The sequence below is a fragment of the Tursiops truncatus genome, chromosome 17 (assembly GCF_011762595.2).
Source record: "Tursiops truncatus isolate mTurTru1 chromosome 17, mTurTru1.mat.Y, whole genome shotgun sequence".
Classification (NCBI taxonomy): Eukaryota; Metazoa; Chordata; class Mammalia; order Artiodactyla; family Delphinidae; genus Tursiops; species Tursiops truncatus.
The window spans coordinates 21,329,066-21,401,154 of NC_047050.1; positions in this window are offsets into that span (position 1 = coordinate 21,329,066).

Here is a 72,089-nt window from a genome sequence, read left to right on the forward strand (position 1 = left end):
TTCATTGCTCCAACCTCTGCTTTCAGCTTTTCATGGTCTTCTCTTCTATGTCATTAAGTTTCTCCTCTTACATTTGTCACTGAAATTGGGAGGCACTTGGTTGGTCCAGGACGTTCTCATTTTGAGATGCTTCATTTGATTATATCTGCAAAGATCCTTTCTTCAAATAAGGCTACATTTACAGACAAGAGGTTTTAGGACTTGAACATATCTTTTTTAAGAAGTCACCCTTCAACCCACTACAATTACTAGTATTAATACATTGTTTCACAGTATGACGTCAATATATTTGTGTCTCCAATCAGCTGTCTTATGGGAGAGGAAACAGAACAGTCAATTTAAAAAATATCTCCAAGATTTTTTCTTCCTGGATTTAAATTGAAAAAGTGTATAATTTACAATCAGAAATAACTAAAAACATATTAATGAACATGAGATTTTTAAAACATAGACAAAAATACCTAATCATTCATGTAGAATATTACATATTTTATTACGTGCTCTTCCCCAATTCTACAATTTAGCAAAGATTGTAGAGTTTTTCAGAACTGTAAACAAACTCAGTATTATAGGTTTACATAAATAATAAACTTTCAGACTAATCATTCAGGCTAAATAATCTACTTTTATTTGCTTCTCTTTGGTTTATGTTTTCAAAGTTTATACAGTTTTTAACAGTGGTGTATTGGGGGTACCCTAATGTCAGTGCTTATATCATACCCTATTATATTACACTAGGCTCCTAGGAGACCCCAAAAGGGATTCCTGTAAAAAAATTATTAACAGGAAAATAAAAGGAACGACTATCAAATGTTCTTTGGTTCTAACTGTGCTTTTAAAGGTTACATTGGTAGGTAAATATCCCAGCACAGACATACAGAAAAGAGTTACAATTTGTTTTTGGGTTTAAAAACTTCATTCCTATTTTTTTCTTTTTTTCCCTGCTTCTCCTTTTCAGCACTGTCACCATAATACAGAGCAGGAAAAGTATTAAATTCACTGTAGGAAAGGAGCCTTCATTTTTTCTTTTAAATAATGGGCTTATAACTATGCAGGACAAACCCTCCCTGACATTGACAACTTTAAAGCATGTCTCTCCATCTTCAGCTGAAGGAAGTAAAAGCCATTGTTATTGATGTGTGTGAAATTCTGGGAAAGAAGCAGAGCTGGGGAAAACATGTATTCTCCCTAATCCCAGTTAGGGGACTGATTTGCAGTTTACCAATTTCCATACAGATGGTTGTATTCATTCCTTTGCTTTGAGTATTTGCCCAGTTGCAAACCACCTCCCCTCCCCAAACACACACATTGCTTGGATTTAGCTGATGATGAGGTCTGAAGATTGTTGGGATGAAGAATAGAAGGGTGTTTGAATGCCACTATATTTGTGAGCGAGCTATTCAGGAGAACTAAGTTAGCTATTATTCCTCCTCCTTATCATCAAAAAACTACTCTGAATATGTAGGGGCTTCCCTGGTGGCGCAGTGGTTGAGAGTCCGCCTGTCGATGCAGGGGACACGGGTTCGTGCCCCGGTCCCACATGCCGTGGAGGGGCTGGGCCCGTGAGCCATGGCTGCTGAGCCTGCACGTCCGGAGCCTGTGCTCCGCAACGGGAACTCTGAATATGTCATCATGTAGTGGAATTGGGATACAAAATTAGAGCAGAGAATGATATTAGTGACTGAAGAATGATCTACTCCAAAAGAAGCAGCAACATGTTTTCATCTGTTTTAAAATACATTCTGATAGCACTGCAGTTATTCTTTGTAGAGGATCCAGTGTGGTGCAAGTTAGACTGAGGAAAGAGTCAAATGGCAAATAAGGGTGCAAAGAATGTCTAAATCACAAACTGAATTATCTTAGACTGTCTAAGTTTGAGATGAATCTCTCATAGTCAATGCAGGATTCTACAATTACATTTAATGAGCTTTTCAAAACTCATAAGATTCTTGATCAAATTAAAAATGAATTCCCTGGGACTTTTGTGGAGTGGTCATAGGTCTATTTTACTTGACTCAAAATCTAGTCACTATAGAAATGTGAGTATAGGCAACAAGAGGCCTTTGCTTGATAGTGATTGTCTAATATATACAACAGATTATGGGCCAAAAACTACATTTGTTTTGGAATATCAAAACTTTAATGCATAGTCTTCTATATACTAAAAGTTTTGATTCAGTCGTTATATTATTCAGTCCTCAAGAAAAAAAAAAGAAAACATCTTTTTTGTTTCCTCTTAAGGAAAAGTTCCCCTGACTTTCTTTTCCACTTCCATTAAATCAAGTCTCTCTTTTTTATTAAATCATCCAGAAGACTATTGTTGACAATTATGATTAAACAACATCGTTCTTTACTTGTTATTTCCATTAATGACTATAAGTTGCTTTAGGGTGAAGATAATGACTTAATGCATCAGTCTAAATTCAGCACTGTGCACGCTGAACATAATATGCGTGTTAAAACTAGATGATAGATAGATAGATAGATAGATAGATAGATAGATAGATAGATAGATAGATATGGTAGATAGAAGGAAAGAGAGGGAAAGAAGATTTGGATGTCATTTTTAAAAGAGTAATTGACAAGCTAGAGAACATGCAGAAGAAAAGGATGGAGAGGAGTCTTGAAACTGTATTTTATGGTAAAAACTGTGAAAAGATCCTATAGAGTAAGAGAATAAATTCACAATTATTTGATGTTTTCAAACAGAAGCTTAATTATTCTTTATCCAAAAAACTAAAGTCTGCAATTACCTTGTTTGAGAGGTGGATGGAAGGCGTTCAAGACCCTTCTAACCTTCTGACCTATGGACTCTATTTTCATGTGTCCATTATTCATTAAAATGTTTTTTCACTAATTTTCACTCCAAAATCAGTCATCCAAAACAATTCATTTTATTTGTGGATTTTAAGTTCTATGTAGTAAAAATTATAAGCCCTCAAAATTTTCAATAGTTATATATGTCCAAAATATTAAAAGAGGGGATGATAAATTTTGTTTTTATCATCTGTCATTTGAATTATAAAATTAGGAGATCAGAGATGACTTAAATGTGGTGGGAAAAAACAACAAGAGTAGAATTTTAGTGTGAGGCATTGGCATGGAAAAATTGGGATTTAACCTTTAACTATATAAACTGAATAGAAAGAAAATGTGCCTAAGAGTTTTTTGGAGGAAGAAGTGACGAGCAATTCTTTTATGTCGAAATTTTACTCAAGGTTTCTTAAATTCAAATTCTTCCAGAACATAAGTAAGTGGATGTGTTTTTAACACACACATACAATTTTTTTTTAATTTCATATGTTTTTTTTTTAATTTCATCATAGGTGATCTAGAATCCAAGGATCCAAGTGACTCAGAATTGTGTAGATAAAAATATAGTTGTTTTATTTTATTTTCTAGTATTAAAATATAACATGAGATTAATATAAGCCATTTGTGTTCAGTTTTAATAAGAAGCAAACAAGAACAATGGTACTCTAGAAAACACTTTCCTAAATCTATGAGAGCCTCTGGTTAATTGGTGAACATCATTTAATTCAGGAAGATAACTAATTTAACGGATCAGTTTTGCAAATTAGCAAATTCATCAACATTTTAGACAAAACTTAAGTTACATGGAATATCTCTATAAGCTACTTCAAATATTTGGGGAAAAATGACATCAGTATGATACCCCAAAAAATAAAAATGTGATTTTTTTTAAAGGTTTAAATCAGTCTCAATTTTCTGTCCATTTTCCCAAAAGTAACAGGTCTTATGTTTGATAACTTTTTTGGTGGTCAAGACTCATGAATGGCTGCATCCCATAATAAAATTAGTCCTCCAAAGTCCTATGGCCTTCTAGAGTCAGCCTTATGTAGAGAAGGGCACGGAATTCAACAAAAGTTAATATATCATCTCCTGTGCCTTTGAATCTGCATTCTCTCCTAACTAGAGACAGGCCCCACACAGGGACCCACATCCTTCCTACGTTAGAATCAAATTGGAACAGTTAGATTCACAAAGTCTTTGCCAAATGGAGTTACTTCTTCAGTGCAGTCAAAAAATATATTTTCCATGCTTTTAAGTTGAACAGCTAAATCATCTCTGAAAAGAGTGCATGTACAGATTAATTGATTTTAAAAGTTGATATTCATCTACCTGTGCTACCTCACCAAGGAGGTAAAATCAAATGAATCAGGCAAATGTATAAAGGTCAGACGATAAAAACAATGCTAAGAAATTAGTAGGACAAACTTAGTTTTGTCAGAGCTACATTTAATGGGGTAGCATTCATGGTATTATGTTTTTAAGCAAGGGCTAACGTGCAATTTTTTGTTTTAAAGTTACCTAGAGACATATTGTTTCTGGACTATTAACTTTTTCTTCTGTATTTAGATCACAACTCCTAAAGGCTTAGCTATATTTTGACAGGTACTGGCAAAGAGTGTCATGGAATTGTGATTCGATTGTCACCTTCAGAGTGTTCAAGCTGAAAAAGGATGAGTGCTAGGTACTAATTAGACCTGTTATATTAGGAAAGCAAATACAATGGTGTCTAACATTAAACAAAGCACAGTTCTCATCAAAACTGGTTTCTTTTGTGTGTGGGTTAGTCTATAAAACCACTTTGCATGTTAATGAACTACAAACAATTATTACCAGAGTAACTAGTTTCATGCAATTACAAAAATCACATAAAAGCCCTATTGTTTGTTGTCTTATGATTTTTTAATGCTAATTTTGCACTTGATAATTTCAGATTTCATTTGTACCACAGTGCACAATTAGGTTTTTATATCTGTGAAAGTGAAGGCTAGTATTGGGAAAAATAACTCCTCATGAAAAAAGTAAAAAAATAGACATTTCCAGAATGAGACTATTAGCCTGAAAAGATAGAGAAAAGTGATGAGGCGAATTTCCATCAAGTGAGAAGGCAACATTTATGTAGCTGAAAGAAGAGTATATCCTATAGAAATTGGAGAGAGAGAGAGAGAGAGAGATTGAGGAGAAAAGGGAAAAAAAATCCTAGAAACAATGGAACAGCATGAGAAAGAAACTAGAATAAAGACACAGGTGGGATCATCAGAGAGCTGCCACCTATTACATAGTAAATCATAGTTACAGCTGGTAGACTAGTATGATAACAGTGGGATGGATTCATAAGTAAAAAAGTAAAAGTACGTGGAGATAATTAGGTGCCAAAACTATTTAAGCAAAGAAATGCTACTGTCAAAACAGTGTGAGCACTAGATGAAATTTTAGGGAAAACTTTGAGTGGTTACTTCATTGATGAAGAACTCTTTGCATTAAGATCAGGTGGAAGTGGGAGATCTGTGTTTTGCTAAACTAGTTTTTCATTTTTGTTCACAAAAGTGCAAGGGAACTTACTTCTCACGTTTCACCGTTAGATAACAATCTAATCCTTTACTTCAATAATGCAGATAGTAAAGGATTAAACAGTTTTTCTGTTGGAAAAAATATGAGAAATTATCTGGTATGGTATATTAAATTTGTTTACTTTTTAAAATATTTTTTTGTAACTACAAACCATCTGGAATGACTTTGATCAGTGTTGACCTCCTGCAAAGTTTGTGAGAACTCTGGATTTTCTGGTTGCTGTTACTTCTTAGACAATGTGACATATATCTGGTACAAGCTTAGATTTACTGCGACCTTAGATGTTGTTGAATAGAGCACAATGTTTGAAAGGTCAGAATTCATTTTCCTGTTAGGATTCTGTTTCTTGTTTTTATTTACTGCAATCTAAGGCATGTAAATTTTTTGTAGGTCTTTCATAGGATTTAAAATACTGAAAATATACTTAAAATGAATGTGTTTGAACTATTAAAATAAAAACTTCAAAGCTCCAAACTTTTCCACAAAACTAGCTTAGCTTAGCCCCTTGTTTTTGCACCCTCATATTCTCACTTTATTTATTTATTTATTTGTTTGTTCTACTATTAAAAGCGTTCCTCAGAGCACTAGAGTTTTCCAGTGGTAAATTTTCCTATCACTTTTACAATTAATTTACAGCCTTGTTACTCATTCACTACGATTATTGCCTATATATAGAAAAGCACATCTTACTGCATGAAAATAGCATTAACATACCCTTGCAGTTATGTAACATTTTAGAAATACTGCAGAGTTTTAGGTAAATAATTGTTTCATGGTTTTCACAATTTGAAGGTGGCAGTGTACCCTCCTGTCTCTCTAACCTTTCTTCTCTACTGCTGTGTACTTAACGGAAGAAAAGAAGGAAGGAAGGAAGCAAGGAAGGAAGGAAGGAAGGAAGGAAGGAAGGAAAGAAGAAAGGAATGAGGGAAGGAAGGAAGGAAGGAAGGGAGGAAGGAAGTATGGGAGGGAGGGAGGGAGGGAGGAAGGGAGGAAGAGAGGGAGGGGGAAAAAGGAATTCTGGGGCTGTGTCTGAGTTGTTTCTGCTACTTAAAGCAAAGAAACACCCCCAGGGTTTTTCTTTTAGATATTGTTAGCACTGTTTAACTCTATGCAAACCTGATAGCACACATTCCTTAATAATGTGGAAATCTGTAACAAATATTTGCTGAATTAATCATGTACATTTTCAGTGTAAAGACTTTTTAAACTCTCTAAACAAATAATTAAATCTGTTTCATGCAAACATGTTTGAGGCAAAAGTAAGAACACACTTTATGTATTTAAATATGTAACAAAAATGTATCCACTTAGCATGAAAGATCATTTTTATATCACCTAAAAATTATTGGTGGATAGCTATAGTATAATGATCTCAGTCTCTGTCCATGGCTTATTTCTTTTGGTGTTTATGAACCCTCAAAAATAGATTTTACTTTTTTTAAATTTTTTTTAGTTTCTTCTTTTAATTTTCTTTAAATGTTTTTCATTTTTTAAATTTTTTTTCATAGAAAGGCATTTTATTTTAAATATAGCAGTGTGTTCATGTCAACCCCAAACTCCCAATCTATCCCTCCCTCCTACTCTTCCCCCCATCTATTCATCCTCAAGTGCAAGTCTATATCCCAGGCCTTAGTTCCTAGATGTTAAGAAAACTTAAATAGTATGAAACAATCATTCAGCAGTTCAACAGTGTTACTAATGAGTCTAAAATATAACTGAGCATTAAGGGTTAATGATTTGGAAAGCCAATAAGCATTTTGGAAAATGTACACCTTAATGGGCGTTACATAAAATAACTATTCTTAAAAAGGGATTAGATATATTTGATACATTAAATATTTCAAAATCATCTTTCTTGTCAATTTAAAGTAGGCAATACATTTTTCCATAACATTTTCTAAGACTTCAGACAAAACAGAGATGGTTAAACTGAAAGAATTCCTGTTTCTTATTCATAAGCCATAAAATGATTTCTCTGTCTCAAATTTAAGAATTGAAAATATCTCTGAAAGTAGAAATGCCACTTAAGAAAAAGAATGTCAAAGAATCTAAAAAAGAGTGGATATATGTATATGTATAGTAGATTCACTTTGCTGTACACCTGAAACTAGCACAACATTGTAAATCAACTATACCCCAATAAAAATTTTTACAAAAAGAAGAAAAAGAAAAAGAATGCTCCCCGTTTTCCCTCCAAATTTAGTCTTCTGCTCTAAGCATGGTTGCTTAAGGTAGCCTAGGAAAGCCACTACCAACCTAGCTAGAGAAATGGGAAGAAGTATGTTTCAGCATCCACCGTCTCTGTGGTGAATCCTTCCCTTCCACTACTTCTTAGACTTTCTGAATAGGGAGGGGTTCAGGAAACTTCTTTCAAACAATACTTCAGTTACTAAATTCCGGGGAAGGAAATGACATGTATAAGCTATCACCTCGACTTCCTTCTCTGTTTCTACCCCCCTTCTTCCATTTCCTCCTTTCCAATCTGCAGGCACACACACACCTTAGGGCATCCCCAATCTTTACCAGCCCAGATCCTGGGAAGAAAATGCCCTACCCTCACCCATCCATGCCTTTTGACTGCTATCTGATGCCTCCATTCCACAGCTGGGATGACTAGCCCTACTGTTTTATTTATGATGCAATCAGCTGCTGTAAGAAGGTGAACAGTAACTGCTATTCCATTGCATAAAAAAGCCTTTTTAGCCTTATGTTATAAACATTTAAAAGTCTCTCTTTTACCCTTCTAGAAAAAGCACAGCAGGAGGTAGATAGAGGTCACTGGGAGTATCTAATTCATCTACATTTCTAGTAGGTGTTGCAAGCTCTATTAGCAGAAAATGTATGACAGTCAGACCTAAGTTTAATGTTTCACTTAAAATATCTGCACCTCCAGCTAATGCCAGAAGCTGTGCCCATGATTGGTGGCATGTAGACACTTACTAACGAAACCTTCCCCTTTGGCAGAAAATATCAGTTGGAAAACTGCTGTTACAATAATATATTTGAGTATCAACCCAGAAAATCCTGCTTGAGAGATTTTTTTTTTTTTTGGCCCACACAAGCTAGCACTAAGAGCACATAAGACTCTCTGCCAATACAGACATTGATACACACTAAAATATTGAATGGTAACCTGATACACACTAAAATATTGAATGGTAACCAGACATGTATGTATATTATCTTGCAGCTCACCAGTGGAAATTGTTTTGAACTGGAGAAGCAACCCTCTTCTCCTTGTACCAGCAAAAGTGTCCTAAAAGTAGCTTCAGCAACAATACACCGACTTAGCAGTCTGAAAAAGCTTGTAAAGTGCTGCAAGCTGACTGACTTAATCCTGGAGTCATAATGGCTTCCTTCCTAGGCCCATTTCTTCTCCGGACACTGCCATCTTGTGAGTACTAAATACATCATCAGTGAGTCTCATTCTCATGTATTACACTAATACATCATTGGAATGACAACTGCTTCTGATGATCTATTAATGCAATACATCAGAGTGAGGTGTTTGAATGGGTATTACTCAGAAACCTGTGCTGTCTACATAAAGCCAGGTCCCAAATCCAATTCCATTTATTTACACAGAATTCTTAGCATGCTTGCAGCAGACTAACACTACCAAAATTCTAGCATCATCAAAGAAATTATTTGCATTCTCATTAAATTATCAACAAAATCTTTCCCTTTCCTGGAAATGGATCTGTCTGGTAAGTCAGTGATTCAGACTCCATCATCTCGCCATCCCCTACGACACACAAGAATTATTTTGCGATGGCCCATGAATAAAACAAATACTCTTTTCCCTATCGTTACTAGGTCACATTCTATAGTCATTAAAAACGACATCAGATTTTCTTATCTAAAATACAATTTCTTTGGTAAACATACATACTGCATTGAATGTTCTTTGTTTGTAGTTACTAGACACCTTCTAAACATTTGTACTTCTGTACATATTATACACAGAAAAAAAAAAGAGACCAGAAAAAAGCAACTGAATTTGTTTTAGAGTCAGTTATAGTGCACTCTGTGTATGTGTCATTTGTCACAAAGCTATCATAAAGAACACCCAATCCCTCTGCTCTTCATTTCTGTATAAGACATCTATTTGTGTTTGTATAGCTCACTGTGAAATTTAAATTGTGTAATCTATTGCTCTTTGGTTGGTGTTACAAATAAGGTTTTGAATTGCCTTTAATAATCAAATTTTAAAAATTGTATCCTGGCTTCATTACCATGAAATTTTTCAGAAATTCACTCTTTCACCTGCATTTTTTTGTTGTTGTTCAAGTTGGAATCCCTTGAGTGTTTTCCATGGTGTTTCATAACAATAATCCAATATAATTTAAATGAAACAGGTATCAAAATTTTATAGCATTAACCTCTAAATTTTAGGTTATTTTGCTTCCAATTAAAGTTAAGAACACACTAAAGTAATATGCCAGATTGGTGCACTGGTTTATGAAACAACTGAAATTCAATTGTATAACACCCTCCTACCTTTGTAACAGATTTTTCAAATAGACTATTTTGTTTAAAAAACATTTATCTATTGTTAATGTCTTTGGAGAATTCATCTTGGGGTTTAGACTGAAGATAAATGCAGGCATGTGAAGGTTTATGAAAAATGTCTCTGCAAGTGACATGCAGCCTGATATGAGTTACCACAGTCCGTTTCACATGTGGGGCAATCCACTACTTGCCTTGCATTCATTATATTTTCTGGCCATGTATTTTTTCTTCCTGTTATTGAGACCATTTGATATTATATACTCAAATATAAAATGCTGAAAGCAAATCTGAAAAGAATCATATATATATAATCATTATATTTTATATTCTATATATATAATGATATATACACAATGTAAAAAGTCACCTCAGTATCAATTGCATACCTCAATACTGATTGCATGCTTCAAATATGCATTTCATTTAAACTCAGGACGAGAATAACAGCAAATAGTCATTAGAAACTATTTCAAATAGAATAGACGCTTTACAAGGATTCTACCTACTTCTGGGGTAGGAAGATGTGTGTGTGTTTGTGTGTGTGTCTGTGTGTGTGAGAGAGACAAAAGGAACGAGAACAACATAAATAATGCATATCTTCTAGAAATATGGATTAATCAATCTAGTTTGAATCTGTGATAAAGCTCCCTGTCACTTAAAAAATGAATATAGTTGTTTTAAACATGTGACTCTTTTATTGAGTTTATAATTCCTCAGAACTTACAGCTCTGTTTTCCATTTCTTTGTCTCTCCTTTACTTTTAACTAAAGGTTACCTTGGTCTCAAGATTTCCTTTATGTATATTTCTTATAACAGTACTCAATTAAAGGAGTTTTCAGCTCTTGCTAATTAAAGAATTACCTTGAGATTTGGATACACATTGTATGTGAATAATATGTGGTTATGGAAAAGAAGCATGCTCATGATGTATTCAGTTATAGCTCTCTTTCTTTTTCTTGAAATGGTCTCTTACATCACATCATAATATTTTGCTGCCCTTGTACTCCTAGGTTGTCTATCTTATACCACCGTTCTGGACCAAGTTAAGCACACATGAAAAGCAATACCCCAGCCTGTTGGCTGCACTGGGTTAGTACAGGGAAAGTGCCTTCTGTGCTCTGAAGCAAGGTTGGAAGTGAGTTCATGGTGACAGAGATCTCCCCACCCCCTGAAGTTTCAGGATGTCAGGAGGAAGGGGAGAGATGGCTGGACTCCATCACTCTGGATGCACTCAGGGGCTGAATGAATTTGAAATATGACCAAGTCTGAATGGAAGAGTGGTCAGAAAGCCAAAAGCAATTACTTCAGCTTGCGAAATGTTTAAACGATTTACTTCACAGGACAAATGCAGAGTCTTCATGTGCTGGGAAACTCTTAAAACTATATTTGGACATAATTTGGTGAGGCTTTTTTCACAAGCTATTGGAAGAGGGGAAGGGAAATGATTTGAGATGCCAGCAGCATTTAGTCAGGGATTTGTGAAACCCAAACCCCTATTCTGTCATCTTTGTTTCAGAAAGTCTGATGTGTTCACGTTTTCCATCACCTTGGGAAGAAAGCTGAGGTAAGTAGCTTAATTTATAGATTGATGGGACAAACTTATTTAAAAATTCTCAGTATGGTATCATGAATCATGTAGGCCTATTAAACTAATTGCTAAGTAAATTTAAGCAGTATTACAGTAAAATTCAGCAGAATTTATCATCAATCTGAAGAGATCTTTGGTGGTCTCATGCTGCCCCCCACAGATATGTCTCAGAACATTCATTATGCCATAATTACAAAGTCTCTTTGAAGAGGCTAAAAATCCCTAGACTCTTCTCATCAATTATTTTCACCTGTTAATTCATTTTGTGTGAGGTAATAACCTCAGCATAATAATAAATGTGCAAGTACTCCGATTTTGCAATTAAAAGCAGCAGGGCTTCTATTTTGATCATACAGACTGTGACATCCATCATAGAAAACAATTTGGGCCTAGCAGGATGACAGATGCTGTACTGATGGCTCTACTAACTAACTGCCTGTCCTAGGGAAAAAAAAAAAATGGTCAGGCTTCAACCCGCAGCTGCAAGCTATCTGATAGCTTCTGACCAGTCAGCAGGAGAAAGCCTGCAGTGACTAAATTACTGAAAGGTAATTTTACTTCACAAAATGAGGATTTCTGAGCCATAAATGTATGCATTCCAGTGGCTGCTGTAATTTGGAAACAAATAACCCTTTTCATTTGAAAATGACTGGAATCACTGCCAGTGTTCAGGACGTTTTGTTTCTTGGGCTTTTACATGAAAAATACAATGTAATACTCATTATTTCTGCTCCCTTTCACATCTTATTAGACACAGAAAGCAAGGTGGTTATCTCTGCTCTCTTAGGCTAAATCTACACAGGGAAAAATTTTCCCCCAACCTCTGGACAGGTGCCTAAATAATAGAAGAGTGTCATTTTTGTATGGGGCCCAAGTGAGCTCTGTCTGAACCCCAGTTCATCTGAAAGACACCTAAACCTAACCTGATCCCACTACAAGGACAAAGTTGATTACCTGCACATCCTAAGCTGCAAGAAGTGAATTAGATGCTAATAAATGCAGATGAAATACTTCTGCCTTTATTTTTTAAGTTGCAATATTTCAAAAGAGTTCATAAAATACAATGTGCCTTCTCTTTTCACTTCAATAGTAAAGTATTTGGGATCTTACTCTAGTCTTCATGAGAATAACTATTTTCTTTTTTGAAACGTGTGCTATTATACTACTGCCAGTCTTGAAAAGAAAATCATACAATTGTGCAAATAAGTTCTGGCAAATTGAAAACATAAATATTTTTCATGATTACCTTCAATAGGAAAAGACCTCAATAGAAATTGAGGAGCTTTGTGTATTGTTGTTTCTCTAGCAAAACTAAATTCAGATAATTGATTGTGGAATATAGGCCACTGAGTACAGTAAAAGCCGATATGAAATGCAAACAAAAACCATATTATTGGAAGTTGTTATGTTTCCAGGATGATGTGTTCAGATTTCTTCCATGTGAATCAGGACAACAAAGGATGAGGGAAAGACAAAAGCTTAAGCACGGTATGAACTTTCTCAGCGGCCATGCACCTTGAGACAAGAAGACAGTCTTACTTATGATATTAACAGACAATATGATATTAACATTTTACACTTCGCTCCCACATTCCTTGCAGACAAACAAAGAAGAGCACTCTGTTTCTTGGGGGAAATCTACTGTTTCTTAGTCTATTGTACCAGACTCATAAACCCTGTCAGCAAGAAGGATGAATAGATGATAGAAGCTGGGATGTGCTGCTGGAGAAACACAGAGCGGGGAGGGAAGTGCTTCTTTTTTCAACGCTCCGATCGGGATCGTTCCTAAACATTTGAAGCAATCCAGGGTTGGACATGGGTCTCCTTTGACTTTTAGTAGGGTGATCCTTCCACGTTCACTGTTAATAAATCCTTTAAACTTGTGCAAAATGTCTCTGCATAAAGGCAAAAGTCTCTGTGAGCAGCCTGGGAAGTTGTAATACACAAGTTCTTTTCATCAGGTAGCACAATGAAATATCAAATGAAAGGGACACATTACAACAACAAAATTGCAATTACCCATCTGAGATCTCCTTTAATGGGATGCCAGGGGGACATGGCCTTTATGCACACACTCTGACTGTAACTAATGCTCAGTAGCCATCAACAAATTATGACTTGTGACACTTTTGCTGCCGCAGTATTCAGCCCAAAGTCCAATGGAGAAAATATATGGTTTTTATTACAAAATTGTTCTTGTTTACAATTCTAATATCCTCTTCATTATCTACTTTTCTAGACATTTTAGGCAGTTCTGAAGACCTGGGGCAGCACTAGTCCTGTCATAAAGAGAAATTAATGTTGTTAAGGTTGGCCTAGCTGCCCTCTGGTACAGCTGAAGACGTGGAAATATAAGGCTCTGTTTTTAAAATGAAAATGATTAAAGGCACAGACACCTTGCTTTTGGAGCGATCACTAAAACTTTTAATAAAATACGTGGGCACATACACACAAAAGCTTCTTTTCCTTTCCTTTCAATAAGTCATCATCTTCTCTCTCTCTCTCTCTCTCTCTCTCAAATCCAACTTTGTTCTATAAAGAAACAGCTTGCTTTAAAGACTAATAAGCGTAAAAATGACCTCATTGTTATAAAGAATACATTTATTTCATTCAGCAGCAGCTCATTCAATAACAACCAGGCACAGAGAAACCAGGAGAGCTTTCTCCCAATAAGCTAATTAGGAGCACTCTCTAATAGGTAGTCTTTACAACAACTGACCAGCTTAATTCAGCCTCTGGAACACACTTAAGAATGGCCTAGCAGTTGCCACTGTTGGAGGTATGTACCCCAGTTTGCATCTTCCAGGATGTCAGAGAGGGGTTTCATCAGGGGGAAGCAAGGAAGAAAGAGCAAGCTAGTGGAGGTTACTAGGAATCCTTTTAGAGAGAGCCTACCAGCAGTATCTTGAACAAAATGGCTCATATATCCCAAGAAAAATGACAGGAAATAACTCAAAGGAAAAGAGAATAACCTTTGCCATCCAAGGGCCAAAGAACAGCAGTCAAGATATCACCTCTCTGATCCTCCCAACCTTAGTCATTTCATCAGGTTAAGTGAATGCTCTCCATACAGAGCTTGAGAGTGAAGTAACATCCCCACTCTCTTAATGCTTTAATTTTATTATTTTATTTCAAGAAGCCTTGTGTTTCCACCATTTTTCTTTTCTTTTCTTCCTCTGTATCTTTCCTTTCTCCTTTCTTTCTTTCTTTCCTTCTTTCTTTCTTTCTTTCTTTCTTTCTTTCTTTCTTTCTTTCTTTCTTCTTTCTTTCTTTCTCTTTTTCTTTCTTTCTCTTTTAGTTTCTTTTTAATTTGTCCTACTTGCCAGCATTCAGCTCAGATACAAATGTGTAATTATAGATATATGGGAGGAATAAAATTTCTACCATAGCCTTAAATTGTTTTCATTTTCTTGCTGTTTGCTTGGTTGGTTATTCACGTGAATTAATGTAGCTTCCTTACAAATCTAAAGCTACTAGAGGATAGTCAAAGGTCACTGAGGTCCATCATCTATCTGCACACTTCTCTCATCCAGATAATTTCATCAAACATCTGCTCTGTAAACAGACTTAGCAGACTTGAGTTCCTCATTCTTATACATTTTAGTGAAGCCACGTGAAACCACAAATCAAGGTCATTTCAACAGCATTTGAAGAATGTCACAACTTATTCCATTAAGCAGCTTGAGTATCCAAAAGGCAGCCATACTGGCATGTAACTCTCCCCCTCTGTTCTTTCTTCAGTCTGCACCCATTTCCTCCCAGGAGTTTTGGTTTTGTTTCCTCTCATAATTCCTAGTTCTGGGCCTCCATTATAGACAGATGAAGAAAACAGTTGCCCACACACAGTAATTCAAGTGGTGCTAGCCCCTGCAAACTGCTAAAATGGCCACCCTTTTTCTCCTGGGCCTGATACAAAGTGTCTGAAATACCACAGTTAGATGTCCTATCCTTTGGTCTTTGAAGGTTTTCTAACATTAGGAGTCACCTAATTAGGTTTTAATACCCTTATGTACAAACACCTTAACTGAAACAGCTAATCCCTTGTTGGAGATTAGTTGGCAAATGGCTTTAAAGAAATCTAGCTTTGAGATAATCGTAGCAATAACATTAACATTATTGAGATCCTGCTCTGTACCAGTCACTGTTCTAACTTCTTTATGTGGTTGAACTCATTTAAGCACCACAGCAGCCCTTTGTAAATGAGAAAATCATGGCACAGAGAAGGTAAGTCACACAGCTGCTCAAGACTGAACCACAAATCACACCCACACATTCTGGCCACAATTATGACATTCTTAATGAGGCAATTAAACTCCACAATTAAACTCAGATCCACAATTAAAAAGGGAAGACGGATGCCATTTGAAAGAAAGAGCACTTAAAGGCAATGCTCCAAAATCATGCTGCTTTCTTCAATCCCTGCTAAAGGCCCATAGCATGACCTCAACACCCCTTAAACACTGATTGCAGAATAACAAACAATCACTATCTATTTCTGTCACCAGACATTTCTCCAGCAACTCATATAGCATTTTGCTTATTTGACCCTACTTTTTTGTAGCCCTTCCTGAGAAGCTATGCATCTATTCTCGTTAGATGCCAACACATGTTTGGAAGGGGACTGGCCAGGATGAAAAAGGCATCTGCAGCTGAGTCTGTGGTTTCCTCATATGCAATTTTTGTCTCATTCACCCCAACTTATAGTTAAGGTCTAAACTCTCATATACATGTGCTTAATTGTGAGGTAAATTACATAAACCAAAAGGTGGAAAGCAGTGCATATCTTTAGTAAATACAGTGTTCTCATTTTTCACATTGAAAACCAGCATGTATATATATATATATATGTATATATGTATATAATTATATATATTCAGAATATATCTATATTCAGTTGAATATATATTCTTAGTTACAATAAAGAAAGCAATTACTTCTTACTGAATTCAATTGATATAAGTTCATGATTATATATAACAAAAATCAGTGCCAGATATTGTCAGTAAAACCTGTCAGCTTGCTGAATGTTTCACTATATATATATATATATATATATATATATGTGTGTGTGTGTATATACACATATATGTGTAATTTTATTTTTTATCAAGTGAATACATTGCTATGCATCTGAACACTTAACAAATGTTAGGGAAGAATTACAAGTGGAGTGCTGTATTTGGTGAAGCAAGAGCAATGGAGAAAGACGTCCTTGGATTAAAAACCTGGCACAGCTTCATGCTAGCTTCCTGACCATGGTAAATGTTCTTTTATCAACCTGCACTTCTATTTTCCTTTTTTTCCCTTTTCAGTATAGTCATCATGCTGTTTATTGGATTCCCAGAATTTATTAATCTTATAACTGGAAGTTAGTAATTGTCGACCAACATCTCTCCATTTCCCTCACCCCGCCCCCCAGACCCTGGAAACCACTATTCTACTGTCTGTTTGTATAAGCTGGCTTTTTTTAGATTCTGCATATATTCATAGATATATATAGGTGCTCTTTTCATTGATTCTGCCTGGTACAGGTAATCACCTTAAATATGCAACTTCGTTTATTCTTTATTTCAGATAAGTTTGTTTTCTGTATTTAAGATCAGTGTTTTTTATGTTATTTTATTTCTGGAAAAGCAAATAATTAGGTATACATTTTATGCATTTTCCTTTGCTTCCATATCACTAATCTTAACCAGCTTATGAGTTTCTTTTGCTTTCCTCTGTATTAAAAGAGAGCTTTTAAACTTCATCCTTGTCCCACTAGTCAAATGTCTACAAGACTGATAAAGATAAAAAGAAAGAAGATACAAATTAGACAAATGAGGAATGAAAGTGGAGACTGACTTTACAGAAATTAACAGATTATAAGGGAATACTATGATCAATTGTATGCCAACATATTAGATAATTATTCCTTCCAAAAAATAAAGAGGAGGAAGGAATTCTCAACTCATTCTATGACGTCCATATTACCATGGTAATATTGGAAAAACCATCACAAGAAAAGAAAACTAGAGACTGATATTCCTTAAGGAAAAAATAAAAAACACCAAAATCCTCAATAACTACCAAACTGAATCTAGCAGTATATAAAAAGAATTATGCACCATGACCAAGTGGGATTTATTCTAAGAATGCCAGGTTTATTTAATGTATGAAAATCAATTCATATTCATGTTAATAGACAAAAGAGCAAAACCCAAATAATCGATTCATCTCAAAGGATGGAGAAAAAATTTAAACAGAATCTAACACCCTTTCATGAAAAAAAATATATCAACAAACTAGACATAGATATGATGTCTTCAACCTGATAAAGGGTGTCTATGAAAAGCCCATACTTAACACTGTACTTACTGGTAAAAAGCTGAAAACACTTCCCTTAAGATTAGGAGTAACACATTGATGTCCACTTTCATCGTTTCTATTCAACATTGTACTGGAGGTTCTACCCAGAGCAATTAGGTAAGATAAAGAAATAAAAGGCACCCAGATTGAAAATGAAGAAGTAAAGCTATCTCTATTTGCAAATAACATGACCTTGTAATACAGAAAGTCTTAAGTAATCCAAAAAATACTAATATAATTAATAAACAAGTTCAGCAAGTTTGCAGGATACCAGATTGATTTAGAATAGAATATATAGTACTATTTCTATATGCTAGAAATGAACAATCTATAAATGAAATCAAGGAAAAAATTCTATTTAACAATAGCAACAAAAAATAAAATTCTTACAAATAACTGTATCAAAATAAATATGACATGCACACTGAGAATAAGAAAACATCATTGAAGTAAATTAAAAAGACCTAACAACATGAAAAAACATTAACAGATTGGAAGACTTAATCTTGTTAAGATGGCAATACTCGCCAAATTGATATACAGATTCAACACAATCCCTATCAAAATTCCAATTGCCTTTTTTCTCAGAAGTTGACAAGCTGGTCCTAAAATTCTTAATGGAAATTTAAGAGCTTCAGAATAGTCAAAACAGCCTTGCAAAAGAGGAAGAAAGTTGAAGTACTCTTACTTTCTTATTTCGAATCTTATTAAAAAGCTACAATAAACAATATAGTGTGATACAGACAACAGTATAGAAATACAGATAAATGGAATAGATTTGAGAGTCCAGATATAAACTCAAATGTCTAAGGGCAATTGATCTTATACAAGGATGCCAAGAAAACATAATGGAGACAGAACAGTATTTTCAACAAACAGTTCTGTGATAACTGAATATCCACATGCAAAAGAATAAGAAAGTAAAGAGTAAGGGCACTTCTTTTCTCTTGCAATGTAGTTTGTATAAGTGGCAAATTCTAAACCTGGTTTTGTTTCCATAAGAAATTATTATCAATCTTCACCTCATAAAGAGAAAATTCATATGCAGAAGTAAAAACCTTTTCATTCTCTCTCCATTTTTCTGCACAATGGTCCCACGGGAGGAGGAGACCTGTAGCGTATATTGTAAAATATATGCTCTGTCATATGGCAGATTTTTGGAGTGGCACTGGTAATGTGACCATCAAGCACACACAGTCATCCTAAATATGTTTTTCTTTCTTAGACAGACATGACTACTTTGGTAAAATTATGACTTCACCACCTTTCTTCATAATTAGCATAATAACTTTGATTTCCTCAGGAATCCAACAAAAACATATTGTTCACCTGCTTTGGAGGAAAGCATAGTCATAAGATTCAGTTCTGGCCAGTATGATATAAGTGGAAACCACCTGAGACTTTTGCAACAAATGTGACTCTTTTACCCTTGTTTCTGACTGGAATGCAGAAATGAAGACCAGAGCATCAACATCCTTCTTGTGACCACAAAGCCACCATAAGGAAAAGGCTAAGGGAATCCTAAATCTTGCCCCTAAGATCCACGAGCCCCTGAACCAAAGTCAATAAGCAAAGTTTTCTGTTATGAGGAAAAAGTTAAACCCCAATTTCATTATGCTCTTATACTGAGGTCTCCATTCCATGCAGCTGTACTCCTTAAAATTATACAGTGCTGTATGTCAATTATATCTCAATAAAAGTGGAAGAAAAAATAAAGTATACAAGAAAAAACATCTAACTGGTAAATTTAATTATTTCTGCTTTTCCATTACACAGTATTTTTCCTCATATTAATTTTCCCACACACAGCATTTTTTAAAATCCTGATATTAAATTTGTTTTCACATTATTACAACTGTAGCAACTCTATTTCTGAAATAAGAGGTAATGGAAAGATGTCATACTGTTTCATAAAAGAGATATAAGTTAATAAAGGGAAATTTCATAGCAATGTTACTGAAATAAATTGTACTTAGTGGTTTAGCACACCGTCAAATGAAAAGTGAAATAAGCATAGTGACCCAAACTTCTTTGTGGTGGAAGTAATATAGACACATAAAAATGCTCAAAGAAAATCAGAATACATAACACCAACATCATAGGACCTTACTGATTTGACATAACTGCTATTTTTGTAGGAAGATAATACTGTGGTATAAGCATCAGACTCAGTCCTTATTACCCTAATGTCTAGCTTTCTAAGGGGCTAAAATATTTAAATGGGTGTAGCCTCTACATGTATTACTTTGAAGCACCAACCTATGCATCTATTCATTCAAAAAGTATTCATCAGGAGCCTACCATATGCTATAGACTCCCTGGCTTGGACCCAGGTAACAGAGGTAATTAAAACATACTTGCCTCTGCTCTCATCAGGATTACACTGTGGAGTGATATGATTAAAGGAACCGGAAATAAACAATAAAAATTACAAAAAGTGTCATGAAGTAAAAACAAAAAATGTTTTTGTCATAGAAAAAAATTGGGCGAGGGCCACTTCCTTGTCTATAATGATCAGATAAAGCATCTCTGAGAAGGGCCATTTAAACTGAGACCTGACTGGTTAGAAGGATAAGAAGACAATGGTACAATGAACTTGACAAGAACTGTTTTCCAAGAAGAAGAGAGAGAAAAACGGCAGTATATCTTAGTATAATGAGGAATGATGGGAAATGCAGTAGTCAGGGTCCTTTCATGGAAGACCTTACAATCTTACATGCCATGTTAATGATTGTTCTAATTAGGTAGGGAGCTATTTATATCAGTTGAGAATGATTTTGATTAAAAGTAACAGAAGACCAATGGTTTAAGTCATTTTTACCTTTGTCAGTAGAAATCTGGAAGTCAGTTGTTCCAGGATTAATTCAGTAACTCAAAGACATCATCAAAAGTCTAGCGCTGTCCAACCTTCCATTTGGTATCTTTGGAAAGTTGATATTTTGTCTACACCCTTTTTGTCTCATGGGCAAATTTGTTGTCGTCTAACTTGGATCCTATCAGGAGGGAAAGGGTCAGTTCAGAAGGCCTTCTCTCTTATCTTTGTCTTCCATAAATAACACATTCCTAGTGCCTATACAAATGTTCCAGTTGTGAAATTTAGATTTAGGTTAGGTTGCGGCCAGTGTTGATACAAGAGCCAAGTATGTCTGTAGAGATGGTCAAAGGTTTTCACCAAGATTCTTTCTGTGTGAAACAGAAGATTTTTAAGGATTAGGATAATTTTAGGAAAAAATTACAAGTGAAGCTGCTAAAATCCAGGAGAAAAGATCAAAGATGTGATCACAATAATTCCTCATTCTTTACAAAGATGACTAGAATTTCAGTGATGTCTCCTGGTCTTTTGCTAATGGAAATATAATAGGAATCTGACTGAATTTTTTCTTTGATATTCCTCTCCCATTCTTAATCTCAGTTCTATCCAGCTATCTCATGTGCTATAATGAATCTTTTTACCAGTATTATGCACAGCCCTAGATATGAATTATATAATTCAGAATACTGTCTGGAGTTTATTAAAATTCTTTATGATTACTGAGGCCAAAATACTGCTCTGAAATCTTTGGCACCTTTAATAATATTTTTGACACTACATTTTTAACAAATAGCATGATATTTTTGAAAACCAACAACCCATCTTAAGGTGTCAAGTTCCTCAAACTCTAATTTATCAAAAGTTTTGATTAATTTTTAATCTGTGTGCATTAAAGAAGCAGGATTTACTTGACTTGATTTTCTTTTCCCATCTAACAAGCACCCTTATTAAAGTAACTTTAAATTATCTACTTTGTCTCCTTTGCTGAATGGAATAACAGCCCTAGATTTCAAAAATTCAATTGTAGATACCATCACTTAATGTCAAAATCACTGCTTCAGAATATTCAGTGTTCTCCATGAAGTCTCATAGGTGGATTATAGTTCTGAGGTATATTGAAGTATATCAAAAGAAGGCTTTCTTCTGCATCATTTTTTTCCTTTGGTTTTAGAATATGGAATAATAGTTTGCACCTGATATTCCAGGATTTCCTCTGTAAGTTAGAATTGCATCTAGACTGATACTTCGAGTACATGATTCAGGGGCAGGACTTCCCCTCATTATTTAAATCATTGGAAATGGCTCATATGATGTCATCAGCTGTCAAGAGAACTTAGTATAAATAGATCTTCTATCTGCAGACATCTATCTGGTGTCTTCATTTTAATTACAGTGTCAACTCATTTGTAGCATATTGCCGAGGGGCAATAGACATTTAAACTTTGATTCTACCATTCTAAAGGGTGTGCTCCTGGCCAAGATGCATTGGAAAGGAAGATGACAAACTTAAAGGATAAATAAATATGAGCTTGAACCATACCTATCGTCCAAAGAGAAACAAGAGTTTGCCATCAGGAATAAAATGTTTCTGCTAAGACATTATGAAGGGCAAGGGCAAAGGAGAGGAAAGTTGTAATCTTCCTGTGGCTTTCGAGAAATGTAATTTCAAGTTAGCCAACCTGGCTAAGGGACTCAGAAGGGTGAATTGTCTCATGACTTTGAAATGCCAATAACTCTTTATAAATAGTGGGATTTTGCCTATGGCTTAACATCTGTCCAATTCCTCAGCCTGAGAGCTGTTACCACTTCTGAAAGAAAATATAAAAACAATGTCCCATCATCCTGAAAATTTAAGGGATACAGGATAAAAAATGTTCATTTACCCTTATGCTGTCTGGATTTGGAGTTGATTTCCATCAGCCTGGCTTTGATAGAATCCATGTGGATGTGGGGTCTTAATAGATTTTGTTTGGTGATGCTGGTGGTGGAGGTGGTTATTTCTGCAGTTGGTTTCGCGCTGAAGCCAAGAGTATAAAATCCTTTTAACTAGACTCCCAGCCCCCATTTGTGATAAATATAGTAGCCGGACTCACTAACACTAGCAACACGTAAAGTTCAGTTTCCTTCTGCAGGGAGATAAGAGGATCTTAACGGGTGGCTCTGAGCGGTGCATTTCCTATTTCACGCTCAGTGCATACGACTTAACGTTAACTCTCTTCATATGTCATGGATTCTTTAACAAGCCCACACTGCCCTTCCCAAGACACAACACTTCCCATTTCCCCCAAATGTGCAAAACTAATTGCCTTAAACCATATTGAATGTTTAAATTCACTAATCAAACTTGTGAATATTTAACTGGTTTTACCTACATGATTAAGGCCTGGTGTCTCTATGTAAATCATACTATACTCCAGCAGTTTCAGGCAATAGAATATCTATATTTGCCATTTAATTCTGAAAATCAAGTTACTGTTGTCAGTGTATTACTTAACAGGTATTGACGGTCCAGATAGAAACTAAGGTCCTATAATATAAGATGAAATTCCAGGCCCCAGTTTAAATTATGCAAGATAGTCTTCCTGCTAAGGATGCATTTTCCATGCATACCAAAGGCTCCCTGTCTCTTTAAGTCTAACAAGCAAAGGGGATGCCTTTTATTGATCAAAATTATGGAGGAAACATATTCACCCTATGTCACTAGATGCAATAATTGCAAAGTGACAAACCTTGCTCCTGAAGTTATCAACTCTGCATTTGTTTATGGACAAGAGCATTTACTTTTTATAAACAGTTGCATTTAATAAGAATGATTAACATATACAATTTTGATTTAAAAATCAAACCATGCAGTGGGATGTACAATATGAAATATAAAATTCTAACTCCTCTTCTTTGACTCTGAGAATCACTACCTGGAGGTAATACCGTGAACACTTCCTTGTGTATCTCCCAGATATCTTCATGCATTTGTGCACATCCTACACACACATATGTAGAAACAGGATTTTGCACACACAAGCACATGCATGCACACATTCTGCCTTTAATATACAAAAATTTCTGCCATGGGAATTTGTGACTTGTATCTTTGTGCTCACAGATAAATATATCCATAGCCTAAATTTCTAAAAATTTATTCTAAAAGTTGAAATGATTGATTGGGAATAGAATTATATATGGATGGTTTTAATTTCCTACAGATTATTTTCTTTATATTCTAAATTCATAATATACTGATTATCTAAACTTTGGAATTCATTGAGTTAGCTTGAATAAAAGAACAAAAAGAAATAATATTAGCTTGAGTAAAAAGACGCAGGAGTACTTTTTATTTTTTTAAATTCCCATATCATCACGATTTAACTTTTCCCATAGGCCACAAGGTTAAAATAAAGCATCATTCATAAATACTTTATACTCTAACATGTTATTTCTCAAATAGCAAGCTTCATTCTTATTTTTAAATTTGGGCTTTTTACTTTCTTGGATATAATGCGGTAATATTTTTTGAAGCCTGAGTTCTTCATAGTTCTCTTCCTTGGGTTCTCAACTAATTGAAAACTAAAGCTATATAGTTACAAAGTGTTTTCATTCCCCAACAATATCCGCAGAGTAATTTTGTGACTAAATTGCAGCCTTTTCCTTTGTGATTTTCCAGGAAGTGAAAATGAGAACAGGTTAACTATCCCTAGCATATATCAAGCCCTGCATCATTCATACCAGGCCAAAAAGTCTGGTTATGAGCGTAAAAGAAAAACTGCACTGGATCAGTGTAACAGTGCAGTAACAGTAACAATAAAAGAAGACTTTATTTAGTCAAGATTATTTTTTTTTTTAATTTTTTGCAGTACACGGGCCTCTCACTGTTGTGGCCTCTCCCATTGCGGAGCACAGGCTCCGGATGCGCAGGCTCAGCGGCCATGGCTCACGGGCCCAGCCGCTCCGCGGGATGTGGGATCTTCCCGGACCGGGGCACGAACCCGTGCCTCCTGCATTGGCAGGCGGACTCTCAACCACTGCACCACCAGGGAAGCCCAAGACTAGAGTTTACTGCAATTGGAGAGAGGGATTGAACTCAATTTTGCTGAAACAGAAGGTGGGAGGACTGTATTTAAGTACTGGGGTGAGCTAATAGGAATGTGCTGGAGGAATGGAGTGAGCAGGTCAATCAATATTTGCTAATTGCTGCCCACGGAAATTAGGTTCCTACCCGCCGACAGAGACTAGGAGACAGGGCCCTCTTTCTTGATGATTATATTTCAACAGACTGGTTCCCTGGTTCTTGAGAAAGACAATCCTGCATTGTAGACTTACACCTCCATCAGTGGTAGAAAATACCTACAAGGAACCAGACCTCAGCAAATTATATTCTGAATTTTTGCAAACTTCTGTAACTGGAAAGAATAGAGTCCCAGAAGGAAAGCTCTTTGAAGCAACTTAGGTATATCTGTTAACTTATGTCAGTGCAGAAAATATGTTGTGCTTTTCACCAAGATTGCATATTGATAAAATTATTTTCCTATGATTTAACATGAACCCCATAAACAATTCTGTATAGAAAACATTTTTGGTTTCTTGTAAAACTATACTATTAAAAGACACAATTGTGCCAGATTTATCCTATGTTTTATATAATTATAACTTTGAAAAATAATAGTGTGGGGTTTGTGAAACCTTGAAATAATTTTTAAAAATCTTGAACAATCTAGTCCATTTCCAGCAAAAATTCAATTTCTAAGGAAAATAAGGGAATAGTTAAAGCTTTCATTATGGGAAAAAATGCACTATTGAAATGTCTGTCTTGCCACAAATAAATGATCTAATGCATCACTCTTTTGGAATGGATGATTGCACTCCTTTGAAACCTTAAAACTCTTCCTGAATCCAGCTGCCCAAACAGGCTTACAAAACTTCATTTTATTAATTAGCTTCTCCTGCCCCTGAAAGCATAGTTATCAGGAAGGCTGGATCATGTAATGTCATAGAAAATAAAAGAATGGATTTACCATGAGTATAGGAAGTATATATACATCTTCTGCAATAGCTCTTAATGCCTATGTCACTATTTCTCTTTTGTTTTACCAGGTTATTTTATATTTTATCAAGTAATTCACCCAATTATGAATCTTGCTACTTGGTTTTAAAATGTCCAGTCTTTCACTGGACTCTGACAATATGAGTTGTAATAGCTGCTTGAAGTGTTTGGGGGAAAATAAACACAGTGCCAGTTGTCTATCAGGATTGTATTTAACATTCTGTATAAAGATCCTTGATCATATTCACACATTTTTTCCCAAGATGAATACATCTATTTGGGAAAACTTATGAGCACTGTTGAACCATTTTGTGTTTTGTTTTTATGTGAAAATATTGTACGCCTTATATGAAGAGATTATAAATTGCTCATAAAGAGTAAGTCACTTTGTTGAAACATAGGTTAAGTCCACTCAACAATGCCAAAACTTAAAGCAAAAGCCTCTTTTGTAAAAGTTTGGCACATAAATATTTTTTCAATTTGTTTATTCAATATTAGCCTTATTAAAATATTACATCAAGTCATCAAGAACAAATACTAGTCATGTGAATTGTAAATGGCCACGTTAAATAATACATTTTTTCATTGAATAATATATTTACAATGAGACTTCATGGCTTCAACAACTCTTAGTCATATTAGTGATAACCCCCTCATTTCCCACATTGGTTTTAGGAAAGGGTGTGTTTTAGCATACACTAAAACTCTGTACCTGTTAATATTAATTTATCAAAAAACTAACATACACATCATTCTCAAAGGTGACTTGTATGAGATTACGACTTCATATTTGAATATCATGAAAAATCTTTTCAGTCTTATTACTGTAATAATTTTCAAATTGAGTTTTCTCATCCTAACTACAAGGCACCCAGTTTCCTTTGTGAAAATGCAAGTTCTGATTATTCAAAACACTGTGTGCATATGTGTATGTAAGCTTCATTGGAAAGCCAGCTAGATCTTTGAAGGTTTTAAACCACATGGTTTCAAACTCAGGGATGTAATGTTTCATATCCATTTTCTTTTAAGTCATTACAGGTTTTTGTGATTTTCTTTTCAATTTCATTTTATCCATAATTTCCATAGGTAATTTTTAGCTCTAAGTCTGAATAAACCCCTAAACTGTGAAAAATCTAATTACATCTTCATTACATCTGTTGATAGTATTTATTTGCAATAATAACAATAATAACAACAATAATAAGAATTTTACTGCAGTCTACATCATGCTGCCTCTTATTTCCATGTGATATATTTTTTTTTTTCCATTTTGGGATTAACAGCATGATTTTCTATCTCTGCTACTTCATAATCAGTATATCTAATTAAAATGACCCTTTTAAAATTCAGATTCACAACTAATACTTGTAAAATGACAAATAAGTCATAAAATATGGGATGTTTTGCCCTTCATAAAATGACAAATGTTATAGAACTCCCAAATGCTTAGTGTTATAATTTTTAGTTACATATCAGGCTCCATATTTGATTTTTTTTTAATTAAAGCTATAGAAAAGGGAATGGAATTGATATTCATTAAAGATCTTTTGAATTCCATTCATTTATTCATGCCACAAATAATTATTAAGTACTTATTATGTGTCACTCACTTAACTAGGAGCTGGACATAGAAATGAATAAGAAATAAATAAATGAACCACTTTAACAATGAGATAAATTATATAGTAGAGGTATGGGCAAAGTCCTGTAAAATCACAGCGTGGAGATCATTGTAAGTACTGTACAAATGTCAACTTCCTGCTTTACCATCAGGACATTTTCTGGTGAAGGACATTAATTGATCTTCTCAGTCCTCAACTAACAAATCTCTCTCTGCCTGCAATTTGAGTTCATTACAAGAGACAAATGTATTATTATATGATACTACTATAAAGGCAAAATTCCTTTTTTGTTACTGAAAAATGCTAAATTTGAGTACATATCTTAAATGTGTAGAAACAAGTTGTGTTTTTTTGAATCCTGAAACTTAAAATTGGACCAATGTGTTCACTTAGGCCCAGGAAGAGGAAAACGCCCACGTTATTTGATGGTCTCACCTATAAAAACATACAGTGTGAATGAGCTCCCCGGCAAAAGTGGGGACAAAGAATTGAGCTACACATGCTAATTCCTCCCCCCAACTCATCAGTCAGATAATTTATTCCACCTCCTTGGAAGGAATAGAAATGCAACCAATGACCAAGAAATATCAGAGAACAGTCTTCTTCATGGAAAATATAGGGGTGGGGAAAACAATGTACCCTATTAAAAACAAGACAACAGGCCCAAAATGGAGTCACTTATGCTAAGTCCCATGTCACCAAACCTAGACTTAACTTTATTACATTTCAGCTCTCCCAGAAATGGAGTCTTAAACCAGTCAATCTGGAATCACCTCATCAGCACAAGTTAGGCCATCTGCCTGATCGACCCCTGATATCCCCTGAAGGAAAGTGACTTTGCCATGGCCAATCTGATTTTTTGTCTAGGATAACTTCCTTGTTCCTGCCCACGTCTGCCTTTAAAAGTCTTCTATTTTGTACAGCTCCTTGGAACTCATTTCTATCTGCTGTTTTGGAGGCCACCCGATTCATGAATTGTTGGATAAAGCCAATACAATCTTTAAACTTTACTCAGTTGAATTTTGTTTTTCAACAACCCCAATGTGTGTGTTGAAAATCCTAAAGTGTTAGTGTAATTATTTTATCTAGAAACCCCAGTATATCCCTACCAGCCTTTAAACATCGCTAGATAGAAGCACAGTTCCATTATACTTTTAGTGTCCTTCTGTAGTTCAGCACAGAAGTGTTCTCTTCACTGTGTTACCACTAAATCTGCATTATTAAATGCTTATAAAGCCCTGGGCAACCTTCTGCTGCCATCATTTATAAGTAAAAATTGGAGAAAACATGTTTTCTGCTCAAGTAAATAAAAATTAACCAGTCTTTTCTCAAAAGAGGAGAATTTGAAACTTTTCCTGACAGCTAAAATTTTTTATACTTGCTGAGCACTGTTTAAAACTCTTCTCCAACAAAAATAACTATCCATGATTTCGTTATCTGTGCTACTGTTTATAAAATAATAAAGTGGGGACTTAAATAAACAAAGATAAATAAAAAGCAGATGTTCGCATAAAGTCTTACATAACTCTGGAGAGCATAGAGATTTTCAGGGGTAAAGGCTGTGGCAACTCAGAAATAAAGATTTTCATTTTGTTCTTTATTAAAAGATAAAGATAGGTTAAAAAAGTAAAGTTAAAAACAACAACAGGGACTTCCTGGTGGTGCAGTGGTTAAGAATTCGCCTGCCAATGCAGGGGACATGGGTTCAATTCCTTGTCTGGGAAGATCCCACATGCCGTGGAGCAGCTAAGCCCATGTGCCACAACTACTGAGCCTGCATTCTAGAGCCCACGAGCCACAACTACTGAGCCCACGTGCCACAACTACTGAAGCCCTCATGCCTAGAGTCCATGCTCTGCAACAAGAGAAGCCACCGCAATGGGAAGCCTGCACACCACAATGATGAGTAACCTCTGCTCACCGCAACTAGAGAAAGCCTATGCACAGCAACAAAGACCCAACGCAGCCAAAAATAAATAAAATAAATAAATTAAAAAAAAAAAAACCTCAGGAAGTGCTATTAAAAAAAAAAAAAAACAGCAACAACAACAACAAAAAACCCAGTACACACTTATACAGTAATTGGTGAGCATGACTCTTTGGTAAATTGGATCCTCCTTTAAGTAACCTAGGGAGGCATCTAAGCCCTCAAGCTACCCCAAAATCATCACCCCCAATCTTAGATCCAGTTGATTGTCCCTTCCATTCTCCACCACAGCAATTGCAAGAGTTACCCCAAGCTTTCTTCTCATCCTTATGCCCTTTACACTTAGCAGATGACCCATTTCCTGCCACATCAAAAATAAACACAGATATCAGCATGAGTTTTCTCAAGTCTCCTCCTAATCACTTTCATCTCTTCACCTGGTCTTACATCTTTCTGGTCTCCCTACTTTTTTCCAAAATTAAAAATGTATATCTGAGCTCTCCTCCCACCTCCACACCTTTTCCTGTTTCAATGTTCGATTCATGTATTTTTTCTTCTTTCTCTTCCAGTGCCACTTTCTTTTTCTCCAGTAATTCCTGCCATTATGCCCAGGTCTTCTTGATCCTCCAAATATTTGTCATGTAGAAAGCATTTAGAACTTCTGACCATGTCTCCTTTGGGAATCTCCCTCAGCTTCTAAGATGTTATGCTCTTTTGGTTTTTTCGAATGTTCTTTTCCTCTTTCTTTCACTAGCTCCTTTTACTCTGAATCTCCCTTAATTGTAATTTTACTATTATTGACTCTTTGTAGTTGACCTATAAATGCTATTGAATAACCCTAGATCATCTACAATATGGTCATTACTTAATTACCAAATTGTGGTGAATTTACAAATTAATTCCTAATAAGTTGTTTCAATTCCTATCACTTTTGAGGTTCAGGTGAGCATTTCTAAGTGACTACTAAACATCTTCACTTCTTCTATAGATACCCAACAGAACAAGCTTTGAGAAGAATAAATATTTAAATAAATAAATAAATATTTACCCACTGTTCCTATTTCCAAATAGAGAAACATCAATTAGAAAAACACATTCCATGGAGAGGATAAACATCTTAATTAATTGGTGATTTTGATATAAATTCTCTGCCTTCAGCTTTTGCTTCTTTGGGAGCTGGCTGCCAATAAGGAGCATGTGTTCAGATCTGCTTCTCAATACTGTTAAGTTTTACAAGGGCAGACAATATGTTATGAGAGTTTGGCACAAAGTGTGCTGGGAACACGTATCTAAAATAAATAATCACACCTAGTAGAAAGGGGAGATCAGGGAGCACTAAAGGAGGTTTGGGAAGGATACCTAGAGATTTGAGGATGTAAATGAGGTCAATCAGAAGACTGAAGGCAGATTATGAAAGTCGTCCTACACCTGGTTAAGGAAATTATATCTTAACTTGTAAGAGCTATGGTGACATAGGAGACATTTAATCCATTATGTAACAAAACTTATTTTTTAATTTTAAAACAATAACTATTATATCAGTATGGAAGATTGACTGGAAGAATCACTGCTATATATCCAATGTCTGAAGCAGCATTTAGTTCACTGCCGGCCTTGCCAAACACAATTGTTGAGTGAATAAATTGTGTAAACGGGTGAAAGAAGCTAAGATACTATTCAGAATGGTTTAAATGGTGGTAATAAACAGAGAACAGGCATGGCAGAGATGATTGGAAGGCTAACTGATATCACTTTCAATAAGATAAGGGGGACTAACATGATTTAGCATTTGTTACATATCAGAAACTATTCTGACATGTACATTCATTTAGTTTTCACAATAATCCTGTGAGGAAATCAAGTTTCAGAGAGATTCAACTTGCTACAGTCACATTGCAGGGAAAGAGCAGAGAACAATTTAGCCGATATTTTGACTTTAAATCACACACTTCACTCCAGCATGACTCCAGCACTGTCAACATAGCTTTGTCCCTTAAAGAAAATACCTAGAGTCTCTGAAGCTTGCTAAAATATTCTTAAGAAAGATAGCTCAATGGATTAGCAGTTTGCAGAATGTGTGTTTTCTTACCTGTTTCTTACCATCCAGAAAGTCTTCATCCAAAAAGTCAACACACCCCAGGTAAAATCACAATCTCTCCTCACCACCCTTCTTAATACGTTCCATATTTTCTATCTCATTAATTACAGTGCCACTGCCCTGCCCAAGTCCTACTCCTAAAAGTAATGTTGGTTTCTCTAATTACTCACACTCTCTACATCCAATTAATCACCAAGTTACATCAACTTTTTCCTAAAAATTTTTCAATCCAGCTTCTCTTTTCCAGACGTCCATCTAAAGCCCTGGTTTAGACTTACCACCTGTCACATGTATTACTGTCAGTTCTTACACTCTTGTCTCCAGCCTTGCTTTGCTCCAATACATTTTCTATTCTACTGCATATGTATAGAATGTATGGATCTAATTTATTTAAACATTATTTAAGTGTTTTTAAATAAGTGGAAAATTATGTTGAATTTTTATTGTACAAGTTATTCTTACAGAAAGAAAGTTCCTGCCAATTTCCTTTTGATGCAAGTAAATAGATATAAACAAATGCTAATTAGAATACTTTATTTAAATCTACCAAAGTCTACATACCATTGCATATTGTTTCTTGTCATGGTTGAATATCAATTTCTGTTACAATTTTTTTTTATTGTTTTTAGTGTCTCTTATCAACACATTTCTGAAAGTAAAAAATAAAAATCTCCACTCTCCATCAGAATCTGCAACATTTAACCACCATCTCCACTGGAACTGTGCTCAAAACTTTGCCAGTTTTCTTGGATGCTTAAGCAATGCTCTATATCAGATGGAGGAATTTAGGAGGAGGAAGTTGGGGGAAAAGAGAGAGAAAAACATAGTCAGTCTAAAAACTCTCTTAAAAATAGTATTTCTGATCAAATTATTTTGGTCTCAATTCTGCTTTGTCAGAAGTTATAATTTTTTCATGAGGACTCAATTCTTGAAGTGACAGTTATTTATATACCTTATAAATTTAATATGTAAGATTTAAGGTAAATGAATTTTTTTTATTAAAGGCAAGATTTTTAAATGAAAAATTCAAGATACACAATCATTTAAAATTTTAAGTTAGCTTTATCAAACTCTAGTATATTTATCTGATTAAAGCATAACCACATTTTTTTTCTTATGGCATTCAAAATGTAGTTACCAGAAATTTTGACCTCTGTAGTAACTCATTTGCAAAATAATCATGGAAATAATTATTAAAAATATTTTATAACTCAAGTACCATTATTCATGACTGCAACCATAAATGCAATTCCACAAAGCATATGTTGTCATTTTTTCCAAATATAAAAACAATTATAAACACAGAATTTTTACACTATATATGAATATAGAAATGGTAACACTTGCCTTTTTACAGCTTCTTCCAACCCCATTATAGGACAGAGTTCTTTAGAGTACTAACATCATTGTCTGTTTCTTTGAATTTCCATGAACTTCATACATTTTTACCACCCAGACTCCAAGTCACAGTTTCTTCTTGTTTTGAATACCCATAAGTCTTTGGGCCAGAGTGGTTATATGACATGGTAAGAGAGACAAAAGACTTTCTTTCAAGGATAAATTATACAATACCAATAATTGCAGCTGAGAAAATTTACAAATACTTCAAATAAAGAAAAAATATAAAATGGTTATACCAAGAGCTGCCTTCAGTGACACAATAATATTATGGAAAACAAATAGGTTTATTATATTGGGTTTAGTAGGAAGCCCTTGATGTAGAGAACCTCATGGTGCTTATCACCAATAAGACATATATATAGGAGCAGAAAAGCATCACAGCAATGCTGGCTAAATTTCAGAAAAATAATAAAATGACTCAGTTGGGATTTCTAGAACATATTCCTTCCTGCATTTTCATACCTCTCATTTCCTTATAAAGATGCTTATGAAGAAGCATTTTTTCTGTAATCTTTTGTTTCTTTATGACAAGGAAATCAACTATCAGGCTAGAGGGCCAATACTTACCACTTTTAGAAAGAATTTTCTCTTATAGACAAGCACGTTATTAGAAAATTGACTAATGCATTCTGTTTGTCTACTAAATATCTCATGAGCTTTGTTCCAAAAGCACAGTGTATATACTGAGAAATTTATTAGACAAAATAGGGCAAATCTGGTCAAATTGTCTAATATTGGTGTTCTTGTGGCAAAACCGAGCCATTTAAATATTATGGCCTATCAGGACTAATATAAAAATGAGTAAGACCTTGTTACTATAAGCATAACTCTACTAGCAATTCTACACTGAAATAATTAATACAAACCCATGAAATTTTATTTTCTATTGCATTACTAAGAAACAAAAATGGCATATGTTAAATACAATTTTGAGTGTTATTTAAAGGTTTCACATTAGTGGATGGAGAAAAAGCATATATGGATAAATACTACACATGAGTAAATCTCTGAATGAGTATGAATAAACTCATTTTTATAAACATAAATGTTTGTATAGACATAGTGAGTAACTAAAAGATACGTGAAGATTATAAAAATGTTAAGGAAAAATATATCAAAAAAGGGTCCTGATTATAATATTAATTCCATATAGTGTCTTACTCTTTTGAGATAATTTAACAATTGTATAACTAAGGTTTTGTTTTATAACTTTTAAACATTTTCCTATATGTATAAATCTGAATCAAAAACCATAAAATAAGTTCATTATCATTCTTCCTATCTTAATTTGGAGTTTGTGATTATTAAACTCATTGACAATAATGGGAATCCAAACATAATTCATGTTTGAGTGAAATTTTGAGTTAAAATATTTTATTTTCCCATATTCCCTTTTGGTTGCCAAAAAATATAGACAATGGCTTAATTGAAGCATTTTCTATTATTCTAAAATTAAGTATGGCTTCGTGTACTTTCATTTTCCTTTTAATATTCAGAAAATGCTTTCTATCACAAGTTTATTTCAATTGACTTCACAGATATTGCCTTCTTCACAGCATCTTGAGAGATATTGGAGATTTATCTCTACCTACTTAGATATATTGGTTCATGAAGTATTCACTGACATAGTGAAGACTGACTACTTACTGTTATAACAACCATGAACAAAAATCTTGATTTATTCATAGCAATATAGTATAGATACTTTTGTTTTCAAAAGACTGTAAATATTTTAATTGCATATAATTTTGGACAGGTGGGTTAATGATTGTATGAAGTTTTTTTCTGAAAAATCAACTAAGAAATCTGGAAAAGAGAATGAAATTTCAACTGTAATATTAATAAAAAGGAATGTGATACCTTTACATGTTGAGGCTCACATGATATGTTTAGGCTTTTGGTACATTTTTGGCTGCACATGAATTCAGTTTTTGATAAAAAATTCATTCTGAGTCTTTGGTCACATTATTGACTGGTTCTTACTTACGTGCCAGTTTCCTCAACAATCATGATGTTCAGTGGACAGAAGACATGTAACCAAATTATTGCTAATAATTGCTAATATCTGCACAGAGCTTCACAGTTTTCAAGATGCTTGTGCCTGATCATTTCACTTGTCCCTCACACAAAATAATTTGGAATTTCAAATGAGCTTCAAATTCATGTTGACTCTATCATAAATAGCTCTCAAAAAATTTACTTCAATATATGAATGTGAGTGTATTTCACAAAAAGAAAAAAATGTCTGGAATTCAGTAAATTTGTTCTTTTTTTAATGAAGGAAGAACTCTATATCTTAAGGTTTTATATGTTCAGAGTATTGGTTGAACAGTCTTAATCCATGAATGGTTAAATTTGCAAGTTAATTCAGTTGGAATGATTGGACTAACATGCAGAGAGACAGTGTCTTCAGATATTATAAGGAGACTTCACATTTTGTCTTAACAACCTCTCTTTGTCAGCTCAGGCTGCTATAACAAAATACAATGGATCGGGCAGCTTAAACAATAAACATTTATTTCTCACAGTTCTGAAGTCTGGGAAGTCCAAGATCAAGGCACTGACAAATTTGGTGTCTGGTGAGATCTTTCTTCCTGGTTTGCACATGGCTGTCTTCTTACAGTAGCCTCACATAATGGAGAGAAAGATCATCTTTCTCGTATCTCTTTTTAGAAGGTCACTAATCTCACTGATGAGGGTTTCAACCTCATGACCTAATTACCTCCCAAGGATCCTACCTTCAAATAACATTACATTGAGGATTAGGGTTTAACATATGATTATGGGGATAGGGAAGCATTTAGTCCATAGCACAACCTACTCACAAATTTAATTTTTGCCTTAAAAGATATAAATGATTTTGAATTGTAAAATGTTGCCATCTTTTGGGGAGAACTCCTTTATAAACTTAAAAAAAATACAAAATTATCCTTTATTCTTCTCTGATTGAAAATAATTATTCTAATTATCACATTATTTTTCTTAAATTTCTTCTTGTCTAATAGTTCATGCATATCTCAGTGGTAGGCAGAAATTTAAGATGGCACTTGTGACCTTTACCCCATGGTATTATTCCTATGATAATGTGGTAGAAGTGAGATTATTCAGCTGGATTTAATCCAAACATGTGAGCCCTTTAAAAGCAGAGATTGTTCTCCAGATCATAGTAGAAAAAGAATTCAGGGGATTCAAACTGCTAGAAGGACTCAGTGCATCTTGCTTTGAAGATGGAAGGACCATGTGAGAAAGAATGCAGGTGGCATTTATGAGTGGAGAATGCTCCTGTCTGCCATCTAGGAAGGATCAGAAACCAGGACTTATGGCCACAAGAAATTGGATTCTACACTGAATGAGTGTGGAAGTCAATTCTTCCCCAGAGCATCAAGCTGACACCTTAATTGGAGTCTTGTCAAACTCTAAGCAGAATTCTGTTGAGCTCATGAGGTCTTCTCACCTACAGAACTGTGAGCTAATAAGTGGGTATTATTTGAAACTGGTAAATTTTTGTTAATTCATTTTTGCAACAACAAAAAACTAATACGCTAAGTCTGTGAATTTGACATCTCATTCAAGCTGTAATCCCAATGTTGCTAAGCCAACTAGGAACCTGGTCTACTAGTCTGAGACACCACAAGGACCAAAGCATTCATTATTTCCTATCAAAAACCATTAGTGAGCTCTCACTGTGTGCCAGGCACTGGACTAGACAGAGATATGAAGATGTGCGTATAGCCACTACCATGAGGACCTCGTGGCAGACAGAAAAGTAAAAACATAAATTTCTACATAGAGTGATGAATGCAAAATGTGAAACACTTCAAAATACAGAGATAGCACCAAGAAGGACATTTGTTTAATGGCTGGAGAGATATGAAGAGATACTTCTGAAATGATTTATTATTGAAATGCTTCCTTTTTTATTATTTGACATATATTACTAAAGCTCTCCATTTCCCTTATTTCTGTCTCTTTAAATTATACATTTTATGATGACTATGTCCCCTATAGTCTTCCAAAGTCAATTTATTATATAACTTATTGACTTTCATTTTCTATCATTTAATCTATATCAGAATAATTCACTCAAAATGTTCGCAATCCAGAGAGGGTTTATGCGTCATTTGGTTTATGGAGTGCAGAAGTACTTAACTGAATTCAGAAAGGTACTCAATAATTCTGAGACTACAGTTTTGAATTGGACCAGAGGTATTTGCTCCATGAAATCAAGATCACAAGGAGTTACAACATTTAAACACTGAGAAGAATAATGTATTTAAGAAAAAATAACACTTTAACAAAATATTACTTTTTAAAAGAAGGTGGTTCAAATATTAATATGTAGATATAATGCAGCTAATTATATGCCCCAAATAGCAGGTATATTACTCACCATAAATAAAACATGTAGAGTGTTTTCATTCTTTCAAAAAGGATCTTCCTGTATAATTGCTTGAGATATCATTAAAACCATTTCTGCATAATAGAAACAAAAAAGGTTCAGACCATCTGTACTTTAGAGATTTCTCTGTGGTATGTCACAAGTTACTGAAATCGAGACTGCTTGTAAATATTAACTAAAAAGGGATATTTTGTGAAATTAATAGCCTTTTCTATTCTATACATGTCAACAGAGCCTATTATTTTACTGTCGGTCCACTTGGTATATTTAACAATTAGTTTAATACTCAAAGTCCTTAAGGACAAAAGACAGAAGGGCTGCCAATTTCCAGTATGGTGAGAGATCGCTCATAGCCCCAGGCTAATGAGTTACAGTTTATTTCTTTGACCTCTTATTGAAATGACTGTAGGATCCTTTGAAGTGAAGGTTGAGCATTGCCATCTTCCATTCTGATTTCACATTTCTAATTAGGACATGTATTCTAATCAAAATATTATAAAAGAATATTAAAATACCCTAAAATGAGCAGATTTCACTATCATTGTACACTAACAACGTGATAGAACTAATGAATTTAAAAAGTTCCTCACTCAAATGACTTAATTCATACAGAAAGAAAACCATAAAGAATAAAAGTAAAAAAGAAAGTTGCCAGTGGCCCTGTGATGGCCAGTTAATACAAATCAGTAAAATGCCTCTTTCAAATAAAGTTAAAATGATTCAAAAAAAGAGAAAGAAGAGAGAAAAGAAAGGAGGAAGGAAAGTAGGAAAGAAAGAAAATTTTTATATAATAGCAGACATCTCTTATTGTTTAATGAGAAAGTACAAATTTCATCTTTTTAACAGATTTTTTTAAACTAGAAAATGGTCAAACAGTAAGCCCCTATTTATGATTCAATTGGAGGAACTGACATAATATTCCATAGAGATGATTTCTGTTGATATATTATTATTAAATAATTATTTTAAGTCAAATATATGACATAAAACTAAAAAATAAACATATCTAAAATTTTTAACTTATTAATAAGTAAGATGTTAAAGCAAGAAAAAAATAAAACTGAAGTCACCCATACACAATCAGGAAAGCTGAAATTAATTTACAAGTAGATGCACAATTGCTTAATATCCAAAAGGCAATGGAATGTAGTATTGTAATCATCTCTTGGGATGGAGAAGATGAAATCAAGGCCTTTTCGCATTTCTACCCCCCAAATTTACTTGCATCTTTATGAATAGGAACCATTTGTATAGGCCATAATATTTAAATGGCTTGGTTTTGCCACAATAACACCAATATTAGGCCATCAGGCCAACACAAGTTGATTTCTATCTCTAAATTTGCAAAATAAACATAATTAACCGACTCCTATAGAATCAGATAGCCTCAAGGGCCTGCTGGACAACATCAAGCATTCCTTATAAAGGTAGACTGTAATCTTTTTACCTGTTTCAAAGATTGCACCTTTTTCCCAACACTATGTCCCTGTCATACCCAGAAATGTATTCTATCATAAAAGAAAAAAAAAAAAAGATTGATTATGTACATTCAGTGGTGGTGGTAAAATTATTGAGCATGCAAAGTTGAATAAGATGGATCTATCTATCAAAAATATTTTGGTTAAAGATAAATAGAATCAAATAAATTATCACATTCAGTCCAGTGAGATAAATAATATAATAATAACATGTATATTATATTTTGATATGTATAATATCAATCAATATTATGCAAATGAAGCCCAGTGTGAATTAATACCATAGTAAAAAAGATAAACATATAAATAAGGTAGAATGCTAAAAAATGTTCTTAAAAGAAACAATACTTGTGCTCAGTTCTTAAGAACACAGAGGATAGCTAGTCGAATCATGCTTGTGCATCTGTCTCATGATTCTGGAGGCTAGAAGTCTGAGATCAAGGTGTCAGCAAAGTTGATTTCTTTGGAGATCTTCCTCCTTGGCTTGTAAATGGCCATCTTCTCCCCCTGTCTTCACATGATCTTTCTTCTGTACATGTTTCTGTCCTAATCTCCTCTTCTTATGAGGACACCAGTCACATTGGATTAAGGCCCACCTTAATGACCTTATTTTACCTTAATTACTTTTTTAAAAGGTCTTATCTCCAAATACAGTCACATCTTGAGGTACTTAGCTTTAGGACTTCAACATATGAATTTGAGGAGGACACAGTTCAGCCTTTGATTGTGCTCAATCTAAAAATTCATAAATGAAGACATTTACAAAATAGGAGGGGTTAGTTAGGAATATTACTACAGAGAAAATGATCCATAGGATGGTCGAACTTGAAGAGGTTACACCATGTAGTGAAAAAATAATTTTAGTGGGATAATGTTTTGAAATATCACCAACTTATTTTACTTTTTATATTTGCATGCATGTACAAATGTAGGTAGATATTTACTTCCTCCTTTAATCTTTTTACTATTAAGAGTAAAACCCATGACTAAAACTCATTTTCCCAGGGAAGGTAAGCAGACATGACTTAGAACAATGAAGGTCATTGCTTCATTTCTAAGCTCTGAGTTTCAAAATAAACTTTAAAAACTATACTGTGCATCAATTGTTTCAAAAGCTTGATTTTCCAGACAAGAATGAGAGTGTTTGTGGTCCTTTGAGATGGAGGAGGGAGTAGAAGGAGGGGGTGCATTCTGAAGGATAGAGGGAGGATTAAGAAATCATATGTGGGTCTGTTGGTGGGGGGAAAGGAATGACAGAAAAGCCTAAATGAGCAAGCATTGCTTTTTGCTTCTCAGGACAATATAGTGCTCTTGAGATGGCAGAATGGAATTAATTAAGAGAAGGCCTAATCGAATCAAGATGGGTTTGGGAAGCACCCCCTAGTACTCTGCTTATGTATGGTGTTTACAGCAAGGTTGATTCTTTGGTCTCATGACCACTTTATATTTTAAAAAATTATTGAGAACTCTCATAGTCACAGTATTTACTGTACTAGAAATCCAAAATCTAATACTTACTGTATCCAAAAAACAATTTTAAGGTTAACATGAAAAAAACCCAATAAATTTCAAAAAAAATAGTGATAAGAGGGAGAGGCTTTGATTTACATTTTTCCAAATTTTTAAAATTTGTGGCATGATAGAAGGCAGTTGGTTTCCAATATCTGCTTCTTCAGTTAACAACATATCTTTTGTGATATGTTGTTGTCATTGAAGAATATCCAACCACACCCTGACATTTGGATAAGAATGACAAGACTATTACTATTGAAATTACTTTTTTGTTAGATAATTGTGAATATCTTTCTATGGTACTATAACAAAACTCAACAAGTGGTAGTTTCTTAACCATACACTGTTACATCAAAATCCACTGGTCCATCTTGTACTTAGATTTGTGATTTTACCCATTCAGTCTGTAACTAGTCATTTGCAAAAGATTGGTTTGCTGTGGTGAAGATTAAATAAACTATTTTTACAGATTGGTACCACTTCTTTGATTTGTGCAGAGCAATTTTACTACCAATTGCTTTCTAATTTTTTTTAAACATCTTTATTGGAGTATAATTGCTTTACAGTGTTGTGTTAGTTTCTGCTGTATAACAAAGTGAATCAGCTATATGCATACCTATATCTCCATATCCCCTCCCTCTTGCATCTCCCTCCCACCCTCCTATCCCACCCCTCTAGGAGGTTGCAAAGCTGTAGAGAATGGACTTGAGGACATGCGGAGGGAGAAGGGTAAGCTGGGACGAAGTGAGAGAGTAGCATTGACATATATACACTATCAAATGTAAAATAACATGACACAGGGAGATCCCAATTGCTTTTACACCATCAAAATCACTGATCTAGATGATCCAAAGAGCCCCATGTGCCTTAGGAGATTTACAGAAACAGTGAAAAGAAACCTGGATTTTAGAAGTGAAGGTGGGAAAATATGGTCTCATGACTTGGGACTGTCAACTTCAGCAGTGTGTCAGCCTAGTGTCCAAAAGACCAGGTGGCTCCATCCATACTTTAGTGGATCCCAGTGAAGGAAGTTTAGGACTAAGGCTAGTTAAGAATAACCTGAGAATAAACTAGCGTAAGAACCTGACATCTCTTCCTATTGCCAAGGTGATATTTAAACTCACTAAAAATTACAGTGGCTGCCAGACAGTTGGACAGAAGATTGAAGATCAGAATTAATAAATAACTAAGCAGAAATTCATAATTGGATGAAATAACGTTACCTGAAAGAGACAGCTTTAAGTCTAGAAGACAGAGTTACTTTAAATTCACAACTTAGTCTTTAATGTTTTTTGCTTTGTTTGTCATTTGTATTTTCCTCAGGGTACAAGTGGAGAAAAAAATGTGTTCTTAAACAAATAATAAATACATAATTTAGGATTTATAATAAATGTTGTCAATCCCTCTTACAAATATAACATAAGAAAAATGAGAGATAGAGTATTTTATATCCATGGGTGGCTTAAAAAGAACAAAATTTAGGTGAATAAATATGTATAAACAAGTCATCCTGTCTATATACACTGCTCAAAAAAAGCCAAATGTGCAAAGTGAAATTCTGATATAAAATATCTGTGTTTTCAGGATACAAATACAATACTTCTTCATTTTTCTATGAAAAAAATATTGACCCACTTTTCATAAAATGTGTGTTTGTGACTTGAGGCTAGGAAACAAAAGTGTGTCATAAAGAGATTTGTTAATATGATGATATTTTGTCTAATGCAATTTTAAAAAATATAAAGAACAAAGTATTTTATCTTCAAATTCTCTGTAATTTGTTTCTCAGCTGTCTACAACAATTTTTATATAAAAATATTTATTTCATAAGAAAATCTGTTCCTTCCATAATCAGATTCCTTTTGATGTGAAAAATTCCATTCTTCGTCAACACTGAAAACTAAGTACCAAAAATGAATGTTTTGTGTATATACCAACCTATAAACACACATATACTTATATTTATATCTATATCCATATCAACATCTTTATCTATCTAAATAGGCTATAAGATCTCAAATTAAAATGATAATAAACATTAATTTATTTTATTGTGGTTCATTAAAACTCCTTAAAATGCTCCTAATTTATATCCTAGATGTATAAAATAGAATTAGAAGAAGCAGGTCCAGTAAATATATTAATTTATTTTAAAATCATTTTCAGAATATATGTATATGATTACTATCTTTGAACATGTACTTGAAATTAAGGCTTAACATGTAGTGAGTAAATAACCTGGAATTTGATAAACTCTGTCCGAAGGGTAATACACATCAGAAATGCTTAAGACAGCCATTCAGAAACTTCTATGAGAAAATAAGTTACCTTTATAAATACAAATCAAATAAATATACAAAAAGGTATGTAATCTGCTGAGTATTTTGAAACCATGATAAGCTTGTAGAATCTTGAAAAATCTCTAAATAATATTATAAGCGAAAGATCTCTAAGAAGTTCAGAAAATTTGAGACCAGTTTAGGAATAGATGAAGTTGGAAGTAAGACAAGCAGGATTTAAATTGTGAAGGTCCCAATATCCAATACAAAGAAATAGAATCATTGTAGGGTTTGAAACAGCATTGTAACATAAACAGTTGGGTTTAGAATTATTACTCAGGCAGCATTGCAATGAATGGACTGAAGACAATGGAATCTAAAAGAAGGGAGATAAGTTAGGAAGTTATGGATAAAATGCAGATAAGAAGCAAAGAAACTCAGTTGAAAGTAGTGGGAACTAAAGGAGGAAGATATATTCAAGAGCTATTTGAAGAAAATATTAATACAACTTAGGGCTTACCATATTTCATCAATGTTAATATGCACAATTTTACATTTAAAAAAATTTAAATCTTTCAATAAATGTTATTTATAATCACTGAGGCACAGCTGATGATCATGACTTAATTATGTGGAAGTATAATTTTCAAAAAGGTAATATCATGCCTCACATGCAAGTTTAAAATGAACATGTCTAAGATTAATTAAATTTATTAATTAGAAGAAATCAGTAAGATGCTAAAATCAGTTCAAAGGAAAATTCAAAGAAAAACATATATATGTAAGCAATTTGGAATGTTGAAATGAATTTGCTAATAGAAGAAAAACTGGTTCACATTGTATAAAGAAATAAAATACAATCAGTGGGCTCATCTTTTCAACTAGGCAGAAATTTTATTTCTATCAGACAAAACGCATTTTTATTTCTATAGATAAGAGTCACTTGCTTCTTACCCTTTTTAAACTACTGAATATCTACCTCAGTAGAGTTGTATAATAGCCTAAGTAACAGAAAGACAAACACATGTGCACACCTCCATAGAATCAGATAATAATACACAGTCTACTAGACAATGCCCAGACCTGAACTGGAAAGGACACCCAGACATCTCCTTTGGTATTTCCTAGTCTGGACAATGCTTTATGACCATTGTCATTGCCTGATCATACTCAACTATAAAAATCAGCAACACCAAAACTTTGTGATGAATAAGTTTCAAAGACTTGGAATGGACTCTCAGAGACCAAAGTAGAGTGCTCATAAAATCACAAGGAATCAAATGGTTGGTGGATCAAGTGTGTTTTGTAGCATTCCTGAACTTCACTTGGTAACTGAAAAGCTAGTTTAAGAACCCAACATCACCATTAATTAAAGATATAATTGACAACAATAGATTACTTCATCCAACAGCAGATAACAATTTTCTTAATCTCATTTGGAACGTTTACCAAGCAAGACCATATTCTGGGTCATAAAATGCACCTTAACAAGTTTAAAAGAAGAGAAATCATCCAATATCTGCTCTCATACCACAAAGGAGTAAAACTAGAAATCAATAAGAGAAAGATAGCTGGAAAATCTCCCAAATACTTGAAGATAAAACAACACACTTCTAAATACCACATGGATGAAAGAAGAAATCTTAAGAGAAATTAATAAATATTTTGAACTCAATAAAAATGAAAACACAACTTATCCAAATGTGCGGGGTACAACATAACAATGCCTGAAGAGAAATTCACAGCATTGAATACCTATATTAGAAAATAAGAAAGATCATAAATCAATAATCTAAGGTTCCACCTTAAGAAACTAGAAAATAAAAAGCAAATTAAATGCAAAGTAAGCAGAAGAAAGAAATAATAAGATTAGAGCAAAAATCAATAATAACAAAAACAAGAAACGAAAAGAAAAAAATCATTTCAACCAAAAGCTGGCCCTTTGAAAAGACTGTTAAAATCAATGACTTTCTAGCCAGACTAGGAAAAAATAAAAGAAGAAACAAATTATCAAGAATGAAAGGAGGCATCACTAGAGATCCTATGGACATTAAAAGGAATACTATGGAAAATTCTATGCCCACAAATTTGATAACCTAGGTAAATGAACCAATTCTTTGGAAAACAAAATCTGCCAAAAGTCACACAAAGAGATAATTTGAATAGGCCTTTATACATATTTTAAAAAATTGAATCAACTATAAAACATCTAGGTAAACTTGAGTATGGCAATGACATTTTAGAAACTGCACCAAAAGCATGATCCATAAAAGAAAGAATTGATAAGTCTGACTTCATTAAAATTTAAAATATCACCTCTGTAAAAGAAAAAAAAATGTAAATAGAATAAGAAGAGAAGCCACAGACTGGGAGAAAATATTTGTAAAAGACAAACTGATAAAGAACTGTTATCCAAAATGTACAAAGCACTTTTAAATCTAACAATAAGTAAAGGAATAGCTTTGAATTAAAAACTGGGCAAAATATCTGAACAGACACCTCACCAAAAAGTTATAAAGATGACAAACATATGCAAAAGTGTTCAGCATTAAATGTCACCTGGGAATTGCAAATTAAAACAGCAATGAAATTCTACTACACTTCTATCAGAATGGCCAAAATCTAAAACACAACACTACCAAATGACAGCAAGAATGTGGAGCAATAGGAATTCTCATTCATTGCTGGTAGAAATGCAAAATGATACAACCACTTTGGATGAAAGCCTAACAGTTGTTAAAAAAACTAAACATAGTCTTATCATACTATCTAGCAATCACACAGCTTAGTATTTACCCAAATGAGTCAAAAATGTGTGTCCACACAAAATCCTGAGCAGGGATGTTTATAGCGGCTTTATCCATAATTGCCAGAACATGGAAGCAACCAAGATGTCCTCCAGTAGGTGAATGAATAGATAAATTGTAGTATGGCATACTATTCAGTGCTAAAAAGAAATGAGCTATCAAGTCATGAAGACACATAATGGAAAGTAAAATGCATATTATTAACTGAAAGAAGCCAATCTGGAAAGGCTACATACTGTATGATTCCAACTATATGACATTTTAGAAAAGGCAAAACTATGGAGACAGTAAAAAGATCAGTGAATGCCAGGGGTTACAGGATAGAGAAGGATGAATAGGCAGAGCACAGAGGATTTTTAGAACAGGGAAAAGACTCTGTATAACACTATAATGATAGATATATGCCAGTACATTTGTTAAAATCCGTAAGATATACAACACCAAGAGTGAACCTTAATGCAAACAATGAACTTTCAGGGATAATGAAGTGTCAGTGCAGGTTCATTTTGAACCAGTGTGGGGCAGGATGTCTATAGTGGAGGAGGTTGTGCCTGTGTGAGAACACGGAGTAAATGAGAATGTCCTGTATGGTCTGTGCAATTTTTTTGTGAACATAAAACTTCTCTTAAAAATACAGTTTATTATTTTTTTTAAAAAATCTGACTTAAGAGCTCAGCCCCAGTGATTTAATTCTTTCATGGACACTACATCACAATCATTCTTGGACTCATTTGAGTGTTACAACACAAACATTATCAATCATCAACTCTAAAAGTAGTTCAGAAAAGTAGGACTTTGAAGGTTAACTAGTTTTAGAAGCATCTTAAACAAATTATTTTCCTCATATTTGCTTTTAATGTAAGTGCAAAAGCAATTAATGATAAAATCAGTGCCTATTTAAGTGTGAAAAAAGTTTAAGTGTAAAATAATATTAAAAGTGAGAACAAAGCATTTTCATTAATGCTTAATTGTAGGTTTTTGTGCAACTTAAAATTAAAACATGTTATAATCACTAGGATCTTATAATTAGATGAAATAAAGTAATGGCAGTGTAATGGTAAGGAGAGTGCTTTCTGTATAAGGATTTAGCTGTTGATGGTGATATCAATTATTTTTATGACTACAGAAAAAAGAATTTATGGGGAAAGTAAGTGAATTCCATTGGTAAGTAAAATATATAGAGGAAAAAACGGGTCAATCACCAGTTAGAAATATGTCTGTGGATTTGGGAGACATTAGTGTAGGTGTGGATAAAATTGTTTAGAAAAAGAAGGTAATGACAATGAATAGAACTAAAGGTAAGGTTTTGATGAAATAAGACATAGAAAATTAAGGGAACTATCTAGCATTAATTGATGAATATCTGGGATTGTCATATACTATCCAGATCCAAACTAAAACTAGTCTTTGTGAGTAAGTGATAGATCAGTAGGCAATGAAATATTCTAATTGGCTGTGAGAATTGGATGATTTTTTTTCAAAACATAATGATATTCCATTAAACTCACTATGTCCAATTAATATCCCAGTTAAAAATGAAAAAACGTGGTAAAATTTGAATCTTTCATAGGTTATTTTTACTAAGTACCCAGAATATATATTTGTATACAGTTTTGTATGTACGTGCATAATGCCTTTTAAAAAAATCATTATGGTTGTGTCCCTAACACCAAGTACATAACAACCCTTATTGAGATGAACTCTAATCTCCTGTTTACTTGTCAGTTTTTCTCATTAAAATTATCTGTTCCCAATTGTTCTAACAGTGCATTACTCATTGTTTTGCAACAAGAAATATAGCACAGTGTCTGACATGTAGTGGGTGCTCAATAAATCCTTTTTTTAAAAAATAAATAAATCAATGAACAATTTCTTAGGACTTAGGTAGATAAGGGCCATTGCCTGGGTTAGAGAAAAGAGCAGGGACTTTGGCACTACTTACGAGTCATATGACTTATTGAAAGTCACAAATGTTTTCCCAATTTCCCCATCTATAAAATACAGATAATAATATTACTGATATTGCAAGGTTGCTAAAAGGATTAAATTAAGTTTTATATGCAACTAGGTAACATAATCCCTGCACATAATAGCTACTCAATAGATGGTAACTATTATTGTTATTATTAATATGTCCTTTTTGCAAGGACCAAATTTTAACCACAGAGCTCCCTGTGGATTCCATTTCCTCTCCTTTGACATTAATTTAAGTAACACTTATGAGGAGTTGACTATATGAAAAATGATGTGATCCCTGTATGCAAAGGACACCACAGATTAAAAAGTCCTTAATCATTCTCAGCCATGGTCTATCTACTCACCAATAGTAATGAAGAAGAAATTATTTCATAATAAAAATGTCATCTCATCTAATTCCATATCTCTATTCTTATCCCACATTCTCAACTGATGAGCCCGTTGTTCCCACATAAATCCTAGGCTAAAGATAGAAAAACTTTAATCCAGTGTGGATACAGGGCTCTGAATTAAAGAGCTAATAATTCCTCTCTTTCACTTCTAGCTGATTGCAGGCCTGATTCCTCAACCTGAGTTACAGATAGCCTATCTCTGGTCACATTTTTGCTTCTATCTTGTTTACTGTTTAAGGTTTGAACTCTGCTAATCTTGAGACTTCTGAGTTCAGGTAGTAGCTTGGACAAGAAATCTTCCTTTGGCTGTTTCTAAGTGACCTCTAGGGGGTTCCTAGACATACAGAGATTGTAGTGCTCACTCTCCTCCTATACTGACAGCAGTACCCATGAATTCCATCTGTACAAAGATGGAGGCATGAAGTTAAAGTAGGAAGGGAATGAAAGCTCTGTGACTAACAGCATATGGGTAAAATCCTAAATCCTGAATCATATGGCACAACTAGATCAAGTACCTAAGAAAGCACCATAAGAGAGAAATAATTTAAGTAGAGCTAGGTGCAGAACTAAAGATAGTCAGTGAATAAGTTAAGATCAAAACCCCAAGAAGAGTTTGGAAAATAATACATGATCTTCTTAAGTAATATTGAGGATCTATGAGCTATTTTTAAGATTTTTTAAATTCAATAGCATTCAGTCACAATAAAAGAAATAGCATTCATTTCATTTAATGGTGTTAAATTAGTTAATTCTGAAAAAAAATCATTGAGGGAACTTAACCAAATAAGAACTAAAATATACAAGGTCATTCTCAAATGAGAATAGTATTAAGGAACTTAGACTTAACAATTTTAAACAAAAAGTTTTCCTAGGATGATCTTCCCATAGCTTTGGAAATTTATTTGTAGCCATTAGCACTGGACACTGATACTAAGTAGAGTTTTCATCAGAACTTTAATTCTACAGAAAGGACTGCTTTCAAGTTTTTATACCTTTTGACAGAATTGAAAGAGTTAGTCTATTCCAGCTGTCTGTAAAGTATTAGAACCTTGTCCTTGACACTGTCTTTGCTCTGCAACTCGCATTTTTTTCTTTCATTTGTTCAATGACTTCTTGGAGGAAGAGTATCATCTTCTTAGCTTTATTTATCTATGAAGATCTAAAATATATAAGAGCAAAGGTCAAGAAAAAGACCACAGATCAAAAATTCAATAAAAGGCCAAAATTTACTAAACCAAAAAAAATTGATGGAACCAAACTCAACTGAAGATCAGAGGTCAGGTGAAAGGCTAAACACAGATGAAAACAAAGAGGTCAACACAGTGAGCTGTGTCCCACCAATTCATTCAATTCCCATCCAAAGGACAAAGGAAGATAGTTGTGCCCATTCCTTGAAGTTGAGGCAGCAAGATCTCTAAGAAAAATGCCCTCATTTAATAAAGCAACATTACTGAAAAATACATTGGTGTCTCTAGCCTGTTGCTAATTCAGAATAGCAAGAATGAATAGCTAACAAATTCATAGATGTTGCTCCAGATTTTTAAGCTAAGACTAACTTAACTCCAAGAACGTTAAAAATTACTGTTGACCTATGCCTTTTCTGCAGTCCTCCAAAAATTCAGTCTCCAAGGCATTCTTAGGAGAAAAGTGTTGGGTATGATACACGTTTCTCTCTCCCAAGACATCAAACAAACTCTTTTGCTTGCAGAGCAGCCTCACAGTTGGGTCTTTATCTGTACCCTGGGAATAGTAATGCTTGATATATAGGATTAATTGGTATAATATTCATAAAATATTTTGAGCTTCTCAGATAGAGGACTCTATAAATATGACATATTAGCATTACCATGATAGTAAGTAAAGGTACAGTTCTTATACAACTGAAAAACTGGTGATCTTATCAATCCATGGATTATGATTATGGCTATGTTTAACTACTGTAAAATGCATAGAATATGTTATTGAAATGAGTCCTAAAAAGACTTTTCTCGGTTTATGTGCTAGTAGAATTCTTTTGTACCCCAAGCCAAGTATAAATCTTTATAAAAAACACTAAAACTGGGCTAATTTTCAGGAGTTTCTGAGCACATATTAGGCATATAACCTGGGGGATAAAGTGCTAGAAAGCTAAAAACCTCTTCTCTCTAAAAACTTCTGCTACTTACTTATAAAATATAGCCCAGTTGTTCCCCTGACTTTTTTTCTCTTAAGGATTCCTGCTTTTTGTCTGTTATGCATATAGCATATGTACTATGGAATTCTTCATCTACTACATGAACATTTGTTACATAATGATATCTTGTATTTTTTACTAATACATATGTGCTCATTGGTTCCTAATGAGTCAGAACTAATCAACATACATTTAAATGGAATTGTTATATTGATATTACAATAACTACTATAGGAGCATCAATACAAGAAAATTATTTCCTTACCAGTGCATCTCATTGTGAGTAAATATGCTTTTTTCTTGTTCTCACAGAATAAGGTAAATACCTGTATTAGCTAAAATACTCCTAAACTAGATGACCCCCATTTTGAAATCAAGGCTACAATGGCTACATTTGATGTCAGGAAGACAACTCATAAAGAACACTTTTCTTGAGACACTGTTCAGGCAACACAGGGCTTAAGGAGTGGCCAGCACTGTTTTAATTGTACAATGCCCTAATTTTCACAAGAGATAAACTATTATTATTCCCATTTTTACAGATAAGGAAACTGGGACACCCAAGGGTGAACTCACCCAGGTCATGAAATTAATAAGAAAAAGAGTCAAAATTCTTTGTATTCAAGAAGAATCCCAGTAGATGGGATTTACAACATACACTACTAACTACCATGCACACAGCCCTCTCAGAGAGATGTGTAAAATAGACAGAAGATGTAGCTAAATATAAGTTTAATAAGTGGGTGCTTAATAGTTGCAACTCCAATACACAAGAAATATTCTGAGATAGGTCAGAAACTTGGACTTATATAAAGAAGGGAGAGAATCAAAGAAGGAATAAATAAAGCAGTCTCTGCATGACAATTTAAAAAGAAATTCATATTAAAAAGAAAAAAAATGAGTAATGACTCCTACAGATATCCAGCTAGTATTCATTAAACATTCAAGTTGGGTGAGCTTCCATTTTCTTTTTGTGTATCTCCCATTGAGGAGGATAATGCATAAATTCTTCTTGAGGAAACTCAATGCCTTCCTTATGCCTCACTCACAAATCTTTCTCCAATCTATACCCAGTAATTATCAATACAAACTCAACTCCTTTCCTTCACCTGCACAAACTGTACTGTCAGCATTAACAAACTCACCTTGAGAAGATATCAGGATCAGTAGAAAGGAGTCTTTATAATTTTGATCAGGTGAAGACCATCCTTTTAGACACTTAAGTGTGTTGCTATTGTAACACTGTACTCTTGATACATTCATCCAGTTGTAAATTACCATGATGTGGCAGCCACATTAGAAAGCACTATGAGGGTGATGGGCAGTGGGAAGGAGATAATTAGAGCACACTCCTGATTTTAAGTATTCATGAACTATAATAAAAAAATATAAAGGAATATGAGTTTCCCTGGTGGCACAGTGGTTGAGAATCTGCCTGCTAATGCAGGGGACGCGGGTTCGAGCCCCGGTCTGGGAGGATCCCACATGCCGCGGAGCAACTAGGTCCGTGAGCCACAACTACTGAGCCTGCGCGTCTAGAGCCTGTGCTCTGCCACAAGAGAGGGCGTGATAGTGAGAGGCCCATGCACCAAGATGAAGAGTGGCCCCCGCTTGCCACAACTAGAGAAAGTCCTCGCACAGAAACGAAGACCCAACACAGCAAAAATAAATAAATTAATTAATAAACTCTTACCCCCAACATCTTCTTTAAAAAAAAAAAAATAAAGGAATATGAATGCAATGTTTCTTTTTTACTGCAGCGTTTCCTTGGATCGAGCTTGAGTACAATGGTCCACCCATAAGAGCAAAAAATGGCTCAAAACAGTTACAAATAAAGGCTGGCTGCATTATTTATAACCAACAAATCATAGCTTAAAGCAGCTATTGAAATATATTTTAAAAGAAACTTACTCTTCAACTCCAAGTATCAGAACTTTTGAGGAGAGGATATTTGGAAAACTCCATGACTTTCCTTCCTTTCTCTCTTTCTCTCTTCTCTCTCCCTCTCTCTTTCCCTTCCTCCATCCCCTGCATCATTTTTTTGAATTTTATTTATTTCTTGGAAAAGATTAGACTCACCACTGGAAATGTCTGAACAGCTACTGTCCTTTTAATAAAATATAATAATAATTCTATATATCCCAAATGTCATGTCTTCAATGTTCACGCAACAGAATTATTTTGTTGCCTCAGTTTTGTAATATGCTATAAGTACATGTATGAAGAAGTAAAGAAGCATTGGTTATTCTTTAAAATAAAAAGAAAATGTAGATTAAACATGGAAATCTAGAAATATTTTCCTTTTAGTTTTTGAACACCAGATCAAAATCAAGAAAAGCAATTTGTTGTCTTTTATAGAAACACCAAAACCCCTAGTATTCTATCAAAGCATATCTTTACTAACTATTATAAAATATATTTGATCCCTGGCATTTATTATGTCATATTTTATGTATTGAAATTATTTTAGAAATAAAATGCTACAAGCTTTGGTTAAGTTGGTAGTATATAGATTGCAATGTTAACTGAACAGACAATAGCAGTATGAAAAATAACAATAAATATCTTAGCATGAATTGTATGCATGACCCTAATTTACAATAATTATTTTCCAAACTCACCATACTATAAGGCAAGTACCATGGCTACCTTTGTGTGACTATTTTTCTGAAATGTGAAAAAGCAAATTATTATTCTCTCCTACATTCTCTGGGTTTTTATAGGCAAGTTCATTTTGTCTCCACTGTGAAATACCTTAAAAGGTAACATGGTGTTCTGACTCTAGTAGTAATTTATTATACCCGTTAATCTTTTAAAATTGCCCTCTGGATGTAATAATTTGTTATTCTTTTATTAGACCTTCTTCTGCATACTGTGTTTATCATAAAGATGTCACCATTGTGATGCCTAGCAACCATTACAATGTTCTGGAGGTGTTCGCATATATTTTCCTGGGGGAGAGAGCTGCATGGTCCCTGCATGGGAGAGCTGTCAGTGTATTCTGATGTATGAGGATAAAAGGAGCCCCTGCTGCAGACTCCAATAAGCTCAAGTCACTGCCTGAAAGCAGTGACTTGAGCATCACTATACTGTGTTAGAAAATATGTCAATTATCACATGGACCGCCTAAGGGTATTGCCTGGGTCCAGGTCATAAAACCATCGAGACTGAAGGGGAAAAAATTGATGAAGAAGTAAGTGGAATTAATTGATAACAAGGAAACCTGTGTATGGAAGGTTCATTGTAACTTGAGACCCCCAAATTTCTGTCTGAGAAGCTTTCCTGTGGACGATCCCATGCATAAAACTAAAGCTCTCTATGTTCTCTGATATAAAGTATGTATAACTGGCATTTCAGACATTTCCTAAAAGCTAGTAGGTAGTTGTCAAACTAGTCAAGAAGCCATAAAAATAAAAATAAAATTATACTAATAACTTTATAGTTGTTTTGCTATTATTGTGATTCTTAATATATGATGCTGCTGCTTAAATGTAAATACAGTAGGGACCATTTAAATATGTTGCCTAGGGCTCAAGTCATGAAAGCTGTATGCACCATTTATGCAGCTTTCTGTGCAGTTTACCCAGGGAAAAGGGAAAATACAGATTCTTCATACATTTACAGTAGTTTCTGAGCTGCTTCAATGACCCTCCCTTTTAAACTTGCTTGTGTTCACCTTGAATTACCAAATCATACTTAAGGCATTTGTATCAGATGAGTTCCTTTAAGAAATCACTATTCACTAAGAATAGGAATAATCATTAAAGAAACCATCTGTCTACATAAGATGCTGAAACTACCAGCCAATCAAGCAGTTTTGCAGAAGAATTAAATTTTATTAAACAACAATAAAGAAAAAATCACTGTTTGTTTGATAATATTGAGTAGGCTCAAAACATTCAGGCAGCCAGCCACACACAGATCTGGGTGAAACAGGATCACTGACTCAAACTTTTCAAAAGGAATCATATCATTCTCAAAATATATTATTAGGATGTAGGCACACAGGACAGAAAGTTATATGTCACTTTATTGGAGATAAACAAAAAGTTTCCTCTGTACTCAATTTTCAGTTTTATAAAGAACATATAAAAAGGCATGGCCACTCTCACTTGAAATATAACAGCTGATGTATTTTTCGTAATAATGGTAATGGTTATGGTGATGACAATTATAAGTGATATTTCCCAGTATAGATGTATCTTCTGGCATGGGATGATTTCTTTGAATGTAAAACCAAATTTTGCATTAGATGAAGCCATATCAGGTAAAAATAACTTCATTAAAATATTTAACTAATTTAATACCTTTCATCTCTTCAATTTGAAGCATGTTCTCACTACTGGCCAGTATTCCAGTGAAGAAGGCAGAAGTCTTTCTAAGCCTTGTCTCTAATTGATTCTACTTTTGCATGAACTGGTATTATTTTTTCTGTATGGTAAAGTTAGACAGCAATGCAATTTTCAAAAGAGAGATTTTAAGTTTTTAATTTATACATTATATGATAAGTAGGAAAATGGTGGGCTCTGGAATCCAGAAGCTTACCTTTGCCATGTGCAATATAGATACATATATAGATATAAATATAGATATAGAGCTAGAGAGAGAGAGATATCTAAAGTTACAGGAGACTTACGTTACATACCTTGAAAAGTGTGTAATATGATAATACCTGCTTGCTCTGCTTCATAGAACTACTATAAAAACTAAATGGAATAAGTGCTGTTAAAATGTTTTAGAAACTACAGTGTACCACAAAATATTAGTTATAATTAAATTATTTTAGTCTAGCACTATTATCTAGTAATATTATTTTCAAACTACATTCAATTATTAATTGTCTAGGACTTTTGAAACAGAATAAATTCTTTCTTTTTTTTTGTATTTTTATAGTTTATTATTTTATCCATAAAACAAGAGAAAGGCTTTTCCAGGTAGATATCAGGTAATCAATTTACAAATTTTCTTCTTCCTTTCTTGATTAGGATTATAGGAATTTGTTCTGAAATGGGATGGATTGCAAAGCTCTTTCCCAAATATATAAAAAATCCACATCTTGGCCTGGAACTATAGAATGTGAGTTTGGAGACAAGCTGGGTTCCATATCTTCAGAGGGGTTCCATACAAAGTCAGTAAAGGCAAAGTAGGATAAGAGGGCAGTGATTCTGTAATCTGAAACTCTGTTTCAAAGATAATGTTACACCAAATTCTATTCAAAAATAACAGCAAGAGGGCTTCCCTAGTGGCGCAGTGGTTGAGAGTCTGCCTGCCGATGCAGGGGACACGGGTTCGTGCCCTGGTCTGGGACGATCCCACATACCGCGGAGTGGCTGGGCCTGTAAGCCATGGCCGCTGAGCCTGCGCATCCAGAGCCTGTGCTCCGCAACAGGAGAGGCCACAACAGTGAGAGGCCCCCATACTGCAAAAAAAATTTTTAAAAAAAACAAAACAAACAAACAAAAAAAAACAGCAAAAAATGTCTTTGGCTACTAAAATTGAATCAGACCTGACTTAATATTGTGGGGTATGGAAAATACACTAAAACACACCTGTTTGCTGTGGTTTTCAATGAAGAGTTTCCTTTATATTATTGCAACAAATTTATCTTCTAGGGATATCACAGGAAAGAAACAGGCAACTCTGCAAACAAGATAAATGGAAACTTTGTAATGAAAACTTCTGTATCTCAGGTTTACAACAATACCCACTTATTTGTACCTGTGGCATAATAGCTCATGAAGAAGGACTGTCTGTAGAAGAACCATGTTTTCTTAGATAATAAATAAAGAACCTGCTGATATTCAAACTGGAGGCAACATCTTGACCATAGCAGAATTCCTTCTGAACTAGCTAATAATTGACAGAATGCAGATAATTCAATTCCTAGAAAATACAACATGGTTTATCAGTTGGAATTAGATTCATCTCTAGTGATATAAATCTGAAATAAAAGTAGATAAAATAAAGCCACTTTTTTCACTCTTTCACATAAACAAAATCTGGGAATAAGCAGCTCAGGGTTCTCATGTGTTCCAAGATTAAAAGTAATCTGGGTCCCTTACATCATCAACATGTAGGTTTTACCTCATTGTCTATGATTGCTGTTCAAGCTCCAACATTCCAAATTCACATTCTAACCTAAAGGAGGGCTGATAAGGAAATGCACATTACTAGGACAAAATGCTAAGCTACCGACGTGATTAAAGAACAAAGAATTTTTTTTCTTTACATGCGTTATTTGAGGTTGGTTAAGCTGGCTGCTCTTCACTTCATCCACCTTTTCTCTTCACTGTTCCTACTCTTAGTTTAAACAGCTGAACTTGGCACAGAGAAATGTCCATCTTGCAGCTCATAGGAGGGGGAAAACCTAGAATACACATGCAATGTTTTGAGTCCTGAACCTAAAGGTGACACACATCAATCACTTCTACTCATCTTTTATTTGCAAAGAAGTCATGCCATAGCTACATTTAGGAGTGACTGAGGCTGAGTAATGCAATGTCTGCCTGGGCATCTACCTCCCAGCTACATGTACTATGTATTATTATGGAAAAAGAAAAAAATAAATTTTAGTTTATATTTATAAGTCTGATCCACAAATGATCTATACATTCCTTCTAAAGACACATGTGACAGACACACATCACACCTCCTTTTGCTGGAACATAGGCATATGGCCTCAGCTAGTTACAAGGAACACTGGGAAATACAGCCTTCATTGTGGGCAGCTGTGGGCCCAGCTAGAGAAAAGGAAACACATTCTAATAATAATAAGAAATAAGGGGCTTCCCTGGTGGCGCAGTGGTTGAGAGTCCTCCTGCCGATACAGTGGACACGGGTTCGTGCCTGCATACCGCAAAAAAAAAAAAAAAAGAAAGAAAGAAAAGTTACTCTTTTCTAGACCACACAGTCATGGTAAATATACTCAGGAAAGGATATATAATTTTAATTTAAATCGTAATATATAAGGAAAAGCATATTCTTAATGATATCTAAAGTAAAATGACTAAAGAACAGGAGAGCAAGAATATCCTTATGAATAAATAGAGATTTGCAAACCTAAACAGTTTAGATAAATTTTAATAACCAATTCAAATTGCTTTTGTTTAACAGTTAAAATCATTACCCTTTAAGTCATATTAATTACTTCATTAATACATTCTTAATATGTCAGTTCATTTGCTTATCCAAATTAGTGGATTCCTCTAGAGAATTTAGCATCCGTACTGTACTTTGGTCCATCTCCACAGAAATAATAACTAGTGAGTTTGTGGCAATTCTCAAAACTATTGAACATATTTATTAATTTACTCACCTAATATTAATTGATACTTAATTAGCACCAAACACAAATTTAGGCATTCAAGATTCAATAATATAAAAAAGTAAAAAGCCATAGACCTATGGAGCTTGTATTACAGGAGGGAAAAGGGATTACAAACAAATATGTAAGTCCCTTACACATGAACCTTCAAGTTGTGAACTTTCAAAGATGTGAACTTGCATTCCATCAACGTCAGGCGTTAGTGAAACTGCAGCTTGCGCTTCGTCTCCTATTGCTGACAATCCTTCATTTCTACCATCTCTCACCTCCTCTCCCTTCTCCAGTCAGTAACTCTTCTTGCCTGTTCACTCGATGCCAGTCTCTTTATGCCAGATGTTGTACTGAATTACTGTAATTTTCAAGGTACTGTACTGTAAGATTAAAAAGGTTTTCTTTATATTTTGTGTTTTTTTAATGTATTATTTGTGTGAAAAGTATTATAAACCTATTACAGTGTAGCAGTATATAGCCTATAGTGTTAGCTGGGTACCTAGGCTAACTTTGTTGGACTTAAGAACCAATTGGACATACGAACACACCCTCAGAATGGAGCTTGTTCGTATGTAGGTGACATACTGTACTGTACGGCACATTATTTGCAAATTAGGGTTACTTAAAAATAGAAGGACATAGAGTGATGAAGTGAGGTAGGCATTCTTATCATTAGTGCAATGAGGAAAAGCAACTTTTATAAGGATGATATTAGGAAAGAGATCAAAAGGACTGATGTAGAAAAAAGGTGAGTTAAGTGAGTTATAGAAGATCCAGAGATGTGGACTAGAACAAAATTATGAGAATGTTTTAGGTCATACTAAGGATGCCACATTTTATTCCAAGTAAGATGGGAAACACTAAGGTGACACTAAGCACAGAAATTACTATTTTTTCTTTTAATGCAATAGGATTATTCTGGCTCAGAGTGACCAGTGAGGACGATATGGCAATAGTCCAGATGAGAGATGATGGATGATGTTGCCTTTGAGATGTGGTGAGATACTGGACAAAGTTTGCTGATGGTTTAGATGTGGTGTGAAAAACAATAGAAGGAATCTAGTTTGACCCAAATACTCTGAAGTAATCGAAGGAATGAATGGAAGTGCCCTGACCTGGCATGGGAAACTGGCAAAGGATCAGCTGTAGAGGGGAAATTGAGAGTTAGATTTGGGGTATGTTAAGTCTGAGATATATTTCTATCTTTGCAGCCTTGAGCAAGTAAATATATTGGAAGTAACTATAATTTGGGAGTAATAATATAATCAACCTCATGGAGTTTTTATGAGGATTAAATTAGTTATGACATGTAAACCTTTTAGAACAGTGCCTAAAACACAGTAATGGCTCAATAGGGTTAGAATAATAGAAAAATGTAAATGGCCAAAGAGATAATTGGGGAAAGAAGTTGGGCATATGAGTCTAGATTCAGAGGGGAGATCAGGGCCTAGGGGTAGAGTTGGGGGAGATTTAGCATCTGGACGGTAGTTAAAACTGTGTGAGTAGATGAGATGAGCTAGTTATTAAATGTAGATAGAAAAACAAGGATATTTGGTATCAGATGTTTGATACTTGGACAAATCCCGTGTTTATAGCTGATGAAAATGAGGAGGACCTAGTAAAGGAAATTGAAAAGGACTAATCACTGAGGAAAGAGGAGATCCTAGTAAATGGGAAGTATGACTTTATGTTCCCAACAAGACATAAAGTAGGCCAAAAAGACCAAGATTAAATTAATAAATGAAGCAAAATGGTATTTTCTTTTTTTAATTAAAGTATATTTGATTTACAATATTAGTTTCATTGTATAACCTAGAGATTCAATATTTTTATAGATTATACTCCATTTAAAGTCATTACAATATAACAGCTATATTTCCCTGTACTGTACAATATATCCTTATTGTTTATTTTATACTAGTAATTTGTATCTCTTAATTCCATACCCCATCTCACCTCCCCTCTTCCCACTGGTAACCACTGCTTTTTTCTCTATATCTGTGATTCTGTTTCTGTTTTGTTATATACATTATTTGTTTTATTTTTTAGATTCCACATGTAAGTGATAACATACAGTATTTCTCTTTCTCTGACTTATTTAACTAAACATAATGATCTCTAGATCCATCTGCAATGTTACAAATGGCAGAATTTCTTTCTTTTTATGGCTGAGTAATATTCCATGGTATATATTTACCACATCTTCTTCATCCTTTCATCTGTTGGTGAACACTTAGGTTGCTTCCATATCTTGGCAATTGTAAATAATGCTGCTGTGAACACTGGGATACAGGTAGCTTTTAGAATTTGTGTTTTCATTTTCTTCAGATAAATACCCAGCAGTGGAGTTGCTGGATCATTCGGCAATTCTATTTTTAGTTTTTTGAGGAAACTTCATACTGTTTTCCATAGTGGCTACACAAATTTACAAACCCACCAATAGGGTACTGTGGTTTCCTTTTCTCTACATCCTTGCCAACACTTGTTACTTGTAGACATTTTGGTGATAGTCAGGGATGATGTGATATCTCACTGTAGTTTTGACTTGCATTTCTCTGATGACTAGTAACGTTGAGAATTATTTCATGTGCCTGTTGGCCATCTGTATATCTTCACTGGGAAAATGTCTATTCAGGTCTTCTGCCCATATTTTAATTGAGTTCTTTTGATATTGATTTGTATGAGCTGTTTATATATTTTCATTTGTCTTGAGGTATTTTTTTGATTTTCTCATTGATTTCATCATTGACCCATTGGCTTTTTAGAGGCATGTTTTTATTCTCCACGTGTTTGTGTTTTTCACATTTTCTTCCTGTAATTGATTTCTAGTTCCCTACTGTCGTGGTTGGAAAAAAAACTTGATGTAATTTCTATGTTCTTAAATTTTTTGAAACTTGTTTTGTGACCTAGTATGTGATATATCCTGAAGAATGTTCCATATGCACTTGAAAAGAATGTGTATTCTGCCCTTTTCTGGATGGAATGTACCATAGATATATTAAGCCCAACTGGCCTATTGTGTCAGTAAGACCACAGTTGCCTTATTGGTTTTCTGTCTGGATGATCTCGCCATTGATGTAATTGGGGTGTTAAATTCCCTACTACAGTTGTGTTGTTGTCAATTTCTTCCTTTATGTCTGTTAATATTTGATGTCCCCCTGAAATGGGTGCATATATGGTCCCCCTGAAATGGGTGCATATATGTTAATGGTGTACTACCCACTTCTTGCATTGATCTCTTAATCATTATATAATACCTTTCTTTGTCTTTTGTTACAGAATTTGTTTTAAAACCTGTTTTGTCTGATATGAGTATTACCACCCCCACTCTTGTTTCCATTTGCATGGAATATCATTTTTCATGCCCTCACTTTCAGTCTGTTTGTCTTTAGCTCTGAAGTGAGTCTCTTGTGAGTGGCATACAGATGGGTCTTTTGATCTGAGCATTTAGTCCATTAACATTTAAAGTAATTATTGATAGATATGTATTTATTGCAATTTTATTACTTAACTTCCAATTGTTTTTTTTTCAGTTCTTCCTGTTCTTTTCTTCTTTTAGTTTAGTCCCTTGCAGTTTGATGATTTTATTTAGTGGTATGCTTATGTTCATTTATTTCCTGTTTTTGTGTATCTATTGCAGGTTTTTGACTTGTGGTTACTATGTGGTTCTTATATGTTGACCTATTTGTTTTAAACAGGTAGTCCTTTAAGTTCAAACATATTCTGAAAGATCTACTTTTTTTTTTTTTTTTTGCGGTACACGGGCCTCTCACTGTTGTGACCTCTCCCGTTGTGGAGCAAAGGTTCCGGACGTGCAGGCTCAGCGGCCGTGGCTCACGGGCCCAGCTGCTCCGCATTATGTGGGATCTTCCTGGACTGGGGCACAAACCCGTGTCCCCTGCATCGGCAGGTGGACTCTCAACCACTGCGCCACCAGGGAAGCCCAAGATCTACATTTTTGTACTCCTTTCCCACTTTGTGTTTCTGATGCCATGTTTTACATCTTTATGTTTTATCTCTTTACTAATTACTATAATTATTCCTGATTTTATAACTTTTTGTCTTTTAATCTTTGTACTAGCTTATATAATTGGTTGATCCTCAGCCTTTACTAGATATTTGCTTTTGCTAGTATGGTTTCTCCTTTCTTATATATACTTACTTACTTTTCCACTTAGAGAAAAGCCTTTAACATTTCTTTTAGGGTCAGTTTAGTATTGATAAACAATTTTAGTTTCTGCTTGTCTGAGAAGTTCTTTATCTCTCTCAGTTCTAAATGATAATCTTGCTGGGTAGAGTATCCTAAGTCTCAGGTTTTTCTCTTTCATCTCTTTAAGTGCATCTTGCCTCTCCCTTCTGGCCTGCAAGTTTTCTGCTGGAAAATCAGCTTATAGCCTTATGGGGATTCCCTGTATATGTCTCTTTGTTTTTCTCTTGATGCCTTTAGAATTGTCTCTTTAACTTTTGCCATTTTAATTATGATATATCTTGGTGTGTGTCTCTTTGAGTTCATCCTGTTTGGGACCCTCTTTGCTTCTGTACGTGGATGTCTGTTTCCTTCTTCAGGCTTAGGAAGTTTTCAGCCATAATTTCATTAAATACATTGTTAACCCCTTCCTCTCTCTGTTCTTCTTTTGGGACCACTATAATGCAAATGCTGGTACACTTGATGTTATCCCAAAGATTCTTTAAACTGTTTACATTTTTTTTAATTTGTTTTTCTTTTTATTGTTCTGATTGGGTGATTTCCATTGTTCTAGCTCCCAGATATCTTATGCATTCTTCTGTACCACCTAGTTTTCTATTCCTTCCTTCCAATATCTTTTTCATTTCATTTATTGTACCCTGCAGTTCTGACTAGTTTTTTATATATATTTTCTAGTTCCTTGTTAAAATTCTTTCTGTTCATCTGTTTTTCCCTAATTCAGTTAGCATTCTTAATATTAATTTTTTTGAATTCTTTATTCTGTAATTATTTATTTCTATTTTATTATTTGTTTTTTCAGGGTTTTTATCTTGCTGTTTCAGTTGAGAAAAATTCCTCTGTTTCCTCATTTTCCTTATCTTTCCCTGTCTCTATGAAATTAGGTGAAACACTTACCTGTGGCAGTCTTTAAGATGTGTCCTTATGTGGGAGTGTCCTTATACAGTCTGCATGTGCCCAATGTCTTTATTGGCAGAGCTGAATTTGATGTGAACGCAAGTCAGGTCTTTCCTCAGGCTGTGTTGGCAGCTATCACTTTGGTAGGATGTAAGGCTGGAGCTGGAGGTGCTAGAGCTGGAGCCAGGTGTGAAGAAGGGCTTCTCCTCTGCTCAGTGGCCATAAAAACACTGCACCCTCAGCCCCAGAGGGAAGCAGTGCTGGAACAAGAGGGGTGGTGTGGTTGCTCAGCAAAGCTCAGGGTACAGGCTGTGGTGGTCAGGCTATCATCAGATACCTGGTCTGTCAATCACCAAGAATGGCTGCCCCCTCCATGCTCAGACTCACTTAGGGTTTGAGCCACCACAGCATCTCTCAGCTGAGCATTTTCCTCAGTCACAGCAGCCCTCACTCCAGTGTGGAGCTGCAACACAAGCAAACTGTGCTGGAGTGTTGGCTGAGCTCAGGCTGGGCCACACATCAGGGTGATCATGGAAAACCAGTCAGCCAGTTGCATGGTTTCAATCCAGCCCCTCCTCCCTGCTTCAGGAGCAAGCAAGCATTTGTGCACTGCTCACAAGCAGAATCCAGACTTTCCACAGTCCTCCTATTAGTCTCACTGGCCCTTCAACCAGCCAAGGGAGCTCTACCTTCCTTTGTCGGACGCCAGGGCTGGAGTGACCAAAATGTGGCTTGAACCACTTCCTCCAGGGAAGGTCTCCACCTGTTTAATCTCCCTTTTCCTCTGGGTCTCCTCCCAGGGGCACAGTCCTGACCTGATCACTTCTCTTTCCTTCTTACCTGATTCTTTGCGGATCTTTCTTACAAACTTGGTTGTACAGAAGTCTTTCTGCTCATCTGCAGTTAGTTTACATGTAGATATATTTTTGATGTATTCATGGGGTAGGTGAGTTCCATGTCCTCCTACCCTGACATCTGGATTTCCTCCTTCCCAAAATGGTATTTTCTTATTGAAGCACTCAAGTTAAAGGGACTGAGATTTCACAGGCATAATTTGTTCTAACTGAATCCACATTGGCAAAATATGACTCCTTCCCCTTTTTTTAATTCCATCTTAGAAACATTTGTATTAAAAGAGTGAAGGAAGTCAGAAAGAGAAAAACAAATACCGTATGCTAACGCATATATATGGCATTTTTTTTGAATTTTATTTTATTTATTTTTGTATACAGCAGGTTCTTATTAGTTATCCATTTTATACATATTAGTGTATACATGTCAATCCCAATCTCTCAGTTCATCCCACCACCCCCCTACCCCACCACCACTTTCCCCCCTTGGTGTCCATACGTTTGTTCTTTACATCTGTGTCTCAATTTCTGCCCTGCAAAATGGTTCATCTGTACCATTTTTTTAGGTTCCACATATAGGCATTAATATACGATATTTGTTTTTCTCTTTCTGACGTACTTCACTCTGTATGACAATCTCTAGATTCATCCACGTCTCTTCAAATGACCCCATTTTGTTCCTTTTTATGGCTGAGTAATATTCCATCATATATATGTACCACATCTTCTTTACCCATTCAACTGTTGATGGGCATTTAGGTCGCTTCCATGACCTGGCTATTGTAAATAATGTTACAATGAGCATTGGGGTGCATGTCTTTTTGAATTATGGTTTTCTCTGGGTATATGTCCAGCAGTGGGATTGCTGGGTCATATGGTAATTATATTTTTAGTTTTTTTAAGGAACCTCTATACTGAATTTTAAAAAGCAGTGCTGATGAACCTAGTGGCAGGGCAGGAATAAAGATGTAGATGTAGAGAACGGACTTGAGGGCATGTCGATGGGGAAGGGGAAGCTGGGATGAAGTGAGAGAGTAGCATTGACATATATACACTGCCAAATGTAAAATGGAAGGCTAGTGGGAAGCTGCTGCATAGCACAGGGAGATCAGCTTGGTGCTTTGTGATGACATAGAGGGGTAGGATAAGGAGGGTGGAGGGAGGCTCAAGAGGAAGGGGATACATGTATACATATACATAGAGCTGATTCATTTTGTTGTATAGCAGAGACTAACACAACATTGTAAAGCAATTATACTCCAATAAAGATGTGAAAAATAAACAAATACATATTTTTTAAATGTACCTTAAAATTTTATCAGAGATCTATATCAAGGCTGCATGTTTAGTCTCCAAAAGTCATCATAACATATGACATACGCCCCTATTTAGTGTTCTAACACCACTACACTCTTCAATATACCAAAGATTACCAGAGATTTTTCTCTGTCTATATTTTGTACTCAACTACATTTAATGATTTTTATTTTGTTTTATCTTACCTTACTATTAGAGAATCATTTCAATAAATTGAGAAGGTAGAAGCAAGAAATTATTTATACATAATATAATAGCTATAATACATATTATAGGTATAATATCAACACACATATATATATACATAAACTATATATATAAACTATGTATAAAACAAATTTATATTAATGTCCTCTTAAATATGTTTATATATGTCTTGACAAGTTGCCACTGCTTACAATCATTCTGGCATTTGGAAGTCCTTGAAAGTTTAGTTTATGGCCAAGAGGAAAGCCATTATTTTTCAAAATCAAAAATAGTTTTGATTTTTATTTGTAGTGAAGTGTGTGCATTGTTGTATTTTATCAAACTAATTTTCTCAGTATCGGTTGTTGTGCTTTAGAGGTGACAGTTATGAAGTCTAAACGATGTCCCATCTCCCAGACAAAACATCTATGTTGGAGTGTGGTACCTTGGAGGGCTCGAAGTCCAAAATGGAATGGGCCAGAATCAACTAGTGACTTAGGAATGATTGGAAAATGTTATTTTCCTTCAGAAGGGCAAGAATTCAGTTTAATTTACCAGGAAAGGTAATTTAGAAGTAATACTACAGTGTCTATGTTCATGTATATGTAAGCAACCAAACACACACAAACACACACACACTCACACATATTAAATATATTTCTAAAAAGTAAACTAGGACAAGAATGGATGCTGTCAAATACAGTAAGATCATACATTTAGTATCCAATAGAATAGTGTCAGAGATAGAGCATAAAGGAAAATGCTGAAGTTAAATATAATGTTATAGACTAAGAACTCTTTTGCGCTAATCAACAACGAGTAGTCCAGAGATCTTCCAGTTGCTCAACCACATGACCTAAGGTGATAGAAGATTCATAGCAAACTAAAACCAGCTGGATGTACATGTAGAGTACCCACTAACTGACTGAATCCTTGAATGGATGTACAAACACAAATATATGTGTGTGTACACTGTGTGTCTGCTTCCTCTCAACTCCCCTCATTAGGTGGGATAAAGGCTCAGGCACAGGTTTAATGTAGTTGCTAGTAAATATGGTAAGTATTTTCCTTTACTGAACTTACAAAAATTCTTTGAATTTTATATCAGGAACTAAATTTGTGATGGAAAATGATGTTTGATGCTGTTTAAATGGAGAGTATGTCACTTTATAAAGCATAGGACTCTTTTAAGTTATTTTTTTTTAACTTCTTGACATGTGTCACAATTTGGAATTCTGCTCTCATGGGATAAATGCCAGATTACATGGTGTAGTATTTTTATCCTCTGTACTTTCGCTGTAGAAGCATACAACATCAAAGGAAAAGCAGATCACTCACATCAGCAGAAAATGGAATAGGACTATAATATGCTGGCTTTGATCTTGCCTTCTAGTAATTATCTTGGCTACATGCATGCATTGAGAGTAAGATTTGAATTAATAAGACCAAGAAATCCTAGAAAATGTAAGAGGTATCCCTGAATATAAAGTTCGCCTATCTTCAACATGATAGATTGCAATGGAGTCTACGGAGTTGTGAGTTGTTTATTTAAAGCATTAATCCCGAAATGTTATTCTCTCTTAAACTTGTCACTGCTCTATTTAATACAGCAATCTTGGCAATTAAGACATTACCACTTATAAATCCAACTCACCTCTAGTAAAGGCTATTTAGCTAACATTCATCTGATTTCATATGTTTTCACATAACAGGACCTAAGGTAAAAATTATTAAATTTATTTTTAAAGTCATTATCAAAGCTCTGGCCACTATCACTGAAAAAGTTCAATATTGCCTTAGGAAAGATAGTGCTTTTGATATGGAAAGTAAATCAAGTCATCAACATCTGCATAGGATTTATGCAATAGAGTGAGAAGATATTATGTTCTGAGCCAGTCTTTTCATTTCCCATTTGTTTGTTTAACAGTATTTATTGCAACATTGGGTTGAGAGGATTCTATTTTTCCCCTATGTGAGTAAAAATCACCATGTCTACTGGAAGCTAAAAAGGTGGCTATGTTTCAGAAATATCAAGGGCTAACACTCTCTAGAGATTAGAACGCTTTTAGCAGCAAGATATTTCTGCAATATTTGAGGATTCAGTTCACTTTTTAACTGATTAGATACCAAGTGTGAGAAGCTTAGCACCCATCTGACACCAAATAGTAGGTGTTTTGCTTGTATAAAACTGTCTCATCAGACACTGTGTATTAACCTAACTGGAGACTGCTTCACCTACAAAAATATCAAGACTGCGATTATAAACTTGATAACTAATCTGTACCTGAAATAAATGAGAACCAATGTATTTCATTTGTATCTACTAAATGCAAGTTAAACACACATGAATAGAGCCCTAAGCTAGAATAATAGGGAAGTAAGCCTCTGTTCCCTTACACATCATACAAAAGGATGTTTTAAATCTTACAAAGCAGGGGTAGAGGCCATTTGTGTAGCAAACTAACAAAGAACAAAATTCTTTGAAGAAACCTTCTCTTGGGATTGAAAATAATTCCTGATTCTCTCTAATGATTCAAACTCATTTTGTAATAAATGAGGGTTGAGAAACAGGATTTCCTTCAAAGAAAACAGTAACCACTGCTTTTATGGTTGTTTTTTTTTTTTTTTTAACTGTTGTGAATTCTATTTTGTGGTACAAGCAATAATAAAAGTATTTACTTCCTAAAAATGGTGTTTAATTAGATCTAGTGACTTTTCAAGAGGGCTGAGTATAGAAGGTACTCTTTGACTGATGTTTATATATATGTTCAGCCAGTAAAGTTGAAAATAATGAACAGTCCAGAGTTGTGATAGGAAATAATACACATTCTTCTTCCTTATCACAGACTCATATCCCTGATTTGCTCCAGTACATGTTGCAAATTTGCCTCTGTTTGATTACCTGTAAATTCAGGCGCCAAAGAGGAACCCAAGTCCAGTGAAAAGTGAGGCTTTGTTTGCACCCACCTCCTAAGTGCTGACAAGCAAGAAAATCATTCTTATAAGTATGTGCTAACTTCCCGAGTTTTATCTTTCACTATGGGTAAAATGAGACACATTGGAAGTTTACAGACCAATGGTTAGCTAAACAAAAAGAAACATCCAATCTTCAGCAATATGAAAATATCTTAAAAGAAAGATGAATCTTATCACTACTGAAGCTGAAGTGCTTAAAGAACTTGTTAAGTTAGGGGAGAAAAAGGCACGTGAGCAGGTGTACCATCAGGATCAGAAATATTCATTAAAAATAGGGCACATGTATCACTAAGTAGGCTATCTACACAGAAATGAGTGAACCTCAGCAATCACAGTTAGCCTCTTACTGCAAAGTTCATCTGGTCTCAGTAGCTTGCAGCCCTGCCAACCAAAATTCTGAAAACTGTGTCTTTTTCCCCTCTCCCACGTCGCCAAGTTCCTTGCAGTTTTAAGTGCTGGAGAAAAGGTCACTGGAGTTAAAGCAGTGGCTGGGAGGACTTCCCATGTAAGCAAAGCCCATTCCCAGTGGCTGTTAGATGTTCGTTTTTCCAGCTGAATGAAATCCAGCAGGGACAAACTTGGACGGAGGCTCACCTCAACCCAGTCCCTTCAGCAGGGCCCGGATATTATTAAAGTCAGGTGATTTAGGGAGCAGTGTGCGTCAGCGTCCATCAGCCTGGGAAGTGCAACACACCTCTCAGATTTGGCAAGGCATTCAGCTTGGCTGTGTGTTCTTACCACTGCCTAACAGCATTTGAGCACAAGAGTTCTCTCCTTGTGCACTGAACGATTGTGGTACACTCTTCCAACAGAAGGAAATATAAGACATCCAGAGTGGTTTAGGGACACCAAACTTCCTTCTCTGATTTTCACTTGAACATAAAATATATTTAAAATGCCTAAAGTTATTTTGTACCAGAAATATACTGATTTCAATATCAGCCCCAGAGATAAAAGTAAATTACTTCAGTAATAGAACATGGTGGTGCAAAAACCCCTCAACAAACAACAGCTCCTTCATGATCTCTAAGCCTATCAATTACATTTTATTATTTCTGAGTTGTGGTATTGAAAAAAATTTAGTGTGAGGTTGTTTACAGCACTTGTCTATTTCTTCAGAATGCCTAAAACAAAGAGACTTTCCTGCAAATGACAGACTCTAATTTCCATATTCTTACAAATCTTTTTCATTTCCTAAATAAACAATAGAAATTTCTATCTGAGGTCTCTGTGACCTGATGACTCAGCCAGTAATTCAAACTCCTCGTGCCTCGTGTAGGAAACATTTTGGAGACCTGTGGATTTACGGGTCGTGCTGGAAGAAACAACCATTCTGGAAGGACAGTGGGTGAGTTTTCATTTCCACTAATCTTGTGCTATATGGGTTGATGGTTGACTCTCTTGCTTTATGTGAATAATCTGAGGAGAAATAGAACTTAGTGGAAGCTTCCAGTCCAGCGTTTATTCCTCTGACTTTGCCCACACATTTATACATTTCCCTTAAAATACAGGCTCCAGGGACATTCTATTCTGGGCTATCTAAGGATAAGGGTGTATGATTGTTTTCTTGTGGCTGCCAACCACATGGCATCATTTCATAGATATAATTATGACCCTGATTTAGGGCTTTACTACTGAAATGTTGAAGATTCCATTCCCACACCAGCTGAGATGACTTTTTGGGGAGAGGTAATTTCATCCATAATAGTCATTTAAAAAATTAAATATAAGATTAAAAGAGTTTATAATTTTAAAAATTTTGAATCCTGACCTGAAGTTAAAAATAATTAATAAATACAAAAAATAGTTACCTCTCTGACCTTCAGGATGATGTTACTAAAAGATGCATGATACTAATATTAAAATCTCAAGAGATTTGTGACTCCATAAAAAAATATAACTAGAAAGTTTGAGATCAGGAGTGTATGTACATGAAAAATTATATACAAGTATCTTACGTTCACTAAAAGAAAACAGAAAAGAGCAAACTAAAGAGAATAGCTATGAGAAGTTATGCATTTTGAAAGACTTATAATTAATTTTTATTTGCCAGACACAGGACGTTTTTCAGGATTTTCTTCTACAGAATTTAAGCAGAAATCCTTGTAAATTTGCTCCTTTTAGTGTGTTTTCTGGTAGATAATGTGCATAATGCCAAAATGCTTTGTTTACTTTATAAACTATAAATCTATAACTAAAATGTTTCACTAACTTTATACCCTGGGATACAGATAGGTTTGTATTCTGCGTCTTTGATCCTACTATAGTTTGGAAAAAGTAACTTGAATATTTGACATGAAATAAAGGCTTTAGATGACCATTAATTAGTCTATATAACTGAATAGTTATTTCTCAAATAACCTTGAGATAACACTAGTTTTATCTGTGATAATTTTTGGCCAAAATAGTCATGGCCCTGCTGACAGTTTGCTGGCCCATTCTCTCTCTGAAAGAACCAGTCCAAATGCAAGGTTCTATCTTTGTCTTCTCTCACTCCGACCTTGGGCCTAGTATGATTGGCACTTAATAAATAAAATCTATAATTAAAATTAATACAGGGAGAGCACCTCATGTAAACAATGTAAATGTATTAAACAAAAACTGAAGAAATCTTTTTCAACCAGTGTGAGTGCACTGGGTATATTCAATAAAAACAATCAAGCAATCAAAAATAATAATACACAATTTCCATCTCTCTTGTACCTCAGTGTAGAAAATTTGTATAGGGACTTATTTCTGATAGTCAACCATTTTTTGAAATAGTTCCAGTCTGTGCACTGGAATTCTCACACAGCCCATAGGTTCTCCAGATCCTCTGAGGCGTCTGGTAATCTAAAGAGATTAATGGTATTCTCTGTAGAAAGCCCTCAACTTGCTCTGGAACTTGAGGTCAGGCTATAGTAAGGTTGTGTAAGCAAATACTGTCTTTTTAATCTGAGTATTCCTTATTCACTCTAGAGTAAACCATTAGGTAATTCCTAAAGAGTTAGGAATTTTGGTAACATTTACCAAAGAACATTTACCTTGATTCCTTTATGTCCTTTTTTTTTTTTTCACTAAATGACCTTATTTATTTATTTATTTATTTATTAAATAACACATCCATTCTGCCTTGTTGTCTTTGCAAAATAGGTCATATCCTCTTGTGAGTCCTTTCAGATTTGAATTGCTTATCTATGTGTGCTCTTAGTTTTGTGATCTTGGGTCAATTCTAGTGCTGTTCAGTTCACAAAATATTTATGTGTCACATCCTAATGCTTGGCTTCTAAGAAAAATCGGTGAAAAAGATGAATGGAGTACTTGACTTTATAGTACTTAGGGTTTAGTGAGAAACAGACAAGAAACAAAAAATTAAAACACACTGTGATAAAAGCTATGTTGGGGATAACACAGGATTTCATGGGAACACATCACCCAGTAGAAATCTGGAGGCTCAGCAATATCTTGTTAGAGAAAGTAGAAGTCTAATTTGAAATCTGAAGGATCAAATGAACCCTGAGGTGGGGTGAAAGGGGAGTGACTCATTGGAGGGTAGAGCAGCCTGGTTATAAAGTGAAGGGTACAGTAGATGATAAGGTAGTGTTCTAGGCAAAATATTCAGCAAAAAGCCCTAACACAACAGGAACTAAGTGTAAGAGATGAGACATCTGGAATCAAGTAATTCAGTGTCTTAAAAGCTAAGTTGAAATATTTAGACTTCAGTTAGTAGCAATGGAGAGCTACTGAAGAGAATTTTAGGAGAGTGGTGATGTGACAGGATTTGTGTTTTAGGAAAATCACTTTGACAGGGGTTTGTGTGTGTAACAGACAGGAGGAAGGCAAGACAGAGAGAAGGAAAGCAAAATAACCCTGGTCTTGCTGAAGATGGAATAATAGGGAAGGAAGAAATCTCAAGTTTACACAGGAAGTGGAACATCCTATTGTCTGGCCATGGATGGCAGAGCTAAGAATGTACAGAGATACTCAAGTCAATGCCTGAGGGCCTCTATCTTCTCAACAAAGAGCTATTATAATACACTAAGAGAGTTAAGTGTTAAATAAAGTTAAAAGATCAGGTAGATTAGAAAATGTGGGTTTGTAGCAAGAGCAGTCTTCAAAGCTGTTGTATTTTTTCCAACAGTTCACTTAGCTGCACAGGTATATAAGATGAAAAGGGTGACTCTGTACTTGATTTAGAATTGTGTTCTACAAGTGGAGGACAGAAGAGATCAAAAACGTAGGGGATTGATAGGTGTATGGTTCTCATGACCACCTGTGCCAGGGACAAACTCAAATACGTGTCGGGGCTGGAGATAAGAGCAAGTTAGCAGGGTGAAGCTACGTTAAGATTTCATAGTGATTAAGGACGGCTCTGCCTAGTTGTACTACCATCTGGCACCCTTCACATAGGTGGAGAAATGGGTAGTTTGTGGTCCCTGAACTCCTGAGCACTACAATATAAACTCAGTAGAGATGTGAGAGCAAAAGCGATTGCTCATTAGTGGAGTGAGGTATGTGGAGAAAGTTGTAGGAGGGGTAAGTAGAAAATGGAAGTAATTAGAGGTACCACTAAGTGAGAGCATGTGAGAGTCAGAATGATTATATAGTTTTGAATAAAG